General features: G+C 34.7%; 5 protein-coding genes across 5 annotated transcripts; 2 read left to right on the plus strand and 3 right to left on the minus strand.

Annotated features, from left to right (window-relative positions):
• Nucleotides 1-6,167: 6,167 nt before the first annotated feature.
• On the minus strand, nt 6,168-9,956 carry LOC107846872. The gene is made up of 4 exons (XM_016691140.2): nt 9,581-9,956; nt 9,141-9,251; nt 7,115-7,195; nt 6,168-6,529 (listed from the first exon to the last, which is right to left on the minus strand). The coding sequence occupies exons 1-4, from the start codon at nt 9,830-9,832 to the stop codon at nt 6,452-6,454; spliced, it is 522 nt and encodes a 173-aa protein (XP_016546626.1). The 5' UTR covers nt 9,833-9,956; the 3' UTR covers nt 6,168-6,451.
• Nucleotides 9,957-17,284: 7,328 nt separating this feature from the next.
• LOC107847397 lies at nt 17,285-24,505 on the plus strand. The gene is made up of 3 exons (XM_016691604.2): nt 17,285-20,801; nt 23,037-23,344; nt 23,985-24,505. Exons 1-3 carry the CDS (start codon nt 18,256-18,258, stop codon nt 24,329-24,331), a joined length of 3,201 nt encoding a protein of 1,066 aa, XP_016547090.1. The 5' UTR covers nt 17,285-18,255; the 3' UTR covers nt 24,332-24,505.
• A 334-nt stretch (nt 24,506-24,839) lies between these two features.
• LOC107847396 (pleiotropic drug resistance protein 2) lies at nt 24,840-34,272 on the minus strand. Its single transcript, XM_016691603.2, has 20 exons — nt 33,344-34,272; nt 31,845-31,965; nt 31,269-31,357; nt 30,878-30,962; nt 30,448-30,738; nt 30,268-30,358; nt 29,255-30,155; nt 29,006-29,166; nt 28,811-28,914; nt 28,573-28,729; nt 28,412-28,492; nt 28,153-28,304; nt 27,474-27,806; nt 27,098-27,388; nt 26,933-27,016; nt 26,492-26,625; nt 26,149-26,376; nt 25,888-26,059; nt 25,415-25,669; nt 24,840-25,315 (listed from the first exon to the last, which is right to left on the minus strand). The coding sequence occupies exons 1-20, from the start codon at nt 33,736-33,738 to the stop codon at nt 25,043-25,045; spliced, it is 4,398 nt and encodes a 1,465-aa protein (XP_016547089.1). The 5' UTR covers nt 33,739-34,272; the 3' UTR covers nt 24,840-25,042.
• A 1,196-nt stretch (nt 34,273-35,468) lies between these two features.
• On the minus strand, nt 35,469-47,074 carry LOC107848337 (protein BUD31 homolog 1). Its single transcript, XM_016693080.2, has 4 exons — nt 46,884-47,074; nt 37,409-37,509; nt 37,120-37,307; nt 35,469-36,048 (listed from the first exon to the last, which is right to left on the minus strand). Exons 2-4 carry the CDS (start codon nt 37,500-37,502, stop codon nt 35,893-35,895), a joined length of 438 nt encoding a protein of 145 aa, XP_016548566.1. The 5' UTR covers nt 37,503-37,509; nt 46,884-47,074; the 3' UTR covers nt 35,469-35,892.
• Nucleotides 47,075-64,540: 17,466 nt separating this feature from the next.
• On the plus strand, nt 64,541-69,302 carry LOC107848470. The gene is made up of 3 exons (XM_016693242.2): nt 64,541-64,732; nt 68,742-68,898; nt 68,984-69,302. The coding sequence occupies exons 2-3, from the start codon at nt 68,743-68,745 to the stop codon at nt 69,029-69,031; spliced, it is 204 nt and encodes a 67-aa protein (XP_016548728.1). The 5' UTR covers nt 64,541-64,732; nt 68,742; the 3' UTR covers nt 69,032-69,302.
• The last annotated feature ends 2,787 nt before the right edge of the window (nt 69,303-72,089 follow it).

The following is a 72,089-nucleotide window of genomic DNA, read 5'->3' on the forward strand; positions in this document are numbered from 1 at the left end:
AAAGGTTGAGAAAGATCATACTAGATTGTATTGCGAAATCAATACAACATGGAGACATGCTCCAGTTTGCAAAGATTAACATTAGAAAATTAGTGAAGGTCTGTAACTAGAAGAACCAACTAACCCAAGATAAAAGAAGTTCTAAAGATAGAGTTAAATATCAAGGAACATTGCTCATACACTATTCATACAAGGCAAACGTAGGTGATGGAATGTTACTGTAGTGAATGCAAGTGCATCCCATATAGCAAATCAAACTAATTGGAAAAATATGAAGCTTACATCACAAAGGAACAAGATTATATTTAAAGACACAATTGGATAAATCTACACCAATAGGATACAATAACTGGAGGATGCAGAACCCCTCCAGCAAGCTGAAGAGATTCTATTGACAGATTTAGACAGACAGACTAACAAACAGAACAAGGGGAAAAAAAAGACGCCCTTACACCAGCGCTTAGATAAATAACAATATTTCAACTGAAATCTTTCAACATACTTCTTTTAATCATACAGCTGTCATCATTCTAAAAGCAATGGACTAAGCCTATGAAGGAATATAAGTTTTTAACTTCCTGCTTTTGATTCTGAAAATCGAACCAAGAGAAAAATATAACATGCTAATTAGAAATCAAGCAATACAGATGAGTCTCAAATAAATGCAAGAGAAAAATGTTTCATCAAATATCCAACTCTAACATATGAGATCCAAAGAGAGTAACATACAAGAAATTTGACCACTGAAATATGCGTTGATGAATGGTATTAGGAAAAACTTCTAGGATGAACCCTTCTCAGAGAGGTACACTTTTATTGGGAGCAGCGTACCCCAATTTTATAGCAAACTTCAATTCCTCGCTAAACTAAACCACTACGAACATACCAGTACGGATTAATATAGAAATCTACCTAAACAAGTACTAAAATCAACCAAAACAGAGAAAGACAACAGAAACTATTAGTGTACAAATTAATATAGAAAGCCACTAAAACAAGTAATAATTTATGATTTCCAACAATTAGGCCACTGACCTGATACCTGCATGCAAGTGAAGTAAAAACTTCCTTATCAAATTAAGTATCTCAAAAGGGAGAGGAACTTTAGCAACTTATATTCTTGAAAAAATATAAGTTCAAATTACTGACATGCACTTAAAAACATAAATTATGAAGGACATTTTAAGATCAAATTCGAATTACTGACATCACCGAAAAAAATAAATTATGAAGGACTTTTTAAGATCAAATTGTAAAAAGGTGTGATCTCATACATGTTTGTTTTTCAAGTTCCAATCATGTCTCCTTTAACTGTTTCAAAAGCAGCTTTAAGCTTAGCTGCTTCACCAGTAGAAGTGCTTCCATCTCTGCAATCTTAGAATTCTTCTCTGCAATCAAAGTCTATAAGGAACAAGGTTTTAGAAGATAGAAAGTACATTGGTCAACACACTAGTTCTATTTAATATTTCACCAAAGATATACACATCTGAGACTCATGCAGTTCTATTTAACATTTCACCAAAGATATACAAATCTGAGACTCATGCATGCATCTGAAAAAAGAAGGTTAACCACATATACCTTAAATTCGTGAACACAACAACAAAATTAAACTCACAAAATAGATACATAAAACCACACATCAAAAAATAGCTCCAATTCTCAGTTAATCTAAGCAAATAATGACTGATGACGGAAAAGCTCACCTTGGATCTGAACATCAAGAGACAAGGCTTTAGAGAGTAATGTAGAACTTCATCGGGAGTTTCAAGATTATAAACCCAAAATGAATTAATTTTTTTACCTCAATGAAAGAGCTCAAAATAGCTCATCTTCTTAGAGTAATCGAGAAACAATATCACAAAGGCCTCTCTATATATGAAGCTTGGAACAACAATGAAGCTTTGAAAGAAAAGAAGAAGCAAATTAAGCCTAATTTTACTGTGAAAATGAAGTTTATTGTGAAGTAAAGCAAATGAAAAATTGACCATCACTATGCGGACAAAACAAGAAGACGATGGATAAACAATTGTGATCAGACAAAATAACAAAGTACAAAAATATCTCTACTTTCCTAAATGATTTTTGTCTTCTTTTTTTTTTAATTATTTTGGGTCTTTCCGGATTTGGGTCATTCTTAAACTCTTCTTTATTTTGGGCCAATTTAAATTTGTCAAGTTAGTCATTTTTCCTTTTCTACACATTTTTAAAAATTATAAAAAAAAAAAAAAAAAGGTACATTTACTAATTAACCTCTTAAAAATTTTACTATCAATTGTGAAAATTTTAAAAAGAAATAATTACAAAATATAAAAAATATTTAATTAATGCTTTCTTGATTTGGTAAGGTGGACAACTAATACGAGACAATATTTTTTTAAAATGACCAACTAATATTAAATAAAGGAAGTATATATATTTTAGATGGATACGCAATTCAAAATATATTTGAAATTTTTTTTTCAAAATTTGTGATCAAAATTAAATTATATATTTTGTGATTATAAATCATCTCATTAAGAGTCAAATCGATATTTTATACTAATAACTTTTAAATAAATGAATTGTTCATTTGGGATTTAGTACGAAGAAAAATGTATTATTTAATTTCGAAAATAGTGATGAAGATAGTATGCGTGCACAGAAATACATCTTATGTTCAATTGTATTTTGAGGAAACAATATGTTTGTCAAACTTTTAATTTCTTGAAATACATTTACAATAATTGTTAAAATCGTATCATTTTACTCAATTATTCACTCCTTAAATATAAATAATATATAATATTTAAAGTAAATAAATATATAATGAAATAATAGATACTATATATCATACTAAATGTTACTAATGCATTAACAATGTACAGAAGAATATGTTTAGAATAAAATATTCTTAATAAACACATAGTTCATGTACATAAATTTAAATATTATTGTCCTTTGCTATTTTACTTTGAATTATCTCAAGAAATTCAATATCATATTCAATCAAAGATTTGCACCTATTAACTTTTATTAAACTTTTAATGTTTATGTAAAAATTATAACACTTTCTGTTTAATAGTATTAAACAATGAATAAATGATATATACTACGATTAATAAACTAATAAAAAATTAAATATGATCCAAAGAATAAGATAATAATATTTATAATTTATTTATAGTATGCGGGTCATTATACTAGTATATATAAACCTATAAGTAGGATTGAATGTTGGTTGAATCTTAATTGCAACCAACATCCAATCCTACTTATATATTTATAGATATATGGAGGGTGTAAATAATAATTTCGTATAATCTTAATCGGTTATCGATTTACCCAATAACCCATAAAAAAAAAATTGAATCAATTACCCAATAATTTTTTTATAAAATCATTAAAAAATTGTTAACTCAATAAAGATAAATCAATAACATTTTTATCGGTTCGATTTTTATACACCCGTAACTTAAATTGTGATTTCTTACTTTATTAATTATAATAAAAAATGTGTTTGTCCATGTAAGTTTCCTCAAAGTCCGAATCAAAACACTAATCAGAAACTAATATGAAACATTAATCGAAAAAATTAATTTCATATTTTTAACACACAAAAAAATAAAAGAATTAAGTAAAAGGGAATGGGGGATCGATGGAAATTCTTCAAATGAAGTTTAGTAGTGGAGCTTAGTATGGATTCAAAAATAGACACTAGCTACCTTAATTTTTTACTAACAATTTAAACTTGAAAAGGAAAAGAACGAAGTCTTAATACAAAAATAAAAAAAATAAAAAATAAAATAAAAAAAAGGCAGGGGCGGTTGGTGGGTTAGAGTGGGGTGAGAGGGTACTACAAGAGGTGGGGTGGGGTGGGGTGGGTTAAATTTAAAAGTGAAAAAGTAAAGGTGATGTGATGTGGTTAAGTGTAAGTTGTAATAATTTATTACAACAAACAAACATTGTTTGTAGTTTGTAATAATTTATTACGTTTTACAAACAGTTTGTAAAACGTAATAAATTATTACAAACTACATGATTTGACATAAAGAAGATGTGACAGCATACTGTTTTTTGTTTTTGTTTTTTTGTACAAAACGTAATAAATTATTACGTTTTTGCAAACTGTGTTGCCTGTTAGTTGACCTTTAAAAAAAAAGTGGAAAACGTAATAATTTATTACATTTAGCCTATTTTGGTAACTTTTTAAATAGGTGACCTATTTTGGTCACTTTTTTTATTTGTGGCTTATTTTAGTTGCAAGTTCGCAAATTGGTGGCCTAAGGTGAAAATCAAATGAAGGCCTTAAATTTTTAAGATTTTTTTTCCTTATTAGGTCTATATTTTAAATTCTGAGATGCAAAGTTGTAAATATTATAGTCAATTTCTTCTAATATTTTTTTAAGTAATATAACTAATGCATCTAATCCTTCTTGAGACATTATTTAAACACATCAAAATTCTTCAATAATTTTTTATTTTTATATTAAATTTATTTTTTTATAGATAATATTTAATATTTTTTTAATAAAAGCCTATAAAGAGGCCGAGATAACAGATATCTTTCGCAAAATTGTGGAATTGACAATATATTTATGCAAATTTTTACAAGATTTTTCTTTCCATGTTTTTCTTTCTTTATTTCTTTTTTTACGTGTTTTTTAGGTTTCTTTCCATGTTTTTCTTCCTTTATTTCTTTTTTTTAAAATGTGATTTTCGTTCTTCTTTCTATTGTGTAATTACTCTCCTTGTTCTTTTACCTGATTTGGCTATTGTGGTATGTCTCTTGTAACGAATTGCAAAAAGTTTAAACAACATTTTTAAGGCACTTCACACTTTTAATATAGTATAGATAGATATAGATATAGATTCTTGGGTTCGAGGTAAGGGAATGGAGATCGGCCCTTTGGTTGGTGGATTTTTCGATGCGAAACTAAATTAAATGGATCAAAATAAGTATAAAAAATCGAGTGGGAAAGAAAACATAACTAAATAGATTTTCTTGTTTCTAGTTATATAATTGTGGGTCATAAGTATGTCTCTATCATTAACCAGAATTCTCGGTCTCGAGGTAGAGTCTTGGAAGGGTATAGTATACATAAACCTTATCCCTATCATGAAGGTAAAGAGATTGTATGTTTTCCAATAGACCCCTCGGCTCAAGAAAAAATAGTTTGGAGAAAATAACGATAGTAAAAGTAAAATACTATAGAAAGCATAACAAGTTATTCTAAGGTGACTGAGGCCATTTTTGACAAAACCTTGGAAGAAGTTCTTTTTGAAAAGAAAAAAATATTTATAAAAGTTGAAAATTTTTGTTTGAAAATTATAGTATCAATGAATCATGCAAAGGAAGAAAGGCTTGTTTGCAAGGCTAAATCTCAGATAGATACTCATCTCGGTTAAGAACGAAGTAGTCTCGTCACTGCACCATATGTTGATTATAAGTCGAATACTAAAAAATGGGTGGAACAACCAGCTTAAGGTCGATGGTTGTACATAAAGTTGTGGAATAACAATTAACTTCTAAATTTGAAATTATTACTTATATACTTTGTATTGATTTTAATTCACAAGAACATTTTAGAGTGACTGGTAAAGTTGTTATCATGTGACCAGGAGGTAACGGGTTTAAACCTTGGAAACAGTCTCTGGCAGAAATGCAAGGTAAGGCTGCGTACAATACACCCTTGTGGTGGGGCCCTTCATAAACTATATATTATATGGCTTTGCTTAAGATCTTTCTTTATTAGCACTATGAACAATCTTTAAGCTCTACACTATGTGACATACCTATATTTGTTTCTGTCACAACCCAAGTTCATTATATGTATTATATTCACTTTGGCCCTAGTTCAGCACGGATTTGTCTTTCTAGCTATCTAGCCTCAAAGGTGTATGCGACATGCGAAATTGAGTCAGACCTTGTAAAGCTCTTCACTTTTCTTTTCGATTTCGAAGTGGAATTCGTCTGTAATGTCATATGCACTTTATCTTTAAAAGCTTTGTCAGCGTAAAAGTCTATCAGTTCTACTTGACCCGCCCTTCGTCAGGAGCATAGCTTGACTCTGATTACTTCTTGTCATTCTTACATGGTACTATATAATATGAGAATAACAAACCAACACACAAAAAACAAAAAAAACAAATATCCATTAACAAAGAAACTAAATAATATGAAGAAATAGAAAAACATCAGTTCAATATAGTGAAATTCATGAAGGGAAGTCCATGAATTTATGATCATACAAAGTAAATAAATCTCCACAATTTACATCTGAAATTCAAATTAGAAAATACCAAACATCATTGATCCTTTTAAGGATGTCAAATTAGACCTCACTTGTCAAACTTCAAACCGAAAAAAAAAAATTATAATAATAACAAACACCAAAATGTAACAAACTATAAAGTCCAATGTGAGAGTAACTTCAATTAAAAAAGACAATTCGATGCACTAAAAATTTCACTATGTACGCAGAGATTCTATATCCTTGCTCAGCTCCTCCAATTTCTTCATCCTCAGATTTTCACTTTCACTTACCAACTGCCGATTATTCACAAAAAAAAAAAGATAAATATCAAAGATACAAATATATATATGTATATATATATATATATGTATATATATGTATGTATATATATATATGTATGTATGTATATATATGTATATATATATATATATATATGTATGTATGTATGTATGTATGTGTGTGTGAGAGAGAGTGAGATCATATTACGAAAAAAAATAGGAATTAGCTACAAAATTTATCGCGAAATAACACGTAGCTAATAGAATGTTTTGATTGATTTATCATTAATTAAAAATAACGATAAAATTTGTCTGTCGTTAATTTCTGTTTTTGTTTTAGTAGGGGATAAGAGGCAAGAAATAAAAAAGATCAATATCAAAGATACATACATACATATATATATATACACACGTGTGTGTGATTATATTACGAAAAAAATAGGAATTACCTACAAAATTTATCGCAAAATAACACGTAGCTAATAGAATGTTTTGATTGATTTATCGTTAATTAAAAATAACGATAAAATTTGTCCGTCGTTAATTTTTGTTTTTGTTTTTGTAGTGGATAAGAGGCTAGAAATAAAAAAGATTAATTACCTCCATTAATTTGGTAATTAGTTGAGTTTTTTCCTTGCTTTTTGCATTGAATGCATCAAGTGCTTCCTTGTATTCCTTTTCCTAAAAAAAAATAAAAGAATTATAATTTCATAATTCAATAATTAATTTCATCTTATTATTTCCAACATAGACAAATTTAGGGCGAGTTTTATGAGTTTAATTGAATTAGTTACTTTCGGTCGAAGGAAAAAATAAATCAAATTGTATGTATGCATATAATAAGATCAGAATATTCTTTCTGAAACACTGGCTTAAGATTCTGAACTCATCTATGTAATGTCCAACTATGTTGCTCGGAGCGTCCGACTTATTCAAAATGTTCACTTGTACGCATGCATCATTTTGGAGAAGTGAATACAAATACAACAATATTTTGAAGAGTCTAAGCAATACGAGGGACCAAGTAAGCCAGTAAATGCTTCCTCCAACATTATTTTACTCTAATAATAAGAAGAAGAAGAATATTGATGGTCCTAACTCCTATTATCATGCTCTTTCGGCTCGACCTATATATACATGTGCAAAAACAAACTTCCTACTCAACTCATACATAAAAAAAATTACTTTTAGTTCGACCTAAACATACATGTTCAAAAAGAAAAAAAGTTAAATCATACACATATAATAAGATTACGATACTCTTTCTGAATTATCGGTTTAAGACCTTAAATTCATCTCTATATCTAATGTTGCTCGGAGTCTCAAATTCATGCAAAATATATCGATAGGTTCATATCAGATACAATAATGATAATAATATTTTTGAAGAGTGAGATAAGTTTATTGAATGGTTCCTCCCAACAGTAATATCAATAATATTGGTGGTCCTAACTCCTATTATCATACTCTTTCTGCTCGACCTATATATACATGTGCAAAAAAATACTTTCAACTCAACTCATACATATAAAAAAATATTTTTAATTCGACCTATACATACATGTTAAAAATGAAAAATGTTAAATCATACGCATATAATAAGATTACAATACTTTTTTAGAACTATCAATTTAAGATCTTAAATTCGTCTCTATATTTATGTTGCTCGGAGCCTCAAATTCTTTTTTAGAACTATCAATTTAAGATCTTAAATTCGTCTCTATATTTATGTTGCTCGGAGCCTCAAATTCATTTAAAATATCGATAAATGCATATCAGATACAATTATGATAGTAACAGTTTTGAAGATTCTGAGTAAAAGTATTCAAATAAGCTTATTAAATGCTTCCTCCCAACAATAATATCAATATTAATATATTGGTGGTCCTTATCACCATACTCTTGATAAATGTGTGTGTGTGAGATTCCTATTCAAACACAGAATCCAAAGACTTTTTAGAATACCAATTAGTACTATTAAACAAACATGGTTGTCTGTCTATGTCCCTTGGCCTTGTCTTTTAATAAAGTAATTTCCTAAAGTAAATATATATATATATATATATATATATATATATATTCATGCACAAAATATTTTATGTAGAGTTTAGGAAAGCACGACACTCTAAAAAATGTGATATACATAATCTATCACAATACAAACATTAATGTTTGTTTTTGCTGTTTGAACCTATAACCTGTTAGATTATAAGAGATTATTCTTTATTAAGTTATAAGAAAAAAAATTCTGATGCACAAAGCATTTTGCATTCGCATAGAGTTTGAGAAAGGACCACACTCTAAGATAGTGACGGAACTAGAATTTTCACTAAGAAGGTTCAAAATCGAAAGGAGTAAGCACATGAACTAGTCGAATGGGGTTAACATCAACTATATATACATAAAAAAATAATTCTAATGATGTATAAATAGTATAATTTTTCGCCGAAAAAGTGTCAGATGAAATCCCTAGCCATAAGGTGACGACAATCTATCATAATGTAAATATTAATGGTTGCATGCTTTCACTGTTCAAAAACATAACCTATAGATTACATCGAAACAATTTTATCGTTGCTCCCGCCTTTCAAAGTTTAAAAAAAAAATGTTTAGTCAAATATTTCACCTTTCTTTGGCAACTTTGACCCAATGGCTTTAATTCACGATTTACCAAGTCAACTTTCTTCCTCACAATTGTTACTTCCTTCCCAGCTGGATCAACAAACGTTTCAAGCTTCTACTTGATTTTCCATTTCAACATCACATGAAAAAAAAATATATCATAAACTTATTGTAATTACATAGTAAATAATTATTAATTAAAAGGAGAAAAAATATTCTACATTTTATCGAGTATGTCAACTAGCACATATGTCAGAATCAGGTCGACTTTCAACTAACATACATGTCGGAATCAGGTCGACTGTCAATTATAGCATATAAGTCAGAATCAGGTGACTCTCAGCTAGCATATATGTCAGAATCAGGTTGACTGTCAACTAGGTCGACCTGATCCTGGCAAACGTAAAAATGGCTAGAGAGGAGGTAGGGAAGGTATGTATGTACCTCGCGAATTTCAGCTAAACGCTTAGTTTCTTCCTCAACGCGGCCTAATTGAGCTTGAACCTTATCGGAAACTTCTTTTCTCTTCCTCTCGATCTCTTCCTCCTTAGCGCGAAATGCAGACAGTGCTGATCGTGTCATCTCTTCATCTTTATCGTCGATCATCGGGCTACTGTTGTAGCTTATAATACCTGAATTTTTCATCTTTACAACTTGTTGTTGTTGTTGTTGCTCCATTTGCTTAGGAGTACTCATTTTTTTTGGCTAAGTTTTTTTTTTTTTTTTTCTATAATCTTTGTGTCTTGATAGGGCTTTTTATGCTTTGGAATAATGGAATGTTGGTACTATTGTAAGATGCTTATCACCAAGATTGGACTTTAAAGGTACCTATAACATCTTGCTTTCTTTATAACAAATCTTCATTGAAGTGATATTACCTCAATGCCCTTTAAAAGATTTTATTTTTTTAAAAAAAAGATTTCACTAAGATAATAATATACTCTAAAAGTCGGATTTGGAGAAGGTAGAACGTACGTACATAGATCTTATCCCTATCTTTGTTGGGTAGAGACAGTGGCCGGTGGCGGATCCGGGATTTAGGGGTCGTAGGTGGCTGGGAGATCCAAACACACATATTGACGTCTAAAGCTTTAAAGTTTCATCTGGATACTACAACACCCATCTATCTCCTTGGTTTACCGAGTGTTTTTCTAAGTCTTATACCAATTTTTATACATTTTAAATACTACAATTATATATATCTAATCTGCATCAAGTTTAACGAATGCCAAAACACTCCAAAATGAACCTTAAGTCCGCCCTCAGGGCGAGAGGTTGTTTCTAATAGTCCATCATATCAAAAGATGATATGGAAAGGATTTGTTTGCACTTATGAAATGCTTATATTCTTCTTCTTTTAAGGTTGCATAATACGTAATAGGTAGATCGAGAAGAGTTAAGTTTTATACATTATCAGCGTAAATAATTTTTATATTATTAGATTATTTTTACCATTAGAGTAGGTAACATATTTTATTTCAAGATGCAGACAACTCCTTTTTAGTGAAAACTTACCTATAGATATCATTTGAATGATTTGATAATGTAAAAAAATATTTACGCCGACATTATATATTACTTAAACTATATAATAAAATCTTCATGTAGTACTTGCTTTGGTTAAGCTACTGTTTTCCATAGTTTGGTGCATAGGCAAATTCATGTAACTACTATAGTTATTTATCTCAAAATAGATAAAATTATTTTGTTAAAATTCACTTCCAAAATCAACCAAAACCATGCATTTTAATAATTCCAATTATTTTTTTTTATGGGGTTTAGACTATGTGAGTTGTGTCACAATTTCACTTTTTTGAAAGTGAAACAATATAAACTTTAATCACAATTTGAATTTCAAAACTTTTCTTCATTTGTCCAAACTTAGATGATTGAAATTACCTGGTGTATATATATAAACCATTTGTCCAAATTTAGATGGACGAAATCACCTGATACCTATATTAATCAGAAGTAACAAGTACCTTGTGAAATAAGGCGAGGTATGCACAAATTAAATTGCTTCGAACACCACAATTTATAATATATATATATATATATATGTTCTTATCCAAATTGAATGATTTAGTGGATAACTAGTGTTATTGGTTGAAGGGTCTTGAAGAGTATTTGGTGAAATATTCTCTTTTCATACAAAGATTTGTGGTGCTTGGCATACAAGATTTCTTTACAAATTGGATAGTAAGTTTTCACCTAATTACAATAAAAAAAAGTTAATAAGTATTATTATTTTTTATTTATTTATTTATTATTATTATTTTTATCTGCATGGGAGCCTTAGGGTCCAAGACAGATTAGGAGAGAAGTGTAAACTGCTGGCCGGCTACCTTTTTTTAGATATGATTGTTCCTATATACCTTTTTCCCTTTCATATATTTTCAATTTCACATCATCTTTTTGACAGGTGTTTAGAGTAAAAAAAGGCAAAAAAAAATAATAATAAATAAATTTGAACCATTTCATAAGTTTGACTATACTTTTTCCTATTCATGTACGCATGGCGGAGCTAGGATTTAGGAGTCGAGGGTGTTTCGGAAGGTTCGAACACGTATATTGATGTTCGAAGATTTAAGGTTCTGCTTGGAAATTAACGCATCCAGCTATCTTCTTGATTTACAAGGTGCTTTTCCAAGCCTTTTATAAATTTTTATACATTTTTTATATTATTATATCTAGTCTGCCTCGAATTTAACAAGTGTCGAAACATCAAAAAAAAGGTCATAGAACCGCCCCTGCATGTATGGTGTGATGGGATGAATGTGATCCTACTGTTTTTACTTAAAAATTTCGAGTTCGAAATCTAAAAAAGAGAAATCGATAGTGGAAGCTAGGAGGGGGCGAGCTGCGTATAGTGAGAGTTATTGTCTATCGTTGGCTTCTATGATAGAATTAGTGAGGAGATCGACCTAAGAGGTCGTCGTGCATGCACTCGCTACAAGAAAGTTTTTTGTAGAGATAAAACACAGTTTCACCCTAACCGAATTGTGCAATTTGAGGTTAGGAAAGGAGTGAAAATCCGAGTTTAGGTTCCAAAGAGTTGGTTCCTCAATCCTCACCGTGACGATAAGTAGTATCTGTGGATTGTCTTTTCACCCATTACCAACAAGTTCAATCAGAAGCCTAGAAGAAAGACTGACGCAATGAGAATCTCAACTAATTTGGTCTATATAAATGGGTTGAATATCAAATGATTATATATATATATATATATATATATATATATATATATATATATATATATGCTCTTTGCAAACAAATTTGAAAGATGTTATATATTCCTTATTCTCGACAATTCCTTTTTGTGTTTTTTTAATTTTTAAAAGTGCTATATCATTTTTTTTAATGAATCTTTTTTTAATTTGAAAATTAAACCATGATGACTAAGGTTAATGACAACTTTTTTTTTTTTTAGTGTTTGATTTTCCTTTTCTTTTAAGGTAGGGACCAAATGAAGACTAAAATAACTTAAAGTAATTTTATTCTTTACGATGAAAATGTTTCTAATTATGAACCATTGAGAGCATAATGGTGAAAATGAATTTTTTTTTTTGAATAATTATTTAGGATAGGAGCAATATAGGGCCACATTCGATTTTTAATTCAAAATTTTGAAATCCAACAATACTTTCTAATCATTTAAAGGGTTTGTTTTATTTTATTTTCCAAATTCCTCATATCTTATTAATTTTATACAATATAAAAAAGAGAAAATGATCAAAATGGCCCTCCAAGTAAAAAAAAATATCTATAAGTTTAATTAGCAACTCACATGAGTTGTGTAAATATATTATATAAAAAAAAAAAGGGGAATGAATCATTTTTTCGATTTTTCATTTTATTTTAAGGCACCATCGATTGTATAGGCATACACAACGATAGCAAGAGGAAAGGTCGTACATTAACTATTTCAATTTTGTGATATATATAAAGGATTAAATGTGTTGCTTTTTCTATACATTAAGATTCTTTTGAGATTAAAAGATTCGTGTTTTCTATAAATTTTAGGACTTATTTAAGACTATAAGTCCTAAAATTAGACAATCAAACAATGTTGTCTCATAAATGGAGATGAAAGAGTACTACTTATGATGTAATATTTTCTTTGTTTAATTCTACTTGTACACCATACTAAAAATATATTCACTTTTGTCTAAGTTGTGTTGAAGCATTTAGACGAAGACAAAGAGCAAACAATTAAAATTGATATATTCCTACTTACTAACATGGTTTAGAATGGGAGAGTCTCGGAGTAACTAGTAAAGTTGTTGTCCTGCGATCAGGAGGTCACGTGTTCAAGTATTGAAATCAACCCCTTGCAGAAATGTAAGATGACGCTGTATACAGTAGATCCTTGTGGTCGGGCCCTGTGCATAGCGGATGAATCACTTTTGTAGCGGATTGTTCAGTCATGAATCTAAATTGATTTTCGGAGATAGACACGCCCTGTCATCCTCGTCAGAATTATCCTCTCCCAAACTTTCACGATATGACTTAGTATCTTAATACTCCTATTGCAATAACTTTCTATTAGCAATGTTAAAAGCGAAACTTTCAGAAAATAGCTCCTATTATAAGAAATAGCGGCTGTTGGCCACACTTTCAAAAACTATCATCCGTAGTCGATGTATCAACTGTATGCAACTGACTGCATTTGAAATAAAATATAAATAAAGTAAATAATTACAGGGGCCAAAAGTGTATCATTTGTATCGTTTGATATGAATACAAGTGTATCATTGGTGCAAATGTATCATTTGCATTTAGATGGATCAATTTGTATTTTATAGAACGATGGAATTGTATCATATACAAATACAAATATATCATATTTTAACTGGGCAAATAAATATTGATACATTGAAACCAAATACAAGTACCTAATATGGCTGATACAAAAAGAGAAAAAAAAAAAAGAGCTGAGCAATAGCGAGGGAGAGGGAGAGGGAGAGGAGGAGAATGACTATGGATTGTCAATGACAACGAGATCTAAACAAGCCCACTCGATTTCTGAGGTCAGGAAGATCATATGCACTTCTGGTATAAGAACCATGATCGAATGACCTTTGCTGATAGATATTTAATCCGACCGGCTAATTTGGGTAATTTTAACAAAGTTGGGCTAATAGTGGTCATTAACATAACGGAAAATTTACATAAATATACATCCTAACTTTCTATTATTACATAAAATCCATCTACCATAACTAATTACAAATATCTCATTTCTTACATTTCTCTCTCCAACCTCCATATACATATCACACCTCCATAATTTATGCCTAAAATCAAGCAACCATAATTAAGAGATTTCAAAGTTCGAATTTACGAACCTTATCTTATCAAGTTGTTGAACATCATCATCTTCTTTAATTTATTTTTGAGGTTAGTTTAATTTCTTAATTTTTCAACTTTACTAAATCAAAAATTTACGAGATACTTGTTGCATGTGCATAATTTTCAAAGGTTAAGTATAGTAATGGAGTCTGGTCTGAGTTTTAGAGAAAATAAATCAAAACACCAAATAGACTCCGCCAAGATGAAGAAGTCGAGGAAAGTTGCTTGTACAAGCTCTAAAAAGCTCATTGCTAAATCTTTAAGTAAGATAAAAAAGTGAAGAATCATTACGACAGCGTCTTCCAAAGATATAGTAATTTGTTGTTGAATCTATATTTTTTGTCGATTTACACATTCTTATATATTATCGTATAAGAGTGTTTTGTTGTTATTTTAACCTTATACATAAATTAGTTATGTATAATGTTAGAGACGTCTTCTTATATATTAAATTTGTTTTGCATATGATTAGATTACTTAGTAAATCAATGTTGTTATTTTGAACTATGATACATAGTGAGTTATGTATATATTCGTAGTTATGTCATTTTTTGGACGTTTTATTTCAACCCATATACATAAATCTGTTATGTATATGTATTGAAATAAGACGCTGCTGGGTTGTTTAATTTCAGGTCATATACATTACAAAGTTATGTGTCAAACCCATCGATGGCCCCCTAAACTTGGCACGAACTTTCACTTAGGTACCTCAAGTGAACGTTGTTCACTTTTAACACCTCAAGTAGCCACAGTGTGTCACTTTGACACTTTTGTTGAATCAGCAAAGAGAGTGTGTTGCACTCGCTGCCAACGTGGACAAAACGACCAATTAATTTATGTCAACTCATTTAAATAGCCACATCATTATTTATATTCACAATTAATTTTTTTTTAAAATAAAAGGCCAAAATACATGATTATTAATAATTATCCAACTTATTAATATATATACACACAATTAAATTAAAGGAACCAATTAATTATTGACACGTGGCATTTTTAAAAATCGTCATCTTCTCCATTTGCCCTCCCCCACCCCTACCTCCACTCCCCAAACCCCAAAGTCATCTTCTCCATTCCCCCCAACCACCAACCAAGCCAACAACTACACCTCCGCCAAAACATATTCACTTTTCAACAATAATTTTTGCCAACAACAAATTCAAAACATATAGCACAAATTCACCAAGCCAACAACATCATACACCATTGTTCCATCGACGAAAATCATTTTTGCCATTTTCTCAATATATGGACCATTTTTGCCACTCTCAAAAATACCATGATAGTCTCATCAAATCCCAACAATGGATCATTTTTGTCATTTTTTCAAAAATCAGACAAGAAAATGAAGGGATACAGATATGTTAAGAAAAGAAAAAAATGGTGGAAAATTAAGGGTTGAAAGAGAGAAGAAGAAGAAGAAGAAGAAGAAATCTACAATCTGCACCAACTTGCATTTCTCCAAATTATTAAAAATCAATTGTATTAAGGAAAAAAAATGATGAAAAACTAATGGATGGGGATGGGGGAGGGTGGGAGAAGACGATTTTGAGGTGGGGGTGGCAGCAACGATTTAGGGATGGGGTGGGCTGAGGAAGATGATATGGGGTGGGGTTGGGTGGGGTGGTTAGAAAGATAATATAAGGGTGGGGTAGGGTTATTAATTCTTTTTTAATTTAAATTAATTATATAAAAATGCCAAATGTCCTTTTACAATTGGTTCATTTATATGTTATTTACCCTAAAACACGCCTGGCAGCGAGTGCAACACACTCTCTTTGCTGATTCAGCAAAAGGTGTCAAAGTGACACACTTTGTGGCTACTCGAGGTGTTAAAAGTGAACAACGTCCACTTGAGGTGCCTAAGTGAAAGTTTGTGCCAAGTTTAAGGGGCCACCAATAGGTTTGGCCTTATGTATGTGTTATGCATCAATAGTGTTATACATAACACAGTTATGTAGATGACTCTGTTAGACAAGACGTGTTGTGTGTATTTCAGCCCATATACATAGCAGTGTTTTGTATGAAAGAACGTTAGGCATGTATATGATGTGTTATCCTTATATTTTTAAGTTTTATTTCATATTGTTATGTATATATGATGTCTGACATGTGTATTTTGCAAACCTATATGTATAAGGGTTGGAGTTCTCTGTTGCCATGTTCTTCAAATCTTATAGGAATCCAATTTTTTTTTGTTTAAAATTTTTCCATACTTACATAGACTAGGTAGTAAAAATTTCCGTAGACTTACGTTGTATAAATTTCTTTATACGAGTATTTTTTTTTCGATTTAAAATTTTCTATGTCCCTTTATTTTATAAGAGTCTTTTTTCTTCGGTTTCAAAATTTTCTAGGTGATTTATGTGGTAAATTTTCTTTTAGGAGTATATTTTTTAAAATATTTACATAATTAAGGTACAATATTGGATAATTGTCAGACTTAATTTATTTCCATAAATATCGTTTTGGATAATTATTAGGCTTAATTTATTTTCTTAAATATCTTAAGGAAGTTAGTTATGATACATAAGATATTTATGTATATTAACGTTTAGTTATTTATATGAACAATTAAAATTTGGGAGAGAAAAAATTTATTTAAAAAATCGGGAGAGAAGATAATTAAAAAGAAATTTGGTGGGATTTATGAAAATTGCCCTAACATAATTTATGCTCCCAAAGCAAGTTGGATTGGGCCTTACTTAAACCAAACTCATCTAAGCCCTTTTACAATTATAACCCGGCCCATTACTGAACATACATATCCATCAATGTTAATTTCCCCCTTTCCATTCTCCCATTTTGACACTATTACAGACGGCATCCGCAGTTTTCCACCTTCCTAACTTTGCACTAATCTCATCATCATCGTCGTCGTCGTCGTCGTCGTGGTTGTCGTCGTCATCATAATCATCAATGGATTTTTCTCCATTTTTTCATCTAAAAAAGGTTTGAATTTCAGTGTATAAATCGAGTTTTTTTGTGGTTTGTTTGATCTGAAATCGGTATTTTCGGACACCCTTTTGGTTGAATTGAACAAATTTCAAGGTACAAAGAAGTAAACGGAAGAGATTTGGATTTAATTTTATGATTTATTTTTAGGGTTAGGGTTTCGTATTTCCGTTTTTGATGATTAAGCAAGCTATCTTTGATGTTCAACATTGAAAATTTTTGGTGATTGAAAGTGGGAAATTGTTCTTTTGCTGATATTGGGGTTGTAAGTGGAGATTGGTGAAGTTTGGGTTGATTAAGATTGGAAATTTGTTGCAATTTGGGGTGATTAAGGGTGGATTGGTGAGTTTTGGGTTAATTAAGTTTGGAAATTTGTTGCAATTTGGGGTGATTAAGGTTGGAAATTGCTGTAGTTTGGGTTGAAATTCGGTGAATTTGGTTGATTAAGGCTGAAAATTGCTTTAGTTTATTTAGGTTGAAAATTGGTGAATTTGGGTTGATTAAGGTTCGAAACTGCTGAAGTTTGGGTTGATTAAGGTTGGATTGGTGAGGTTTGGGTTGATTTAGGTTGAAAATTGCTGAAGTTTGGGTTGATTAAGGTTTGAAATTGCTGGAGTTTGGGTTGGTGTAGGTTGAAAATTGCTGTAGTTTGGGTTGATTTAGGTTTGAAATTGCTGATCTTTGGGTTGGTTAAGGTTCGAAATTGCTGAAACTTGGGTTGATTTAGGTTGAAAACTGCTGAATTTTGGGTTGATTGAGGTTGAAACACTGGTGAAGTTTAGTGTTTTATTGTTAGTGAATTGATAATGAGGGGGGAGAGGAGGTTTGGGGGAGATGCTAGAGGTCCACCACGGTTGCCGGAAAGGAGAAAGGATCCTGGTTATTCACCACGACAGAGAAGTAGGAACAGGGATTACTCGTCTCCAAGGAGGATGAGAGATGGGGGTTACTCCCCTAGGAGGAGGATAAGAGACAACAAGGATTACACGTCTCCACCACGGAGGATTAGGGGTTCACCCCCAATAAGGAGCCAAGAGAGGAGGAACTCGCCACCAAGGAGGTATCAAGGGCGTGAATACTCACCTGTGGGAAGTATCAGGAACCGTGAGCGGTCACCACCAGTAAGGAGTCGGAACCAGGAGTACTCGCCACCAGGAAGGAATAGGAACAGGGAGATTTCGCCACCAGCAAGGACTAGGAACTGGGAGCAGCACTCACCACGTGGAAGGAGTAGGGAGCGTCGCCTTTCACCAAGCGGCCAGATGATTGGTGAACAACGGGGCGAGTACTTTCACGAACTTGAGAGGTCGAGAAGGATGGGAGTTGATGGTGGTGGAGACTTTAGACAATTTCAGAATGCCCCACCCTTGAATTATGTTGGTGGAGATAGAGACTACGGGCCATCTCAGAGCTTAAGAATCCCTGATCGTGATAGAGGAAACACTGAAATTCTTGGTGAACATTCACACAGGTTGCATGAAACAAAGGAGGGCTTAGGGAATGAGGACTCAACTTCTATAAAGTATCCATGGAGTCATTTGTTAGATAAGCCCAGAAAGTATGATACTGTTAAGGGCTCCAGAGACTATGGAGTTGGTGATAGTAGAGTAAGCAGCGAGAGAGAAAATTGTGGAAGGCCCTACCCGGGTTTTGTGGATGGTAGCATATCTTCTGAAGCTGATAAGAGGACGCTGTACTCTTCATACGAATCGCATCTGCCTGATGTTGGTGTACAACCAAGAATCTCTGGTGTTGGAAATGGTGGTGGCTATTCATTGCCATCACGTTATTTGGATGCTGATCATCTCAAAGATGAGGAAATGCATTTACAAGACGGGTTCCATCCCCATAAAGCAGCAGCAGGAGTGCCGGCATCAGCGAACCCATACATGGAGGATTCCTTCAAGTCCACACGATATCCAGAGTTCAATACTGATTATGTGATATCGTCATCTCACCCTAACATGTTGCCCTCGGTACCTGGAGTTAATAAGGATGATATTGCTACTCCATATAGTATAGAGGGCCAAATTCGTTCTCATGGAGGTAGACTGAGTAGTCGAAAGGTTATTGAGCCTATTGGCCGTGACGGATATGATAAAATTCCTGGGACCATATCTTCTCTGAACCCTGAAACGCAAGTAAATGGGCTCGGGAGCTACTCGGAGTCATACTTTGGTCGAGCAGAGGATAAGCGTGAAGCATACAATTATTCTGACATTCAGAGAGGTGAAGTTGGTAGTCCTAATGGCCTGTCTAGTGAATTCTATGGGAAGAGGGAAGCACATTTTCAAGATGTTCCTAGGAGTAACATGGGATTGAGCAAATATGATGAGTTTTCTCATCGAGAGATTTTAATGGAAGATAAGCCACGGGGATCTCTTTTCTCTTCACAAAGAGGGTCAACACCAGATTATTTCGAGTCCCGCAGAGGACTGGACCAAAGAAAGCCAGATGTGGACATATTGGATTATGGGGCTAATCGCCTACAGTATGAACATGAAACACATCGAAGCTATGAAAGCTCCCGTAAAAGAGAGCTTCATAAGTATCAGATGGATGATGATCTTCTAGGAAGATCCAATGCCTTGTATAGAGAAGCTGACCCCCATTTAGAGAAGATGGAGGCACGTTCACATGAAGGATTTATTTCAAGGGACTTGCCTGGACCATCTAATCTCTCTCTTAGCGAAAAACATGGCACAACAAGCAATCGTGATGCTGGAATTATGATTTCAAGTGATGTAAGGAGTGCACACAGAATCCATGACCGTGGGGATGCTGATGAAAAGTGGATCAATAGGAATACGGATTCTGTAGTTAAGTCTAGAAAGCCAAGTGTTCCGCGCTCCAAATATGTGAAGAATACTAGGCCGCACAAAGCCGCTGCCACTTATAGCTCAACAAGAACCCTTTCAGTATCCATGTCGAGTCGTATAAGCAAATTTGGTAAGTCTGGTGGAAGAGACATAAAGAAGCGACTGGGGCCACGTAGCCAGAATCTTGATATTGAATGCCCAATAGGAACAAAATATAAACCTTCACTGAAGAAGCGTTTGGGACCCCGTTTAGTGAAGAATAATGCTCCTCCACCTTGGGTGAAAAAGTTCAATTCTCATGAGCACTCAAAAAATCAAGATATGTTAGATGAAAGCGTTGCTGAACAAGGTGATGATCCCAAAGAAGGTATTATGACTCCAGCAAAAACTGAACCTCCAGAGAACTCTAAGGATTTTAAGCAGCTGGTCCAGAATGCCTTCTTCAGGTTCGTGAGGCACTTGAATGAGACTCCAGCTAAAAGAAGAAAGTACATTGAGGAAGCTGGTAGTTTAAAGTGCCTCGTGTGTGGCAGGTAGGTCTGTCTTTTACATCATGAAATGTTTTCATAGATGGAGTACACTACTACTCCTTTAATTGAACTTATTCATAACTTTGTTGCTGCGATCAAATAAGTGGCAGTATTTTATATTACTGGTTTTATGATGACTCATTTGGCTAAGTTAAATAACGAGTCCATGCTGCTTCAATCTGTGAGGCTGTTGGAGTGAATTTTTTTTTTTCTGCGCGTATGGAAATGAAATGTGCCTGGATACAGCGGAATGGAAAGGATATATAAAGATTTGTATAGTTGGCCCTAAGTAGTGGGCTTCAAGGATTACATGATTGATTGATGCAGGGGAACTCTGGAGTTGGAGAAAAAGTTCAATTATCTAGTTCAGAGGTTTCATTGTCCAGGGAAATATTATAACTGGATGCTTGGGGGCATTTCCTCTCTATCTGGATAGTCATTGTCCAGGGAAATATTATAACTGGATGCTTGGGGGCATTTCCTCTCTATCTGGCTAGTTTGCACCATTGCCCATATGGTGCTTATTAAGAAGAGCAAATATATTATTTGTGTTAGTATGTTTGCCCTTATCTTGAAAATTATTAAGATAATCAAATACCTTGGTTGGTGAAACAACCATGACTTGAAGAAATGTAAAGGGGAAATGTTGAATGAGTTGCAAAAGAAAGTCTCTTATGCTATTTCCATCCAGTGGGAAAATCAGATTTGACACCACCGGATTTGATGCACTAGATGTCATGTGGTGTGGTTACCTGGGGAAGGCGCTATAGATGTAGTAGTTCATTTGATGGTTGGGTTTAAATAGTAGATATAACAGTTCTCTTGTTTCTTATTTTCATAATCTGATGAATAATAGTGTCTCCACCTAAAAATAGTCAATGTTGAGCCTACCACGTGATCAAATAGGAGAATATTTCTTACAATCTGTACAGGGTTACAGGCACTTGCACTTTTAGTTGACCAATTCTGGACCTTATTGGGCGCCACAGTTTTTAGCCTAGTCTTTGCACGTCCAGTTGATTTTTGTTGGCTTTGAGTTTGCTTTGCTTTTCTGAAGCCACTGGCTTATTTTTGTCGGATGAGGTGAGAATTTTTTCTTGACAGTCATGGTTAAAGATAATCATTCTCTTGTAGGGGCCACCTGAATGAAGAACTTAAGTCTAGGCGTGCCAATCTGTTGTCTTTATGAAAAATAAATTTAGAGCCGTCAATATGGGCCAAGGCCCGGTGGGCCAGCCCATCCCGGCCTGTAATTTGACGGGGTGGGCTTCAATTTTTGCAGCCCATTTAAGAACAGGGCTTTTTAGCCCGGCCCGGTTAAGCCTATGGCCCGTAGGGCTTGAGGAATGTGGGTTGGGCTAGCTCGTGGGACGGGCTGTCAGTCAAATAATAAATAATTTATAAATAAATAAAATACTGAAAAAATAATAGAAGAGTTAAAAAACAATCAAGTCCAATGATGACCATTGACCGGTTCCATTAACAAAGAAAATGGAAATTGGAAAGTTTCCTACTTTCCTATCTAAGAAATAATAAAATAATTAAGTATCTACCACTAAAACATAAAGAGTACATTGTACTCTTCACTTTCCTAATTTCCTTAGTTCAGCTAGCCGCCTCCTCTTCACTATATCTCCCTAACGCGCCATCGGCTTTCAACCGTGATGTTTCCGATTGAGTAGTGCCACCTCTTCGTTTTCTTCCTACTTTGGGTGATTCGAGCTCTGGCTCCCTTTTGATTAACAAACATTAATACTATGTGTTATTGTGTGATAAATATTTATGTTTATTAACAGTGTAAAATTAAATTATAAAATATTATTTTTTAAAAAGTGGGCTGGCCCGTGAGGCCCACAGTCCACAGGGTAATAGCGTGGGCTTGGTGTTTTTTGGCCCATCATTTAAATGCCAGCCCAGCCTGACCCGTCAAACTCAAAGCCCGGATGGGCTGGGCCAACCCATATTGACAGCTCTAAATAAATTCATGTCAGAGGTGTTTTTTGGTTGGTAAGTCAAGTAATGGTCTATTTGGCTGTTAAAGTATCTAGCAAGTTATCTCTTGCCTTTTCCCTTGTAAATTCCAGCTATCCTTACTCTTTAACTCTAAGAACTACATGGCTTATTTTCTTCTCCTGAAGCTTTGTATTGACCTTGTTATATTTCTCAAAACTTTATTGGACCTTTTCTTCATCATGAACTCTACTGGACTTCTTTAAATTTCATTTTCTATGGTTTCAGAGATTCAGAAGAGTTTGCAGAGTCAGAAAGCCTCGTGCGTCATGCATTAACATCCTCTAAAGCTGGTCTCAGATCACAGCACTTAGGCCTTCAGAAAGCTTTATGTGCTTTGATGGGATGGAAGAGCGCAGATGCTCATAAAGATTGTTGGGTTCGTGAAAAGCTATCCAATGCTGAAACTATGGCTTTGAAGGAAGATCTAATTATCTGGCCTCCTGTTGTTATCATCCATAACAGTTCCATAACAAGCAATAATCAGGATCAGCGTGTGGTTGTATCAGCTGAAGAGCTCGAGTCCCAGCTGAGAGGTCAGTTTCCCTCTTTTCTTTGCAATGTGGAAACGGACCTTTGTTTCTATTACTCCCTCCGTCCTATTTTACGTGACAGTGTCCGACTGGGAACGTTTCATAAGATGGTTAGACTTTTGGTGGTCTCAGACATGCCGTAGGCATTTTTGCGGTTATTAAATCATGCTGTTAAAAGTAACATGGGAAGTTCAAAGTTAAATTGTTCTTAAATATACATAGGTGTCATTCATTTTGGTACAAATAACAAACTAAAAGGGTAAGTGTGACACACAACATGGGTTGTGGGCATTAATAAAAAGCCAACAACCGCTTGTTCCCCCTCCCTTGAAAAAGGCCAAACAATTAGAGAAGGGATATACATGTCAAATTCCTCTACTTATGAACTTTTACCCTCAAACTTGTTCAAGCACTCTGGCATACACGTTTAGTTACTGTACGTCCTCTAGGGACTAAGAAGAGAGGATAAATCTCCTAAATTCAAATGGATATTTCTCCTCATTGTTTAATTGATTGGCTGTTTGATGAGATCTTTAGATGTTCCATTACTCTTGTCCTAGTATCTGCTAGGTTAGCTGAACATGTCTTGGTCATAGTTATTTTATTTTCTGAATCTTTTGTTCTGATCTTCTCTTTGCTACAGATATGGGCTTCGGAGAGAAGGCCAAGGTTTCTCGTGGCAAGCCTGCAAATCAGAGTATTCTTATGGTGAAGTTTAGTGCTACGCTCTCAGGATTGGAAGAAGCAACAAGACTCTCTGATATATATGCCCATAGGAAGCATGGAAGGGAGGAGTTTCAGCGTATCAGTTCTGGTCACTCTGGAAACAACGATGATGAAACTAAAGAACCATTGACAGACAAGGTAGGAAAAATCCTTTACGGTTACCTTGGAATTGCGGAAGACCTGGATAAAGTAGATTTTGAGACTAAGAAACGAAGTTCTGTGAGGAGCAAGAAGCAGATTAAAGATATTGCAGTGGCACCTTAAGAAGGAAGACGAAGTTTTAGCTTTGCTGAGCAAAAATGTGTTTAGAATTATAGCTTAGGTACTTTGGTTTTTGCTTGTAGCTAAATAACGATCTGACTTGATGGAAGCAGATACCATCGAATTATGTCTTTTAGTCTGGGCTTTGGAAATGGATATATGTTTAGTATTTTTGCACATTAATTGCTTGATGCTTGTGCTGTAGAATCTACAGAGATATTTTCTCTCCTTGTAGCGTTCGATTAATGCCTGTGTGATCATCTTGTTAGAACAGTTATGTGTGTAGTAGCAATGATGGTGCACAAAGATGATGCTTGGTGATTTTGTTTCATCTGATGGGCATTGTTAGCCGGTATTTGTGCATGTGGGAGGTAACATGTATGCTGTAGTCGAGGTGTGAGGTGTGTGCGCATTGGCCCAGAGAGATCACTTGTGATCCCAAAATAAAGGGTGCGTTGTTTCTCTTAGCAATGTTGATGTTCCATTTACTACACAATTTATGAATGGAATGTAACAAGGCAACAAACTTTCATACAATTCCTTGTTTGAGTGTTTATACATATTACCTTCGTACAACTACAACAACAACAATCACCTCCAAGGGTAGTGTATATGCAGATCTTTACTTGCCGGTGGACCCTCGACTCAAGGAATAAACAAATGCCTTAGTAACTAAAGGAAACTTTAGGATATTCAGAGAAATTTCTTCCCTTTCTACCTTGTTTGGTGGTTCAAGAACTTGATTCCATAAGCAAAAACAAAGAAAAATAGAAGAACCCAACCAACATGGGCAAAAACCACAGCTACAAGAAAGTCATGATCATATCCCAAATATTCTTTCAAGAACTGATTCACTTGCATTTTCACTGTTTCACCGGGGAGTTCAAGTTCATCGGTTCTGTCTCCCACCTGGGACGCGAAAATCCCATATATTGTCCATGCAACTGGAGAACCCCAGTAGTACCACCTCCACCACACCGGAATTAGCTGTAGAAGTTATAACCCAAAAACAAACCACCTAGTGAGTTTAAATCAAGAAAATGTACAAGAAATGGTTGCTAGTTGTCTGGTTTAAGGATAGCATACCGGGCGTGGAACAAGGAAACCGGAGAACAAGTTCCAGAAACTGAGAAAGAAGGACATGACAATGGCAGCAATTTGATAACCAGGAGTCAAAGCAACAACCATCATGCCATACATGGAGAAATAGGTGAAACACATGAATATGAAGTAGTAGAAATAGAAGAACTTTGCTGCTGTCCATTGGTATCCAATCATCGAAAACAACAGAAGAGAATAAATAAAAGTCTGTACTGCAACATATATAGTCTCTATAGCCACCTGCAGATCACATAAACCAAATATCTCATAACCAACCTCTTTTCTTGAGAAACTTGAAAAATGTCAAATATTTTTGTGAATACTGAATACAACTAATCGTTGAATACTTTGGCTTTTTCGTGTGTTTACTTTTGACTTCCCTAATATTCCTGGTTGCGCCACTAGACTGAGAGATCAGTGAAGGTGAAGCATGTAAAACGGAAAAGTTTATGTGATACCTGCGCAAATGCGTAAGGCAACTCTGAATACATTCCAGCAGCTCTTTCGCGATAGAAAACTGTTCTTTCAACAGCCACGACAGATTGTACTGCAGAAGCATTTGTGGCTCCAAGAAACATGACAGCTGCATAAGTAGCTCCAAGCAGATTAAGCAAGTCTTGTTGTCTGTATCTGTTTTAACAGATCAAATAAAAGTCAAAACATTTCTCAGTTTGAATTCGCCAACATAATACAAGGCTATAAAAAAGTTCAGGATTTACATTTGGTTCCCTTTATTCCAAAAGATGACACCAAACATAATCCCTATGATTACTGTCATGAAGAATCTGATTGCATTATATTGTGAATTCCTCCAGTATGACCAGTGTTGTTTCCAGAAACAGGCCTTGCATTGAGTTATGAAGGACTGTGAATATTGAGTAGGAAAGTAGAGATCCTTTGAGCGCGGTGCTGGTGTGCTAAGTTCCTCGATTAGTTGTTGATTTCTCCTGCAATGAAAATTGAGACTCTGATTATTATGACGTTAAAAGAAGATCAATAAAATTCAGTCGATAACTCCAGTTAGTACGACAGATTAGTTTAGCGATGCCAGCAAGAACTTACTGATAAAGATCAGACTTGGCATAGACGTCAGCAAAATCAACATCAAGTTTTGCTTCCATGGAAGAGGAGCTGACATCAAGCATCCATGTAGCTGGATTATCGCACTCTCTGATTTTAGGAACCCCTTGTATGGCCTGCAGAATGAAATACAGGAAGTTAAAATTAGAACATTTTGAATCACAGCCTCTAAGGGAAGGGCTGACTTAGAACAAAGTTTTCGTGTTGTTGATTCCTATGTATAGTGCTACTTCCCCTATGCTGCTTATTAGCTCTAGAAAAGTAGAATTACCTCATAATGCAGAACCTCTAGGCATAATCTTTCACTTAATACTAGAATCGAGAATTGAAACTGGTTGCATTAATCGAGGATACATGACAGAAGGAAGTGTTGTATTTCCAAGTTTCACTTTTAAAAGGGAAAAGGAAAGAAAGACAACTAACCTCAAAATATTCAACCATTGTCTGGGAACGCGCGCCAAGAGATCCAGCATATATTACTTGACCTCCTCTTTTCATCAACAATAGCTTGAACAAGAATTTAGTTTTATCATTAGTCATTTTACAAAATGGAATTATACATGTATAATGTATAGAGTCGATAGATACCTCATCGAAAGCTTCAAAAATATCTATACTAGGCTGGTGGATAGTGCAGACGACTGTTCTTCCTGTATCCACCGTCTTTCTGACAGTTCGCATAACAATAGCTGCAGCTCTGGCATCAAGTCCTGATGTTGGCTCATCCATGAAGATGATGGATGGATTTGCAACTAATTCGACAGCAGTGGTTAGCCTCTTTCTCTGTTCAGTAGAAAGACCGTCTACCCCGGGGAGCCCAACAAGAGCATTCCTCAATGGCTTGAGCTCAACCAATTCCATGACTTCTTCCACAAACATCTGCACTTAGAAAGAAACAAGGTTAGTGAAGCTTTAATACACAGTTTGTATTAAAAACGGAGTCTGCTTTTTGTTACTATCTTGCCTTTCGTGTTTCTGTCTTTACATCAGAGGGTAGACGTAGCCAGGCTGAGTAGAGGAGAGACTCGTAGATAGTAACATATGGTGAATGAATGTCATTTTGTTCACAGTAACCGCTGACTCGAGCAAATGTTGTCTGATTCTTTGGGTAACCTGAAATCTTTATGCTTCCTTCAATGTATCCACCCGTCTTTCTACCTGCTAAGACATCCATTAAGGTGGTCTTTCCAGCACCACTGACACCGACTAAGGCTGTTAGAATTCCAGGCCTGAAAGCACCACTAACGTCTCGTAGAAGTTGCAATCTATCTTCTTCAATTCCTTGAGTCTTCATTTCCTGATAAACAAAATATAACGTCTGTTTAGGTGTCGTATTCTAGGTGGCCTTAAAGAAAGAGAGACTACAGCAACTATGCCTCAATCCCAAACAAGTCGGGGTCAGCTATACGGATCCTCACTATTCCATATAATCTCAACGTTTCATGCCTAATAACGAAGAGACAGTGAGAACCATCAGTTACAACAACAACAACATACCCAGTATATTCCCATATAGTGGGGTCTTGGGAGGGTAGAGCGTACGCAGTCCATACCACTACCTCTAAAGAGGTAGAGAGGCTGTTTCCGATAGACCCCCAGCTCAAGTTAGAAGAACCATCAGTTAAATTGGGGAAAAAACTTACTGCAGGCATATCAACATAGTAATTCACATGGTTGAATGATAGTGAAAGGGGCTGGAACGGCAAGACCATCCGTTTTCTTGATTTATTATTCGGGAGAGGAACAACAGAACAGGTGTTCGCTTGATAACATGTTCGAGCACCCATCTGAATACCTGCAGTAGTTATTACATGACGAATTAATTAAGCCTCAATCTGTGTGTTTATTATAACTGAAGAAGTTGATGATTGAAAATGTACAAAACAGAAATCTGTAAGTTACCTCCTATTGTTGCTTTTACTTGTGGCCTGCTATCGTTTTTGTTGTCATCCTCAACACTGACGCCTTTAGTATCTCCAAGAGCTGAGTTTCATGTTTTGAGTTAATATACCGATCTCTTTACAGTTGAGTTGTGAAAGTTAAAATAATAAAAGGGAACGTACGATTTAAAAATGTCAAAGCTGCAATGAAGAGGACATTGAAGAGAAGTGAAAATCCAAAAAGTGCTACAATGCATATCCAATACCAAGTTTCTGTGGTAAATAAGCCTCTGTCATGGAGAAGAGTCTTTCCTACTGTTGCTTGAGAACCATTAGTGGGCTGTGCCAAAATAATGAAAAAGTTAGGATCCGTCGCCTTGATGACATTCAACTGAAAACTGAATGTGAAATCGAATCTTACAGCACTCCAACGATCATCTAGAAATTCGTTTATGGCAATTGCATTCTGTCCATACATCATAGGGGACACATAGTAGCCCCAAATCATCCAATCTTGGATGTCATCTGTATACAACAGTCTAGTATTTCAGTACTTCCAACATCTAACTGGTTAAAAATGATGTGAGGCGTAAAGCTAAAGCAATGGAAGTCTGACCTTTCGAGACGATGAAGCCTCCAAGTATAAACACCAGAAGCAAAGTGAATGTTCCAAGTGTGTTCGCAACTACTTGTGTTCTTCCCGCTGCTGCAATAAAACGGAACAAAGAGAGAGCCATCTGATGGACCCCGACAAATGCCAATAGCTGCTTGAAGAACCTGAAAGGAAACAAAGACTAGTACGTTACATGCTATTACAGTACTAAAATGAATCAAGCTTGACATTTCGAGTAAATGTGCAACTCGCCTGCTGGCTGCCGGAGCAAAGCCAATGGTGTAGTACGTAAGAATGATCCATATTGAAGATTCCATTAACGAAATAGGAATTTTTAGCACCCAAATCGGCAAGGCAAATGCCCATGCTGGATAAAATAAGCTATCTCTCTGCTTGAAAAACACAGGAAGCCTAAAAACTGTCATCGCAAGCTCTTGCATCCCATTGAACATCACGTTGATGAGACTGAAAAACAACGCTCCCCAGAACTTAGCAGAATCCCTCACATTGCCAGCTTTCATTTGTGTTCTCAAAAACACCGTCAAGGCAATAGTTGCCATGATAGTGATTTGGACAGTTTTAAAGATGTACAGGAACGAACTGCGTTTCATCAGCAGCCATTCCCTTGAGAAGCATGCCTTGAAGAGCTCCAAATTGGAGATACCATATTTATTTTTCACCAATGCTGCACGATGGACGCTGAACTTATCATATGGAAATGTAAGTTCTACAATAATTTGTTCACCAATCTGAAAAGAATTGAAGGACTCAGCAAACTCAGGAACAGATATATATACGTAAGGCCTGCTATTTCTGAACCAATACTGTTCTTGGTCTTTCTTAGAAGTAACTTCCACCAGAAAATCTGCAATTCCTTTCCTTTCGGGACATCTAAATCCCATGTACTCGAAGAATTCAAGAACGTTTTCTCTCGGACCCTGGTAAACAATTTGACCTTCTGACAGGAGAATAACATCGTCAAATAAATCAAACGTCTCAGGATCAGGCTGTAAGAGGGAGATAACCATAGTTATATCGTTAACATGAACCATCTGCCTCATAAACTTGACAATCTGATAAGTGGTGGAACTGTCCAGCCCCTTCGATATTTCATCCATGAAAAACGCTTTCGCTGGTCCAACCAGCATTTCCCCTTCATTTCAGCCAACAGACAGATCATTAAGGAAATATAATGAAAAACGATGAGTTCATAGAAACCAAACATAGAAAAACCATCAAAAGAACATAGACTGAGAAATATATACCAGTAGTGACGCGCTTCTTTTGTCCACCTGAAATGCCTCTTCTCATATCGTCTCCAACCATGATATCAGCACAAATATCTAATCCAAGAATCTGTTTGGAAATGGCTATTACTGTTATTATAAGGGCTTCGGCACAAACAAGAAGGCTGATACCTTTTAAAAAAAAAAGAAGTTACAGACCTTGAGTACATAATCTGTAATTAAACTTGTCTCTTGGCCCTCCATTGCTGTGGCTTTCATAAATGCATCAATCTGAGGATCCGGCATTATACCCGCTTCTTTTTCTCGTCTTGACAACTCCACCAATAAATCATACCGGGTTCCAACACCCAAGCATCTTCCAGCAAAATCTAACGTTTCACGAACTGTCATCTCTCCATGATGCAGATCATGTTGGCTAATATAAGCACTTGTTCTTTGAGGAACAAATTCATGAAACTCATGCCCACAATACGTAATCTTTCCTTTCACCTGCAAAATATAACTCACCATTAAGCTAAGGGAAAGAAATAATTCCAAAACTGTATTAAGCTATTTTACTTTTCTTTTAAACCAGTGTCTAAGGGGAAATCAAGGAGGATTCATTGGCATATGAGTAAACAATTTTTACCCTCAGATCGTCTTCGCTTTTTCCTGCAAGTGCTTTTAACAATGTAGTTTTTCCTGAACCAGGAGGCCCTAGGAGTAATGTCATCCTGAAATCAACTCAGCATAAGTGATAAGCAACAAGCTAAAGGACATCTAAAGCAAAATATGACACTTAAAAAGATCAAGTCTTTGATGATCTAATCGTCCTACATCTGAACCGAATTCTTTATGGTAAGAGAATCTCGTTCTACTTGCTCTCGAACAATTAGGAGATTCTCTAGAAGAACTACGGGGTTATGCTTCTTGCAGCAACATGCTTCGTCCCGCATATGGAGAGACAACTATCTTTATCAAATGCTACTATGTCTACTAACTTTTGAAATGTTAGTCAAGAAACAAAAGCAAGTTCATACCTCGATGGCCGTATAATTCCACTCACATCTTCGAGAATTTTTACAACCCTTTTCTTGGATGGAGAAAGATTGATCAATCCAAGAGCAGCCTGTTCATGTCATATGTTCAATGTAAGAACAAAGAAAAGAACGATATATCTTGTCTATTTTGCTCGGACACTTCAAAAATGTTGACGTGTGCGTGTTGGATCCTTCAAAAGTTGTGCATTTTTGGAGGATCCGACACGGGTGCCACGACATGTTTGGAGTATCCGAGCAACATAGCTTGTAGAAAGTTAATATAACTCTAATGCAGATTCCTTTCTGCTCGTTCAACTTCTTTCTAACTTCTCCGAAACTAACTGACATGTCATCCGAAGGAGAACCCCATAGCATTCATCCTTGTTTTGGTGTTGTTATTACATTTAGTCTTTGTTGCTCCGACTCTTCAAAAATTTCGTCAAGTGTGTTTCGGATCCTCAAGTAGTGCATTTTTTTGGAGGATCCGACACAGATGCTGCAACATTTTTGAAGTACGAGCAACATAGCTTTTTAGTACAACGATGCATTTATGTTTAAAAGGAGGAAAAACAGTACCTCTATGGTATTCAAGGTGGAATTCAGCAGAGTTGGAAGTGCTCTTCTCCCAACATATGCATCTCCTTCGACACTTAAGTTCTGATATCTCACTTCTATCTTTGGGATCTCTATCCCGACCCTGTATCAGCGTAAAATTTTACGTCAGTATAGTATAACATACAGCATCTTCATTATATCTTACGCTAGTATATGATATCAAAAGAAGAAAAAAATGGAAAAGTACTAATATTATGCATCGAGTTAAACTTCTGTACGCTGATAGTGTATAGGGTCTTTACGTCACGTCATCTAGAAGATGATTGCATGTAACTATTCATAATAAATGAGATTAGTAACCAGAAAGAGAACATGCAGCATCTTCATCAATCATCATATCCAAAACTCAAAAATTATCAAGATATTGTTCATCGAGTATAAGTTTCAACTATGTACGGTGATAGTGTAGAAGGTTGTTTTTGATGTCACGTCATTTAAAAGAGAATAATTACATGTAACTATTCATAATAAGTGAAATTAGTATCTCCAAAGAGAGCATGCAGCAACTACATCATATCCAAAACTCAAAAATGATCAAGATATTGTTCATCGAGTTTAACTATGTACGCTGATAGTATAGACGGTTCTTTTGATGTCACTTCATTTAAAAGAGAATTACATGTAACTATTCATAATAAGTGAAATTAGTATCTCCAAAGAGAGCATGCAGCAACTACATCATATCCAAAACTCAAAAATGATCAAGATATTGTTCATCGAGTTGAACTTTTGTACGCTGATAGTGCAAAAAGTTGTTATGATGTCACGTCATTTAACACAGAACCACATGTAACTATTCATAATAAGTGAAATTAGTATCTCGAAAGAGAACGTGCAGCAACAACATCAAATCCAAAACTCAAATATGATCAAGATATTGTTCATCGAGTTTAACTATGTACTTTGATAGTGTAGAAGGTTGTTATGATGTCACGTCATTTAAATGAGAATTACATGTAACTATTCATAATAAGTGAAATTCGTAACGAGAAAAAGAGCATGCAGTAACTACATCATATCCAAAACTCAAAAATGATCAAGATATTGTTCATTGAGTTTAACTATGTATGCTGATAGTGTACAAGGTTGTTTTGATATCACATCATTTAAAAGAGAACTACATGTAACTATTCATAATAAGGGAAATTAGTATCTCGAAAGAGAACATGCAGCAACTACATCATATCCAAAACTAAAAAATGGTACAAGATACTGTTCATCAAGTTGAACTTTTGTGTGCTGATAGTGCAAAAGGTTGTTATGATGTCATGTCATTTAACACGGAACTACATGTAACTATTCATAGTAAGTGAAATTGGTAACGAGAAAGAGAACATGCAGCAACCACATCATATCCAAAACTCAGAAATGATCAAGATATTGTTCATCGAGTTTAACTTTTGTACGCTGATAGTGTAAAAGGTTGTTATGATATCACGTCAACGAGAACAAAAACTCACCTGTCTGTCCTACTTCTGAGTCTTCTAAGGAACTTCTCATTATCATCTTCTACAACCTTAAGAATACTTTCCATGAGCAGTTTCCTATCTTGATTGCCAAGCTTAGTCATATCAACTTCATGATGAACCACTCTCCCATTGCCTATCACTTCCTTCATCATCCCTTTTCTCATTCTATCATACGTTGGCAACCGATCTATAGCAGCCCATTTCAGCTCTTTCTCCTCCTCCTCTGCCATCTCTCGCCATCGCGTACTATAATTCTTCATAAAAAATGCATCCCTTTGCCCTCCAAACACTTCCTTTATACTCTGTGATGACCTCCAACTTGTCCCCCTACTATTACTACTCCTCAATCTTGTTAACTCATCCCCCACAAATGCCCCCTCCATCATTTTCAACCTTTTCCCTTCTTCCTTAGATTGTTATACCACTAATAGTACAAGATCAGTAGTAAAGATCAAATCTTTTGAAGTGTTCCTAAAGAATGATCAAGATTTTGACAGGTTCACTCAGTAACGAAGTCAGGACTTTCACTAACGGGAGTCAAAGTATAAAGAAGTATGTTATACCACTAATAGTGACACATCAAGAATAGAGAAACATGTATAAGATAAGTAGTAAAGATCAAATCTTTTGAAGTGTTCCTAAAGAATGATCAAGATTTTGACAGGTTCACTTAGTAACGAAGTCAGGATTTTCACCAACGGGATTCAAAGTATAAAGAAGTAAACTCACAGAGAATCCAAGGGGATTCAACGTCTACTATATTATATATATATACAGTTTAGTTTTTCGACAAAAGAGGTTCGGAATGATCAAGATTTTGGAGAGTTGTTCATAAACCAATGATACATTTGCATTAAATGACCTCTATAAAAGAAAGCAATATTTGGAGGTTACATTCAAGGTTATCAAGAAATGTCCATGCAACTTTTTGCTAGTGTGTATACATATATATACTTTAATTAGAAAAAAAAAGAATCTTATATTATAAACTTTCTTTTATTAATGGTGCATTAGACACTGACTTCTTGCCTTAATTCCCCTAACTCCATAGAGGATAGTGGGGTGGTGAAGTTGATGGAATTGAAAAAAAAAGGTATAAGTGATACATTTTTCTTGAAATATTTTTCTGGTCAAATGGGGAGAATTTAGTTACTTTTCCCTCTTTAGTAGCTTATTGACTGTCCATTTATTAGCTCAACGTGCAGAAAATTGGATATTTTAATTTAAATGTCGTTCATTTATTAGAAAATTGGATATTTTAATTCAAATGTCGTTCATTTTTTAGCTCAACGTATAGAAAGTTGGGTTGATATGTAGTCTAAATTGATACGAGAGATCTTGTAAAAATATTATAAAATAGACAATTTTATTTTAATTTGATAGGTTATATATAGGCATAATAAAGAAAAAAGATTATTAAGTACTCAATTTTTTCTTAAAAGAACAAAAAAGCAATTAAAACATAGTCGAGTTGAGAGACTAGAACTATAACCTGCATTTCAGCGCAAGTAACTTTTGGATAGGTCAATAAACCGTCCATTTATTAAATCAATTTATTTTAATCTATCAAATTCAACTCAACTCGCTCATTTGACACCTCCAGAAAAATGGTTGATTATGTACACCGAGGAAATAAGTATAAAAGTCAACATAGAAATAGTTAACTCTTAAATTATTTGAAAGATAAAGCAATAATTTGTCATAATTAGTTAAATTGCACCTAGTGTAAAATTAAATAATATTTTTTAGGGTAGGGGAGAGACAATATTTGAGAGCCTAAGTGGTAACTAATCTAACTAATATTAGACTATTGACTAATATTAGTCTTTTTGGTTATGTTCCACTTTTGAATTTTTAATTTTGGTTAGTGATTAGTGTTTAATTTGATTAGTTGGAGAAGCATTGAAAATTAATTCTATATAGGATTATTTGATAACCTATAGTATGGTGATCTACTATAACATGTTAAATTACAATGTTCAAACCTCGCGTCATCGATGTGGGAAGTCAACACCCCACACATCCGAATCTGCCAATTGAAGCGTGGATAATATAATATCTGGCCCCAACATCGAGTAAATCAAGAATTGTAATGGATCTGACTTTAATATCATGATAAAGAAACTAACATATGATTTAACTTCAACACCAAAAACTAAAGCATGAGGTGAATATCATACACAATATTTTTTTTTTGGTTTTTCATCCGGCGTCCGGGGTAGCATTGGAGTCCGACTAATCCGGATTCGCATCGGGTAGGGCCCATTCAAGGGTAGTTCTTCCTACCAAGAATTTTTCCATATCCAGGGGTCGAATTCGAGACATCTGATTAAGGGAGGAGCAGCCCCATCCGTTGCGCCGCATCCTTTGGTGCTCATACACAAGTACTTGTTACACATGAGAGAATTAACAATAAAGCTAGTATATCAACTAGACTACTACAGACAAAGGTTTCTAATGTTGTGAAAATCCAGAAGGAAAAAGCTAAGGTGTTTCAAGATAATGTCTGATCTCATAACATACAGCTAAGGGAAAGCAAATTAGTCACCACTTGCACAACCTTGACATCCACAATGTACACACTCTATTACAGCAGCTTCCCTAAGGTGCTTGGGAACACGACAAGCACAAGTAGTCGCGAAGTTGTGATCCCGGGGCTGTATGCAGTGCAAGCAGCAGAGACGCTCGTATCCAGGCTGCAAGTTGAATACCAGGAAACAGGAAAGAATTGAATATAAGTGACTAAGCAAACCATCTCAGCAAGAAAAATATCTGATGGATGATAAGCAAAAGGCGAAAAATGCAGTTCCTACGATGTCTATGGATATGAATCCCAAGCAAAACATGCTAAATCTTGGTAAACTGAATTGGTATCCCGGTATTTAAACTATCATTCAAGTTTCTGAAATAAAATAAGCCTCCTATCTGCTAGAACACTCCATTACACAAATCTTTAATTAACTAGCATCGAAGGTTAAAACATTGCTAATTCAGCTATTATGTTAATAGACTTGTCAACATTTTGCCTGAAAGGATATTAAAAATCAGAAACACAAATGAAGTCAGCTGATCAGCAAGTAAAGAAAAGAAACTCTTTTTAGTTTTTCATTTTGTATTGTGCTCATGTTCAGAGTTGTTCCATCTCCTTCCTGTGGAACCTGTCTTTATTTTTGGATATTCGGAGACAGACTTGTATATTTATACTTATTTAGGACCACTCTTGTATTAGTAGTTCTTGCACTAGTGACACCAGGTCATGGGGGAATATTTTGTATATTTTTTTTCTTCTTTCTCTATTTACAGGCCCTTACTGTCTGTATTTATGTATATAGTTGGCCGATTATTCTATTGTGCTTTATTTCATTTATTAGCTGCCACTGTTCTGTCTATGGCTAATGGATTTCGGCTTACCTACTGGAGGATTATAGTAGGTGCCATCATGGCCCGATTATGGGTTGCGACACAAATGAAGTCAACTGATCAGCAAGAAAAGAAAAGGAACCCTTTTTAGTTTTTCATTTTGTACTGTGCTTTTTAGCATTTTCTCTTGTTCTTTGTGATGGGCTAATTTGTCAAAAAGAATTAAAAAAATAAAGAAGGGATTTTGCATGCTCTCCAAAGAAGTAAAGAGAGAAAGACGGTAGCTACCACAAATTTCAGCTGACTTCACTTTTTTTTTTCACTCCGACTTTAGATGAGCAGGAGGGTGGGCAGGCAATTGGAACAGACAGATTTTAAAAGTTCTAAAGGAAGTTGTGTTCAATCACCTTTTTCCATTTTGCAATCAGGTTGCGATCTGCATGACCTTGTTCCAAACAGAACTCGTACAGCTCTTTAGATATTTCACTCCTTACATAATAAAGGTCATATAAGTATCTACTCCTCTGATGTGCAATCTTGAATATAGGCCAGAGTGCTTCACACTTTCTTTTACCATCATTAGAGTCATTGCCAGCTTCAAACCCCCAAAAACAGAAGTTAATGGCCCGGAAATCAATCACAAAAAAAAAAGACAAAACGAGATTGTTGAATTCCGCCTAGCATCAAATTACTCACCTTCTCTCATTTTAGCATCCAGTTCAGCTAGGGTAGGCTCAATCAGCTCCCAACCCTCGGGATATTTTATACGACTTGTCTTAACCCTAGGCATTTTTCAGCTGCAAATAAAAAATGAAGAGACTTAATTCATCTGTAAGACAACATCAAGAAAGAAGTAGCAACTGCCCTTACAATTTATAAACCAACAAAATGCACATAAAAACAATTTAAGTTTCTTTATAGTCACTAAGCAGCACCAAGAAGGTGCTACATCAGTACACCTCCAGAAGTTTTTGCTTTAGGCAGACGTCAGTGTGGACCATTTGACCAAACGTACTGTTAGAATATGTGTAGAAATAGGAATAGTGTATACAAAATCCTACTTGGAAAAGGATTGTACTATAGTGTCTATAAATAGGGTCTTGATGTAATTATGTCAACACATCATTCAATAATATTTTTTCATTTTTCACATGGTATCAGAGAGTTGGTGAGAAACATCAAAAAAAAAGAAAAAAAAAAAAAAACCTCAGTCACGCCAATTCCGGTGACTGATTTGCGTCATATTTAATTTTGTTGGTTGTGTGAACAATACAACACCACCAATAGGATCGGAACGATAAGGCAACAAAAACCCGACCAAAATCACCGGAAAATAACCAGCCACGCGCCCCCACGCGCCAGCCGGAATCCCAAAATTCCGGAGAGATTACTTCACGCGCCGGCGCGTGAGCACGTCTTCATTTGAACTTTTCAGTTTTTCTTTTTTCTGTTGGGGTCGCCAGTCTATTCCGACTCCAACCGCATACTCTTTTCCAGATTCCGTCAAGTATTCGGAGATTCCGATCACCGGAACTTAAAATCCGGCAACTTCATAATTTTGGTAACTGTTTTCCGTTTCCAGCAACTGGTTTTTGGGAGTTTTAAAGTCAAATTACCAAGATGTCTTTTGGGCATGATATTTTTGGCTCAAAAAATATACGAATTGGAAGTTCAAGTCCTATGATCACTTCCAAACCTTTAATGGGAAGTTCAAATTATTTAGCCTGGGCTTCTTCGGTTGAGTTGTGATGCAAAGGTCAAGGTGTCCAAGCTCATTTAACGAGCAAGGCTAGTGTGGTAGATGAAAAGGGAAAGTCTAGCACGGAAGATGCGAAAGCTAAAGAGCAATGGGAGAAAGTTGACGCTCAACTATGTAGTCTCTTATGGAAACCTATTAATTCCAAGTTGATGCCCTTGTTTTGTCCATTCCAGACGTGTTATTTAGTTTGGGAAAAGGCTCGTGCTTTATACACTAATGATATATATCATTTTTATAATGTGATAGCTCGAACGAACAACTTGAAGAAACAGGAATCCGATATGTCTACTTACTTGGGACAAGTGCAAGCAGTCATGGAAGAATTTGATACATTGATGCCCGCCACTGCGAATGTAGAAAAACAACAAGAGCACAGACCGATGTTGTTTTTATTTCTTACACTTGCTAGACTTTCTACTGACCATGATGTTGTACGTGATCAGAATTTAGTTAGTCCTACGGTTCCTACAATTGATGAGTTATTCTCTCGTCTGCTTCGTCTTGCCGCGCCTCCCAGTCACAAAGCAGTTTCATCACCCACTGTTGACTCTTCTATTCTTGCATCTCAAACCATATAAAAACAAACATATAAGCCTATGGAAAATCAGCGAGGAGGAGGTCGTTTTGGAAAATCTCGATCGAAGTGTAGTTATTGTCATAAAGTTGGACACACAGAGGATATATGTCATAGTTTGCATGGTCCACCACTCAGTTATGATCCTGCTGCTGTAAAGGAATATAATGAGTTCCTTCGAAATCGAGCAAGTAAGCAGACATCTCCACAGTCTAATCGACCATCCAATAATACTCATATTGCCCAAACAGAATATGATGAGTTCCTCCAGAACAAGTAAGCAGACATCTCCATAAATAGCCTCAGTTGCCCAGCCCGATGCTTCTGTTGCTGGTAATCCTTTTGCTCGTGTTTCACAGTCTAATACTCTTGGATCATGGGTTGTAGACTATGGTGCTTCTGATCATTTTTCTGGTAACAAATCTCTTTTGTCTGATATTGTTTATTCACAATTTCTTCCTGCTATTACTTTTTAGCCAATGGGATCCGAACAAAACCAAAAGGAATTGGACAAGCCAAACCCCTATCTTCTGTCACTCTAGACTCTATTCTTTATGTCTCTGGTTGTCCTTTTAATCTTGCATCTGTTAGTCGTTTGACACGTGCCCTTAATTGTAGCATAACTTTTCTTGATGACTCTTTTCTAATGCAGGACGGCCGTACGGGACAGACGATTGGTGCAGGACATGAATCACAAGGCCTTTACCATCTCACCTCTTCAAATTCCTTCACAGCATGCTCCATTACAGACCCACCAGACCTATTTCACAAACTTTTGGGACATCCGAGTCTATCCAAGCTACAAAAGATGGTGCCTAGTTTGTCTAGTTTATCCACATTAGATTCGAGTCATGTCAACTTGGGAAACACACCCGTGCTACTTTTCTACGTAGTGTTGAGAGTCGTTCAGAGTCTATTTTCTCATTAGTACATTCTGATGTTTGGGGTGGTAGAGTCAGTTCACCTTTAGGTTTTCGTTATTTTGTTAGTTTCATTGATGATTTTTCAAGATGTACTTGGGTTTTCTTAATGAAAGATCGTTCTGAGATATTTTTTATATTCAAAAGTTTTTGTGCTGAAATACAAACTCAATTTGGTGTTTCTATTCGTACTTTTCGTAGTGACAATGCCTTAGAATACTTATCCTCTCAGTTTCATGAGTTTATGACTCATCAAGGAATTGTTCACCAGACAAGATGTCTGTACACCCCTCAGCAGAATGGCATAGCAAAAAGAAAAAATAGGCATCTTCTTAAGACTGCTCGCACTCTTCTCATTGAATCCCATATTCTGCTGCAATTTTGGAGCGATGCAGTCCTCACGTCTTGTTATCTAATTAATAGAATGCCATCATCTTCCCTTCAGAATAAGGTTCCCCATTCTATATTGTTTCCACAGTCACATCTCTACTCTATCCCCCCTCATGTCTTTGGGAGCATATGTTTTGTTCATAACGCCCCTGGAAAAGATAAATTAGCCCCTCGTGCTCTCAAGTGTGTCTTCCTTGGTTACTCTCGAGTTCAAAAAAGGTATCATTGTTATTCACTAGATCTTCGTCGCTACTTTATATCCGCCGATGTCACTTTTTTTGAATCTCGACCTTACTATATATCTTCTGATCGTCCTGATATCTCTGAGATTTTACCCGTATCTCCAGTTTTACCTGCACCATCCTTGGTCTTAACCATATCTCCAGACTTACCCAAACCAACCTTTAAGGAATCAACGGTTACTTCTACGTCTCCTGCTACAGTGCCACCACTTCTGACTTATCATCGTCAGTCGCGTCCACCATTAGTCCCAGATGATTCATGTCATACGTCGGACGCTGCTCCTACTGCGGACTTGCCTTCTTCTAGCCAATCAGTTGCACTTCAAAAAAGTATATGTTCCACTCGTAATGCTAACCCACACTATACTTTCTTAAGTTATCATCGTTTATCATCACTCCATTATGCTTTTGTATCGTCTTTGTCATCTATTTCCATACCTAAGACTATAGGTGAAGCACTCTCTCATTCGGGATGGAAGCAGGCTATGATAGATGAGATGTCTGCTTTACATGCAAGTGGTACTTGGAAGCTTGTTCCCCTTCCTGCAGGTAAATCTACTGTTGGTTGCCGCTGGATTTATGCAGTCAAAGTTGGTCCAGATGGTCAGGTTGATCGGCTTAAGGCTCGCCTTGATGCCAAAGGATACACGCAAATATTTGGGCTTGATTATAGTGACACTTTTTCTCCAGTGACTAAAATAGCATATGTCCGTCTTTTCCTATCCATTGATGTCGTTCGTCATTGGCCTCTTTATCAGTTGGATATTAAGAATGTTTTTCTGCATGGTGATCTTGAGGAAGAAGTCTGTATGGAGCAACCACCTGGTTTTATTGCTCAGGGGGAGTCTAGTAACCTTGTATGTCGATTGCACAAGTCACTCTATAGTCTGAAACAGGTTTCTCGAGCTTGGTTTGGAAAATTCAGCACAGTAATTCAGCAGTTTGGCATGATTCGTAGTGGAGCTGATTACTCAGTGTTTTATCGACATTCTCAACCAAATTTGTGTATTTATCTGGTGGTTTATGTTGATGATATTGTTATCACCGGCAATGATGAAGATGGTATCTCTAAATTAAAGCAACATCTCTTTCAGCATTTTCAGACCAAAAACCTCGGCAGACTGAAATATTTTCTAGGTATTGAGGTTGCTCAGTCCAGATCAGGTATTGTTATTTCTCAACGCAAGTATGCCTTAGACATTCTTGAGGAGACGGGAATGACAGGATGTAGACCCATTGACACTCCTATAGATCCAAATGCCAAACTTCTACCAGGGGAAGCCACTCAATGATCCTGAAAGATATAGGCGGTTGGTTGAAAAGTTGAATTATCTCACCGTGACTAGACCTGACATATCCTTTCCTGTGAATATTGTAAATCAGTTTATGACTTCCCCTGTGATAGTCATTGGGATGCAGTTGTTCGTATTCTACGATATATAAAGTCAACTCCGGGTAAAGGACTACTCTTTGAGGATCGAGGTCACGAGCATATCATTGGATACACAGATGCTGATTGGGCAGGATCACCCTCTGATAGACGTTCTACCTCCAAATATTGTGTTTTAGTAAGAGGTAATGTGGTGTCTTGGAAGAGTAAGAAACAGAGTGTGGTTGCTCGATCTAATGCAGAAGCAGAATATCGAGCAATGGCTGTAGCAACTTGTGAGCTAGTTTGGATCAAACAGTTGCTAAGAGAATTAAAATTTGGAGAAACGGGTAAGATGGAACTTGTGTGTGATAATCAAGCAACCCTTCATATCGCACCAAATCCAGTGTTTCATGAGAGGACTAAACACATAGAGATTGATTGTCACTTTGTCAGAGAAAAGATACTCTCAGGAGATATTGTTACAAAATTTGTTAAGTCAAATGATCAACTTGCAGATATCTTCACCAAGTCCCTCACCGGTCCTCGTATTTATTACATTTGTAACAAGCTCGGTACATATGATTTGTATGCACCAGCTTGAGGGGGAGTGTTAGAATATGTGTAGAAATAGGAATAGTGTATACAAAATCCTACTTGGAAAAGGATTGTACTATAGCATCTATTAATAGGGTCTTGATGTAATTATGTCAACACATCATTCAATAATATTTTTTCATTTCTCACACGTAGGCCGAAGAAGTACTGGGGTGAGGTGATTAGGCGGGACATGGAACAGTTACAGCTCACCGAGGACGTGACCCTCGATAGGAAGGTCTGGAAGACGCAAATTACGGCAGAGGATTAGGGCCAATTTGGGTCGCTAGTGTAGGGAATTACGTGGTGGGGGTTTTATTCTTGTTATGATTCCGTGTTCCGTGTTCCGTGTTCCATGTTTTATTACGAATCTGTGTGCTTTCCTCTGCTTTCCTCTGTTTTATATTACTTATGGGTGCCGTATTTATGTTATGTAATCTGCTTCTGTGCTTTACTATGTGTTTGTGTGGTATCTCGTGCCTTGAGCCGGGGGTCTTTCGGAAACAGCCTTTCTACTTCATCAGAGGTAGAGGTATGGACTGCGTACATCTTACCCTCCCCAGACCCCACTAGGTGGGAATACACTGGGTTTGTTGTTGTTGTTGTTGTTTGTCTCACACGTACCTTCTTCCTTTCACACTCAAAGCAGTCCAGTTGTTTCTCAACTTTGATAAGAATTAGAACAGCCGGCATTGAATATACAGGAATCCTATCTAATACACTATTTATCAGTGTCATCCTTCCTCCAAAAGAAGGATATTGCTTCTTTCAAGGTTCTAGTTCCACACCATTTAATAACATCCTGCTGATCTGGCGGGACATTTTCCACCGTAGACCCCAATACGTACTTGCCAGCTCATTTACTACATTTCCAGCATTCACCAAAAATATGCTGCTCTTGGTTAAGTTAATGTGATACCCAGCAATAGCAACAAAAGCTAGGGGGGCTATTATCTTAAATATTAGACTACCAATGCTTCAGCACCACACAAAGTGAGTGTATCATCTGCAAACAAGCAGTGCAATACTTCCACTATAATTTTATCTACTTACCAACTCAAAACCTTTTATCCACCCATATTTCACGGCCCTTTTTATCACCAAGATAAGAGACCCAATCACCAATAGAAATAGGACGGGCAGAGGAACCCCATGTCTCGAACCCCCTTTAGTAAGAGAGACAGAAAGAAACCTGAAGGTGCTCCATTAATTAGTGTGAGAATCTACTAGCAATACAGATACAATTATTTTACCTATTTAACCAATCTACAACCAAAATCCATTGACATGGTTGTATGCTTTTTCCAACCCTCTTCTCTGGAACCCAAGGATATTTGCAGTTTGTGCTTCATCCATGAATTATATCCTCTTAATAAATGTATTTTGGCTCCACGTTATCAACATCCATCACCATCTTCATCCTTATTGTTAGAGAACTTTGGCATTAACCCTGTGCATATTTTCTAAAGACTAATTATTCTGAAATTTTTCAATTCAATCATCGCATTAAAACTTTCCCCAAGAGTTTTCTACAGAAGTTTTCCAGCATTCCCGAAATAATGACAAAGGGTCTTATCACGAACATTGCTTATTACAACTGCCTTCACATCTCTTCCAAAAATGGATTCATTTTTCCTTTCTCTAAGGGATTTTATAACATTATTTATATTCTGGTGTTAAGGAGATCAGATCATCATCCAACCAATCTTGTTCCGAATGCTCAGTTTCCTCAATGGAATCCTAAACATCACTCTTTTAAATCTTCCACAGTTTCCTCAATAATCTCATGTTTGTCTATATTGCTATACATACAATATGAGCATTGGACATTTCATTATAAAATTATACTATTCAAATAGGGCCAATAACGAAAGATTCTGTTATATAAGATGGAGGAGGCAAGACTAGGATGGTTCGACCATGTGAAGAGGAGATGCACAAATCACCCGGTAAGAAGGCATGAGAGGTTCGCTGTGGTGGAGACGAGGAAAGGTAGAGGTCGGTCGAACGAGTATTGGGGAGGGGTAATTAAACAGAACATGGCACACCTGCAACTTACCAAAGGAAAAGACCCTAGATATAAGGATATAGAGGCCAAGGGTAAGGGTAGAAGGGTAGTAGGTAGTCGAGTGTTGTCTAGTTTGCCCTATCAGTATCTTTTTTTATTAATTGTGGTAACCCAGCCACCTTGCACCAACCTCGACTAATTCCACGGTAACTCTATTCACCAAGACTAGAAAAATGGGAAGAAATCACCCAGTACTTTCATCTCCCCTGGGATTTGAACCTGAGATTCTTAACCCACTTCATTGATCACTCGGCCACACCCTTGGGTGTTTCCCCAATCAATATTGTAATATTACTCTCCAACAATCTTATTATTAAATTTTATTACTTGCTATTTCCTTTACTTCGATAACCATATTGTTTGTTGTTGCTACTGCTCTCTTCTCTTTTATCTTTAGTATGACTTCCTCACTACTATATTTACTTTCCATGCTTGATTTTGATATTTTACTTGAGCCAGAGTCCATCAGAAATAACATCTCTACCTTCACAAGGTAAAAGTAAGGTTGCGGACACATCACCCTCCCCAATCCCACTTGTAGGATTGCATTGGGTATATGTTGTTATTCGTTGTTATAAAAACAGTTAAATCCCATTGACATAAGATAATTTTATTGAGATGGAAAAGGGGTATCAAGTTGGCCATTTCATGAAAGTTTTCTACAGTGCAAATAGGTCCAAAAAACAAATTTCTCCGTTCTAGTAAAAAAAAGTCCCCACTTTGAGGGATTATATTGGGTATGTTGTTCTTGTTGAATAAAAAAAGTTGGATTTTTCAGAATTACAACAACTATAGGAGTATCAAATTGCTAAGTCATACTATGAAGGTTTGGGAGAGGGTGGTGGAGATGAGGGTGAGAGAGGGGTATGTCTATTTCTGAGGTTCACAGCAGGCATTCAATTATAGAAGCAAAGCAGAACTGCAGTTCGTAAGTCTGCTCTTACTTCTTTATTCTATTCTTTTCCCACTTCATTGCCTTTTATTCCTCTTTTATTTTATTTTTTTATTCTTTCTAATGTAATAAAATAAGCATCCAACGCAGCTTCTTCTGCGAACTCTTCTGCTGCAGCAGATTCATTCTGATACTTTAGATCCGCTCTCTCTTTCTCATCCATCTAACTCCCTAGTAGAGGGTAAGGTCTGCCTATGCACTACCCTCCACAAACCCAAATTGTCGGATTACATTGCGCATATCGTTCTTGTTGCTGTTGTTGTGTAAAAAACAGTTGAATCACCTTTACACAAGATAATTTTATTTAGGTGGCAAAGTGGTTCAAACATTGCCACTACTTCTAAATCCTCTAGTATAAATTTTCAGGCTCCGCTTTAGATCCACTAACATCATCAAAGAAACTCTTTTTTTATAACCATGGTGTCCAGGTCCGCTTGAGCCCATCTCGACTAATTCCACGGGATAGCCGCCACGTCCCACCACTAGCAGGTACCAAGCAACTCTCCACCAAGGTTAGAACAAATAATTTTATTCCACTAACATTATCGAAGAATTTTCTTTCTTTTTTTTATAACCGTGAGATCAGGGGCAGTTTGCTCACACCTGACTAATTACATGGAATCGCTGCACCTTCCACCAGGTACCATATCAGGAAACTCTGTCTATCAAGCCTAGAATAGATAATTTTATCCCACTAACATCATCAAAGATTTTATTTTTTTTTATAATGGCGTGCCCGGTCCACCCTGCTTACACCTCAACTAATTCTACAAGATAGCTGACTCTATCCACTAAGACTAGAACTGATAAGTGTATTCCACTAAAATTATCAAAGAAAACATTTTCTATGATAACCATGGTGTCCGGGCCAGCTTACTCACACCTTGATTAATTAGTTGCCACCTTCCACCAACAATAGGTACCGGGTAACTTTGAACCACCAAAGCTACACCAAATAATTTTATTCCACTAACATCATCAAAGAAAACTTTTTTCTATGATAATCGTGGTGTCCGGGCCAGTTTGCTCACACCTTGAATAATTTCACGGGAGAGCTGTCAACTGACAACAAGTACAGGTAACTCTGACAACTAAGATTAGTACATATAATTTTATTCCACTAACATCATCAAAAAAATTCTTCTTTTATACAATTGTGGTATCAGAGCTAGCTTGCGAGGTGTGTCAGGGCCACCCTGCACGTACCTCAACTAATTACAAAGATACATGTCACCTCCCACCAGCAACAATTACGAAATGTGATACGACTTTTTCCGGAAGTAGGAAGGTGGTTACTTACCTTCGGTTATGGACGGAATTTTCTCCGATCGCCGGCTCCGGCAAGGTGACTCCGGCGAGTTGCTCCGTTTTTTGTGTTCGTTGATGGAGAGAAATATGGGAGCAAAATTACAGAGATATACCCTTAACTTGTCATAATTGTAGAATACTACCTATTACTTATTAAAATAGACAATGGAGTACCTCTTTCTTTTTTTCTATTTCTTTTGGGACCCAAAAAAGAAAAAGGTTACCAACTTATTCAACATCATAATGTACGGGATTTGGGAGCAACGATAAAATTACTTTTTGTGTTAATTGAGTCGCGAAAGCAATCATTAATTTTTTTATTAGAATAGATTGTCTATTGTGCATATTTTACCATGAAGAATGTGGCTATCAATTCTTATTCTCAAATTTTCTTAACAAATAAAAGATAATTGATCATACTATTTCAAACGTTGATCTAAAAAAGTCATGAGTTGTTTTTTCAAAAAACGGTAACACCAACATTTTTAACTCTACTATAAGATTATAAGAATTGTTATAAAGCTTAAAAAATTATGAAAATTTATAAACATATTTTTAAAAAAAAATATTTGTTTTAAAAAAGTAAATATATTTGACCAAACTTGAAATAAGTGTTTTTTAAAAGTAGTAAAAAATATTTTTCACACACTTAAAAAATAAATTTTCTTCAAATAATTCAACAATTTATTTATTGTTGAGAATAAATACACTATAATAAACTAAAATGAAAAGGAAGGAGAGAGAGATGTATAGATATAAGAATATGATTTTATTTTCCTTTTGGTGTGTTTTTACAATATAGTATGGAATGTCTTTTACAGGCAATAGTATGTGTAAAAAGTGTAGTATGTGAATGATATCCACAAAAGAAATAACTTCTTTACATGCTATAATAGTATGTGTAGTATAGTATGTGAACATCTACAAAATAACTTATTTACAATACTCTCCCTTGGATGTTCATGTAAAAAAAATTATAAAGGAAATAAGATGTAAATAGCAGTTTGTAATACACATTGTTTGTTGCCTCATTAAAAAACTTATCAGGAAAACCTAGTGTGATAAAACCTTGGTTAAGGAAAAAATAGTGCAGCGCGTATTTACTCCCCCTAATAAAAACTTCACTTAATATCTAGGAGACGAGCATCCCAATCGTGTATCTTAACTTCTTAAAGGTTGATGTTGGCAATGCTTTAGTGAACATATCTGTTAGATTATCGCTTGAACGAACTTGTTGAACATCTATTTCACGCGTCTTTTGAAGATCATGAGTAAAGAATAATTTTGGTGAAATGTATTTTGTTCTGTTTCTTTTGATGTATCCTCCTCTTAATTGAGCTATGCATGTGATGTTGTCTTCATACAATATTGTTGGAATATTATTTTTCAAAGTAAGGCCACATGTTTCCTGAATGTGTTGAGCTTTGACCTCAACCAGACGCATTCTCGACTTGCTTCATGAATGGTTATTATCTCTGCATGTTTTGAAGATATAGCAATCATGGGTTGTTTTGTTGAACGCCATGATATAGTTGTACCTCCACATGTAAACAAATAACCTATCTGGGATCGACCTTTATGTGGGTCAGACAAATATCTTCCATCTGCATAACCAATTAAGTACGAATCGTACTCATTTGAGTAAAATAGTCTCATATCAATAGTTCCTCGGAGATATCTAGTATATGCTTAATGTCATTCCAATGTCTCCGTGTTGGGGAAGAACTAAATCTTGTTAATAAATTTACAGCAAAAGATATATCTGGTCGTGAATTACTAGCAAGATACATTAATGCCCCAATTACACTAAAATATGGTTCAGCACCAACAAGTTCTTCATCATTTTCATGAGGTCGAAATGGATCTTTATTAATATTAAGTGATCTCACAACCATCAGGGTACTTAATGAATGTGCTTTATCCATATAAAATCTCTTTAAAATATTTTCAGTATATGTGGATTGATGGACAAAGATTTCATTCGTAAAATGTTTAATTTGTAGACCAAGACAAAATTTTGTCTTTCCAAGATCTTTCATTTCAAATTTCTTTTTCAAACATTCTACTGTCTTTGGAAGCTCTTCAGGAGTTCCAATGATATTCAAGTCATGAACATATACAATTATTATGACAAATTCAGATCCAGACTTTTTAATAAAGACACAAGGATAGATTGGGTCATTTTATACCCTTCTTTTAATAGGTATTCGCTAAGGCGATTATACCACATGCGTCATGGTTGTTTTAATCCTTATAAGGATTTTGAAGTTTGATTGAATAATTTTCTCCAGAATTTTTATACACATCAGGCATTTTGAATCCTTCAGAAATTTTCATATAAATATCACTGTCTAACGAAGTCATATAAATAGGTTGTGGCGACGTCCATCAGATGCATATCAAGTTCTTCACGAACTGCTAAATTAATAAGATACCTGAAGATGATTGCTTCCACCACCGGAGAATATGTCTCCATATAATCAATGTCAGGTCTTTGCAAAAATTCTTGTGCCACAAGTCGTGCTTTATATCTTACGACTTCATTTTTATAATTTCGTTTTCGCACAAAAATCCATTTGTACCCCGCTGGCTTTATACCTGCAAGTGTTTGGACTATAGGTCAAAAAACTTTGTGTTTTTCAAGCGAAGCCAATTCAATTTTGATTGCATCTTTCCATTTTGGCTAATCATTTCTCTGTCTACATTCTTCAACAGATTTTGATTCAAGATCCTCATCTTGTTGCATTATTTAATTTGCAACATTATAAGCAAAAATATTATCGACAATTACATCATTTCGATTTCATATTTTTTTTTATGAGACATAACTGACTGAGATCTCTCTATTTTCATTATTTTCAGGTACCTGAACCTCTTTTGAGGTTCTATTAATTGTTATGTCTTGTTGCTCTTCTTAAGTAGCTTCCTCCATATTATGATTATTTTGATCATTTGCTTCTTCTTTTTTTTAGGATTTTTATCTTTGGGACCGATTGATCTACCACGTTTTAAGCGTGATTTAGACCCATTTGCAGGAGTCAATTGTCCTACTGAGACATCAACTCGAATGGGAGCATTAGCAGCTGGAATGTGAAATTTTGTAACTCTTGATAAGTCAGTGAATACATTTGGCAGTTGATTTGCAATGTTTTGCAAATGAATTATCCTTTGAACTTCTAGTTTACATTTATTCGTACAAGGATCTAAGTGACATAATGATAATGCATTCCAGTTTATTTCTTTTTTCAACTGCTTATTTTCTCCCCCCTAATATTGGTATATTATTTCATCAAAATGGCAATCAACAAATCTTGCCATAAATAAATATCCAGTCATAGGTTTCAAATATTTTATAATAGAAGGAGATTCATACCCAACATATATTCCCAACCTTCTTTGAGGACCCATTTTTGTGCGTTGTGGTGAAGCAATTGAAACACATACCGCACATCCAAAAACTCTTAGAAGGAAAATATTTGGCTATTGACCAAAAATCAATTGTAATGGGGAGACTTTATGATAACTTGTGGACCTTATCCTCACAAGAGTTGTTGCATGCAAAATAGCATGACCCCATATCGAAATGGGAAGTTTTGTTCTCATAAGCATTGGTCTAGCAATTAATTGGAGATATTTAATCAATGATTCTGCTAAACCATTTTGAGTATGAACGTGTGCAACAGGATGTTCAATTGTTATTTCAGTTGATACACAATAATCATTATAAGTCTAGGATGTAAATTCACACGCATTATCAAGACGAATTGTCTTTATTGTATAATCAAAAAATTGTGCTCTAGGCTTTGTTATTTGAGCAAGTAATCTTGCAAATGCCAAATTATGAGTTGCTAATAAACACATATGTAACCATCTTGTAGATGCATCTATTAAAATCATATAATACTTAAATAGTCCACATAAAGGGTGAATGAGCCCACATATATCACCTTGCATACGTTTCAGAAATGTAGGGGATTCAATTTTCACTTTAATTGTTGATGGTCTAGTAATCAATTTGCCTTGAGAACATGCAACACAAGAAAATTCTTTAAATTGAAGAATCTTTTGATTTTTCAATGAGTGCCCATATGAATTCTCAATTATTTTGAGCATCATATTAGAATCGGGATGGCCCAATCGGTCATGCCAAATAATTAAAATTATTTGAATTAGTAAACTTTTGATTTACTATGACATGTGTTTCAACAGTGCTAATGCTTGTGTAGTATAAACCGGCAGAAAGAGCGGATGATTTTTCAAGTATATATTTGTTACCCGACATTAGTGTAGTAATATAAAGTGTTGGGTACGATGTAGTTTTGATGATTGGAAAGGTGAAAAAGTGATATGAAACATGTCAGTCAAGCTGGTTCACAGACACACTATCTCGTGTAGTTGAAACTTGTAGCAAAATCATCGATGATTAAAGACAAGGGTGGAAGAAATCAAGAAACAGATGAGTGGTTAATTTTGATAAACTCAAGGAAATAAACATGTGATAGTTTAAAGAAGTTGAATTTGATTCAAACACTTGATGATAAGGGAAAGCAAGTTGAGTTGAAAAGGGAGTCCTATGGAAAAAAGGAGTTTTACTTCTGAGCATATCCTGAAGAGTCCTATTTGTAGAAGGAGAAAAATTCTGCAGATTGAAGAAGTCTACGCAAAATAGAAAACATACTAATTGATGGACTCTTTGTTAGATCAATGAAGTTTTTGATGACTGACACATGAATGGACCATGTTACTTGAGCTGGTCCAAGCATAGAAAGACAGGTTTCACTGATAAATGCAGACAAAGATTGCTTAAAGTCATGAATAAATGAGCGATCCTAATTCTAATATACCCAAATTACTGATCACGTGAGAAATTGAAGAAGTTGTGGTTGAGTAAAATACTTGAAGATAAGTTGATTTAAAGAGTTAGAGTTTGACTACAACACTAAGGAGATAAGAGTTGGAATTGAAGAAGGAGTCTCACTTGAAGTAGAACTCTATATAATGAAAGTTCTGATTAAAGGAGGAGTTTGAAATAAAGAATGACTCTTTGGAGAGTTGTGCTTAAATAGAAGATGTATCAGTCAGAGTAACTTGCGCACTTACACAGAGAAAAAGGCTAAATACGATCAAATTGAGAAAGTTCATAATTGAGAGAATTCTGACTGAAGATTCAAGTGTTGCCAGTACAAAGGAACAAATTGACGAACATGTTTCATAGGATTAAGCTTTACAGTTCATGAGTTAGTTTAAATGTATTGTTCTTATTGAGTTGTAATTTATTGCTTTCCTAGATTGATTGTTTAGGAACAATATGTCACGCCTCAAATCCTATTGGGGCGGACTGGCACCCGTAACCGAGGAGGTCCGGGAGAACCATCTCATAACCTTATACTTCCCATGCATACCTCTATGACAACCCAAAATTCGGACAACATCATGTCGCATATAAAAGGAAATAATCACCTGTATAAGCTCGAGCACACATATATATGTATATACAATACTTGGCCGTTGGAGCCATCACGTCTATTAACAAAACACCACCTTGACTGTACATTAGGTCTACAAAGCCTCTAGACAATGCACAGAGTTTAACTAAGGTCGGGACACACCCCGCCATATAACTAACTTCTATACAATACCAAAAGTGACTGGATGTGACACGGGAAGCCCCGAAGCAAACTGGAGCTCACCAAAAGCAGCTAGATATCCTGACTCCTACTTGTGCGGTGTATGAGCTGAGGTACCTGTGCCTGCAGCATGAAATGCAGGTCCCCCGTGGGGGACGTCAGTACGAAATATGTACTGGGTATGTAAAACTGTAGATAATCACATATGATATAGGAGCTCAATAGAAATCAGAAACAAGTGAATAAATCGTAATAGGAGTGGACCACACTTACTAGAACTTGTGACAACCTGTACATTGTATTTATTCAATCACTTTACCTTCGTTCTTATCATCTTTGTAATCATTACTGTACTGTACTGTGACCATTAGGCTGCCTCCAGTACATATCAACTGGGATCGACCCATGCTAGGCTTATGCCCCTGGGATACCACCCATAAACACATAACTAGGGATCGACCCATGATAGGCTTATGCCCTTGGGATACCACCCGATAAGAGAGAACTTCCATCACTTAGTTCAATTAATCTTTGAGATTGTTATTTCGGTCGCCACCACATTTTTTATACTTTGAAACAATGATACATCAATAAGAGACATATAAATAGATCATCAATGCAATAACAATGAAGTAAGAACTCATTGGCACATCAATAAAGTGTTTTGGAGTCATCAATGCCATAACAATGAAGTAGGAACTTATTGGTATATCAATGAAACGTTTCGGAGTCATTAATAGCACATGGATCTTATTCGAGTAACCGGATACCTTCTGACATTCATTAGTGCAATAAATATGTAAGATTTGGAAAACAAGTAAGTATTGGAATGTCTTAACATCTTGTAGGGTGGGAACAAGTTCATTGGTAACGTAGGACATCATACAAAACCATTATGGATCACATGTTATTGAATAACTTTGGAAACTTTCTTAATAGAACAATTGTTCACTTTCATGCCAAAGATATGGTATAGAGTATGCTTTACATACCTGACTGTCAACCTTCAATACTAGTCCCAAATGGACTTCTCGTCTTTTCGGATTACTTATCTACAATGAACATATATAGCAATTTAGTATTAGCGACCAAACGTCACAATTCAATTATTTGAATTACCAAACTAGTGGTTAAGTAGTAAGCCTTAATTACACCATAAAGGGTGTCACTTTAACCTTCTTATACTCCAATTACATTTACATGTCATGCATATTCATACAACATCCTCCAATATCAAGTTTGGATTCATTTATCCTTCCAACCAATCCATTAAACCAAATTGAGCCATAGACATAAATAATTATCAATTCAATAGTATATCACCATATCCACCTTCCATAACTCAATTACCATATCCACCTTCTATAACCCAATTAACATATCCTCCTTCCATAATTCAATACAACCAAACCATGCAAAATAGTCCATAACCCTATTTCCATCACCTTTCAATAATAACCAATATATATAATCCTCTATCACACATATACATATGGAAGAGAACAAAGGCAAACAATATTCATACCTTAGAATTCACCTCTTGATTATGCAATCCTGTTTGCACAAATAATAGGTGTCGTTCGAAGCTCTTGAGATGACAAACGCAGTTATCGAATTACTTTGGAATTTCTACGGTTGAATCAAAAGTAATTTAAAGGTCAAATTTGGCTAGGGTTTGTTCTTTCTCAATGATTGATGATGAAAATGAGTTTTTGAACTCATATACATGTATATGTACACATATTCCCGTCCATAATATCATAGGGAATGACCAAAGTGCCTTTAAAATTTAAAAAATGTCAAACTTGTCCTTTGGTGGACTATTTTGATAAGCTAAAGTAGATTGACCATAACTCTTTTCTCCGATATCGGATTTGGGTGAAATTTGTATCGTTGGAAAGATAATTCAAAGGGCTTTCATTTCATATAAAGTAGGCCACCCAGTTCGTCCTGTACAAGGAGTTATGATCGTTTGAAGTTGACCCTAAAAATCTATTTTGAGAGGCTGAAGTAAAACGAGTATAACTCCTTACTCAGACGTTGGATTTGGATGAAACCAATTGCATTGGAAAGAAGCTTAAAGATATTTCTTTTCATAGGTTGCAGCTCTCCCATTTCTTTATATTAAGGGAGTTATGATCGTTCAAAGTTGACCCAAAAAATTGGCTGGCCTCAGTAGTTTGTGTGCAGGAAATTTTCCTGCACATTTACTATTCCCAATATCCCGGCCACCGTTTTATAGTTTCGAACATGCTCGATTATATCCGAAACCTATCCGTTTTTGGAAATTTTTATATCGTTGGAAAACTTATTCAATAACCTTCGTATGGAACCATCGACGGGCAAATTTTGGTATAAATAAAATAAAATAAAATAAATTCCATATAAATAAGACCAATACACGTACTTGAATACGCCAATACACGTACTTGAATACGGGGTGTTACACAATACTGAGTTAAGTTAACTTCAAGTTTGAGATAACTCAAAGTGGGTTCAACGGTCAAGGGTTCAGTTATTGAGTTATAGGAATTAGAGTTTATAATTCTAGTTATTGAGGTATAAGAATTAGAGTTTATAATTTCTAGTTATTGGTTACAAGAGTTTTGTAATCAGTCATTGTTGAGGCTCAAAGTTATTTAGTGAAGTTGAGGTTAAATCTTGTAGAGGTACAGGTTGTGGTTTTTTACACCTTTTTGAGCCGGGTGTTTTCCACGTAAAAATTATTGTGTTCTTTACTTCCTATTTTACTGTTTTTTTGAAACACGTCAGGCAACTTGTTCTATCCATATGCATATTTTATTAAAATCACTGATCAGTAGGGCACGTACTCTAACAAGTAATATCAGAAAAAGGTTGTCTTAAAAGGGGTTAACACCTAAGATAAAGATCACTATGATGAATTCCGCACCACCTATTGGTCACCGTGAAGGTCAATCCACTATTAGACCTCCACTCTTTGATGATTCTCACTTAATTTGGTGGAAAGCTAGGATGGAACCGTTTCTTCAATATGTAGATTATGAATTATAGGACAGAATTACTGATGGACCAACAATTCCCATGAAGACAATGGATGAAGAACAAGTGAAAAAGGTAAGGAGTGAATTCACCCCTGAAGATCTTGTTGCACTTAAAAAGAATGCAAAAGCCAAAAATACTCTTGTTTGTGGTCTTGGTCCAACCGAGTACAATAGAGTGTTTAATTGCAATATTGCTAAACAAATCTGGGATACATTGGTGAAGGCACTAGCAAAGTGAGAAAATTCAAGATTGCATTACTTTTCACTGAATATGAGGCTTTTAAAATGAAGAAAAATGAGTCACTACAAGAAATGATAACTAGGTTAACTTAATTGGTAAATAAGTTATCATCTTTAGGAAAGGTTTTATCTACTGAGGAACAGGTAGAGAAGGTCTTGAGAGTCCTACCAAAGTCTAAGTAGGATATCAAAGTTACAACCATAAGAGAAGCTAAGGATCTCACTAGAATGTCACTTGATGAGTTAGTTGGTAATTTAAAGACCTATGAGATGAACATGGAAAATCTAAATAGGGCATCTGAAAGTGATGATGAAGAAGATAATAAAACTGCTCTCATGGCCATTGGAGATTCAGACATGGAAAAAGATGATGGAACCTCTAAGGTAAGTATTCTTGAACTCAAAGAGAAGTTTCATTTATTGTCTAAAAAGAAACTTATTTCCTTAATGAGTGCTCTAATTGATAATTTCCAAGAGTTAACTTCTGATAGGGATGAGTTATTCAACAATCTTGCAAGTCTCAAGTTTGATCTTATTGATCTAGAAGCTTATAAGAATACTGTTGAAAAGGAAAACTATACTCTTAAGGAACAGGTTGGTCAACTTGATTCTTTAAATCTTATTCTAAAATATGAAATCTTGAAACTGACTCTTTCTGAAAAAGGAAAAAAGGTCAAAAGTAAGGAACAAGAAAAGACTGAGTCAATTCTGACTCGGATTAAACATGAATACTTTTGTGAAAAAGAAAAGGTTAGTCAACTGAGTCAAGAAGTTTTTAAATTGAAATTTGATCTTGAAATAGCTAATAGATGGACACATTCTTCAAGAATTGTTCATAAGTTAGGTCAAAGAACTCACAATGAAAAGTCTGGGTTGGGCTTTTATAAAAGTTCCAATGCTATTAAAGATTTATGTTATATTTGTGGTAACCAGGGGCATCAAACCACTGAATGTCCAGTTGCAGCAAAAAGAAAATCAAGAAGCATAAGCCTAGCAAAAAAATCTAATTCCGTGTTAGCACAAGCTAACAAAAAGGTCAAATCTGTTCAGAGAAACAGGTCACATAACTTGTTGCCTCGATGGGCTAGAAGGAAATTCATACATCCCTTTTCTCATAAGAAAGGACCCAAGCTTGTCTAGGTACCTAAAGTTAACCCCTAATTTGTTTTGCAGGTAAGAGTGAAAGAAGGCAAGCAATATTTATACATGAATAAAGCTTGCTCAAGACATAAGACTGGAAGCAAATAAAATTTTTTTCACTCACCATATTTAAAGGAGGAATGGATCTTTTGGAGATGGCAAAAAGAGCATCATTACTAGGGTTGAAAAAATTAGGAGAACTAAAATAAAAGCATTTAAAAGATTGTCAGATTTGTAGTGTTCATGTAAGGGGAAAGCAAGGGAGATCCTCTTTAACAAAAAAAATGATCCAGTGCTTGGACTTGGTTCGTATGAATATTTGTAGACTAATGTAAGAAGTAGAGAAGGTAAGAGGATGACAATGAAACTGATGAGCATGCACAGGAACACGTTGTACTACCTAGTCCAACTACTGTACAAGCTGAGGGCATATTGACAGGGAGAACAACAAAACAAGAAATTGATTCATCAATAGCAACAATACAAACTGCTGGTAATTTTGTTCGTAGTTCATAAGAATTGGTGTTGTCAAAAGAATCTTGAGATATCTCATGTAAATCAATGACTTGAGACTATGGTATCCTAAGGAAAGCAAATTCACTCCTGTGGACTATAAAGATATTGATTATGTGGGTTACTTAATTAACCGGAGAAACACCAAAGACACTAAGTAGAAAGCATTTTGAGAGGAATATCTTAGACTTGGGGATGATTAAAATTGCATGAACTACCCTCAATGATTGACTAGAATAACCATTTCCTTTTTAATATTATTAGCTAAAATGTTATTCGATTCAATCTTACACATTTAGCTGTGTGTCCCAATTCCAAATTTTTGACTTTTCTAACCTAATTTTGTATTAAATTGTGCAAAAAAAAAAAGGTACAAGCAAGTAATTGTGACCACAAAGTTCTTCTTATCAGGTATGCTCTACACTGACATAAGTATAGGCTGTCTAAGTTGAATCAGTTGAGCACACTTGTTCTATTCCTCACACTTCATCCTCTCCTTGTCCTATACTACTGACGAATTAGTTGACCAAATTTTCTTTGATTCTTTCCAAATGGTTGTGCACAAATGTGTTAATTCTACACCAAAAATTCCTTCTTATCTCTCAACTAAAATATTAGTTTTTGTATCATAAATTTGCCAAACTTGATCATTAATCACATGTAGCATATGTTTTTTAAGAATGAAAAGGGACATGCTCTCCCTTTTAGTTCCTAATTGCCTATTTTTTTGGGGACTTCTCAGTCCTAGTTCAGGTTTGACTTATAAAACAACAATGGATGTTCTTGAACAAATGAATAATGTTGTTCTACCTGTTTCAATAAGGAGGGCTAACACTCGTTTGAAAAAATTGATAATAAAAAAAATAATTTAGCTGGAAAAAAAATCTGAACTAGAAGTTGCACAAGACAGTCATGAAGTGGAATAAGAGGTCTTTAAGGCTAGGATCATGACTTTGAAGCTTGACCTTGATTGATAGAAAGATGAAAATTTGAAGTCATTCGTCAATTGACACAGTTGATATCACCTGTTCCACTTTCCTCATTAGCTCCTCACTATTTTTATCCTTAGCCATATCCTACTTTTATACCGTATTTTTTTTTTATTAATGCTCAGTTGTTTGACTTTGTTCAGTACTGGCTTAGATTTAATGTGAAACATGCTCTGACAGTTAAATGGAATGGTTATCTTTGCTATATTGACTCATATTTTTGCTCTCTTTAATACATTACTATGTTACCTAAAGTCTTTGTCTGATTATTTTGGTGATAGCCCCAGTGGCCATGAATAGCATAACAAATCACTTTGGCTAGTATATTATTGCATTGAAATGATTTTTCGATGATGCCAAAAGGGGGAAGACAAGGGGTTGTGCAATCTTTATAACCCATTGACTAACTTGTTTCATTCTAGTGTTTTATACTTTAGTGCCTACAGGTGAAGATATTTGAATGCATAAAGATAAGAGGGTTGCCATCATAATAAAAAAAGAATTTGTTGGGTACGATGTAGTTTTGATAATTGACAAAGTGATAAAGTGATATAAAACATGTCAGTTAAGCTGGTTCACAGACACACTGTCTCATGTAGCTGAAACTTGTAGAAAAATCATAGATGATTAAATACAATGGTGGAAGAAATAAAGAATCAGATGAGTGGTTAATTCTGATAAACTCAAGGAAATAAGCATGTGCTAATTTGAAGAAGTTGAATTTGATTAAAATATTTGATGATAAGGGAAAACAAGTTGAGTTGAAAAAGGAGTCCTATGAAAAGAAGGAGTTTCACTTTTGAGCATATCCTGGAGAGTCCTGTGTGTAGAAGGAGAAATATTCTGCAGATTGAAGAAGTCTACGCAAGATAGGAAACATACTAATTGATGGACTTTTTGTTAGATCAATGAAATTTTTTATGACTGACACATGAATGCACCATGTTACTTGAGCTGGTCCAAGCATAGAAAGACAGGTTTCAGGTTTCACTAATAGATACAGACAAAGATTGCTGAAATTTAGGAATGGATGAGCAAGCCTAATTCTGATATACTCAAATTACTGATCACATGAGAAATTGAAGAAGTTATGGTTGAGTAAAATATTTGAAGATAAGCTGATTTAAAGAGTTGGAGTTTGACTACAACACTAAGGAGATAAGAGCTGGAATTGAAAAAGGAGTCTCATTTGAAGTAAAACTCTATGCAATGAGAGTTCTGATTAAAGGAGGAGTTTGAAATAAAGAATGACTCTTTAGAGACCTGTGCTTAAATAGAAGATGTATCAGTTAGAGTAACTTGCGCACTTACACAGAGAAAAAAGGCTAAATACGATCAAATTGAGAAAGTTCATAATTGAGAGAATTTTGACTGAAGATTCAAGTGCTGCCAGTACAAAGGAACAAATTGACGAACCTAATTCACAGGATTAAGCTTTATGATTCATGAGTCTGTTTAAATGTACTGTTCTTATTGAGTTATAATTTATTGCTTTCCTAGATTGATTATTTAGAAACAATACTGAGTTGAGTTAACTTCAAGTTTGGGATAACTCGAAGTGGGTTCAACGATCAAAGGTGATTGTTGAGTTATATGAATTAGAGTTTATAATTTCAGTTATTGAGTTATAGGAATTAAAGTTTATAATTCCAGTTATTGAGGTATAGGAATTAGAGTTTATAATTTCTAATTATTGGTTACAAGAGTTTTGTAATCAGTCGATGGTGAGGATTAAATTTATTTAGTGAAGTTGGGGTTAAATTTTGTGTAGGTACAGGTTGTGATTTTTTACACCTTTTTGAGCCGAGTGTTTTTCATGTAAAAATTATTGTGTTCTTTACTTCTTGTTTTACTACTTTTTCGAAATACGTCAGGCAACTCATTCCATCCATAGGCAACTCTTTCATTAATGTCACTGATCAGTAGGGCATGTACTCTAACATGAAGATATTCATTTTTTCCATCATTTATAGTCTCAATATGATAGCCATTTTGACAAATATCTTTGAAACTTAATAATTTTTTTGAGACTTACTACAATATAATGCTTTATCAATTATCAAATTTGTTCCTCTGAAAAATAATAAGTTAACTTTTTTGGAGCCTTCAATTAATCTTGTACTATCAGATATAGTATTAACATTGGCTTCTTTCATCACCAAATAAAAGAAATATTTCTTATCTCTTAAAATAGTATGTGTGGTAGCACTATCTATAAGACATATATCATCGTAACTGATTTTGGATCCAATTGATGATTGGGAAATTTTCATATTCTCCAAAAAAAAACATACTATGAAATTTGAAAAACTAACATAAGAAATTGCATTAGAAATTTAGAAATTAGAAATACGTAGTACTTCAATAAAACAGAAAAACATAATTGCAAATAAAGAAAACAATAACTTTCTTTATATTTATTCTCCAATAAGGTGATCAATTCTTCAATCAATATCCTCATAGAAATCTTCAGCTCTCAAATGGGTAATATCTGAGAGTCCTTTAAAGTCATCATCTTTGTAAGCAAAGTTTGCCTCATTATCATTATATCTATTTGATGGAGCTGCTTCATCATCATCACCTCGAAAGGTTAAGTGTGCTTTCACGTCATTTTCTTTTCTTTTAAGGGAAGCTTGATAAAGTTTGACAAAATGATTAGTCGTACGACAAACACGTGCCCAATGTTCTTTCATACCACATCGATGACAAATATTAACTTTACCCTTTGAAGGATTATTTTGAGAACCTTTATTATTCTTTTATTTATTTTCATCATCATGACAATAATTATTTTGTCCTCTACCACGTCCACGACTATGACCTCAATCACGATAATAATTTTGCCTTATTTCAGGCTCATTATGCGCTACTACAACACTCGCTTCAGGAAATGGAGCAGATCCAGTGGGACGAGCTTCAAGATTTTTCATTAACAAAATATTATTTTGCTCTGTCACAAGTAGGCATGTAATCAATTCAAAATATTTCTTAAATCCCTTTTCACGATATTGTTGTTGTAGCAATACATTAGAAACATGAAAAGTGAAAAAAGTTTTCTCTAGTAAGTCCTCATCAGTAATGATTTCTCCACATAATTTTAATATTGAACTTACTTTATGAATAACAGAATTATACTCAACTGCGGTTTTAAAATCTTGAAACCGAAGGTGTATCCAGTCATATTAGCTTTCAGTAATACCGTCAATTTTAGGTGGAGATATCGATCCTTAAAGTTGACCCATAATTCGAGTGGATCTTTCATAGTTAAACATTCAGTTGAAAAATCATAGCTTTTGCCTTATCTTGACGATGCGTTATTTTCTTGTTTAATAGTATCCCAAGACCTCTAGCGTCAAGTTGAATTTCAGCATCAAGGACCCATGATAAATAATTCTTTCTGGTAATATCCAGTGCCACAAACTCAAGTTTCGATAAATTTGACATAGTGAAACCATCATAAAAAGATTAATAAGTTAGATATAATGATATTTTCAAAATAAAATACCCATCTCAAATAAATTTAAATAGAATCATATATTGTTAATAGACTATTGTCAAAAGTTGATTTCCTTTAGCAATTCATATTTTTTTTTTGTGTGTGTTTAGAATCTGAAAATAAATAATTACATAATAAATACGTACCTTATAAGGGATCTCGTACTAATAACGTGTTGAGAATAAATACACTATAATAAACTAAAATGAAAAGGAAGGAGAGAGAGATGTATAGATATAAGAATATGATTTTATTTTTCTTTTGGTGTGTTTTTACAATGTAAAATAGAATATGTGAATGATATCCACAAAAGAAATAACTTGTTTACATGCTACAATAATATGTGTAGTATGTATAGTATAATATGTGAACATCCGCAAAATAACTTATTTACAATATTTATTACTACTATTAATAAGAGTGAAGAAGCAGGCAACTCTTCGTCAACATACCTGATTCTTCACCTGCTTCAGCTGTTCTGTGATTTTACTATATTATCACTAATTAATTATTTTAAGTTATTTATATATAAGAAAATTAATAATACTTAATTACTAGTATTAATAAGAGTGAAGAAGCAGACAACTCTTCGTCAACATGCCTGCTTCTTCACCTGTTCTATGATTTTACCATATTATTCCTAATTAATTATTTTAAGTCATTTATATATAAGAAAATTAATAAGACTTAATTAAAAAATTACTACTATTAAAAAGAGTGGAGAAGCAAACAACTCTTCATCAACATGCCTACTTTTTCACCTACTTCAGCTGCTCCGTAATTTTACTATATTATTCCTAATTATTTATTTTAAGTCATTTATATATAAGAAAATTAATAATAGAAGCAGACAGCTCTTTGTCAACATGTCTGCTTCTTCACCTGCTTCACTTGTTCCATAATTTTATTATATTACCCCTAATTAAGTATTTTAAGTCATTTATATATAAGAAAATAAATAATACTTAATGAAAAAAATTATTTTACTTTACTATTATTAATAAGAGTGAAGAAGCAGACAACTCTTCGTCAATGTGTCTGCTTCTTCACCTACTTCAGCTGCTCCGTGATTTTACTATATTATTCCTAATTAATTATTTTAAGTTATTTATATATAAGAAAATTAATAATACTTAAGTAAAATAGACATTTATCACATGTCTATTTCAGCTGCTTCAATCGTAGTTTTATTATATCACCTTAAATTAATTATTATAAGTCATCTAGGTATTAAAAAATTAATAATATTTAATAAATAATAAAATATATATAAATGATAAATCAATTCTTGATGTTTTAAATTAATAGGACATCTTATATGAGACTTATTTAAAAAAATTCACAGGTATATTTGCTCTATAATTTTACTATATTACCTCTAATTAATTATTGTAAGACATTTACTTATAAGAAAATTAATAATATTTAATAAAAAAGGGTAAAATAGACATTTATGACATGTCTACTTCAGCTGCTTCAACCATAATTTTACTATATCACCCCTAATTAATTATTATAAGTCATTTAGGTATTAAAAAATTAATAATATTTAATAAAAATAAAATTAACATAAAATGATAAATTAATTTTGATGTTTTAAATTAATATGACATCTTATATTAGACTCATTTAAATTTTTAATTTTTGTATATCACTTCTAATTAGGTATTATAAGTCATTTAGTACATATCTACTTCGCTGCTTCAATCATAAAATTTTGTTGACTCTCGAATTTATTTCAGTACTACTTAAATTGGAATACAAGAAAGAGTATTATAAATCATAATAATTAAAAACTTAAATTATTTTAAGAATATAATTGAATATCAATGCCACAAAAATTTGGATAAGAAGAGTAACATATATTATTTGAAAATTACATAAAAAATATTATAAATTACAATAGCTAACAATTTAAAATATTTAAAAACATATTAAGAATCTGATTGATTATCTAAATTATATTTGTCTCACGTAAATTCGGGATAATTTTGATATTTTATAATTTACATATTTTAGTGTTTTAATTTAATAATTTGTTAATCCAAATGATGTTTTCAAATTTAACTTGTTTTAAAAATTTAGTACTTTGTTTATTTTAATTTGCTTACTTTATTTTGGTAAAATATTCTATATTTAAAAATTATACAAAAAAAATAATTATAAGTCATAACTATTAACATCTTATAATATTTTAAAAACATATAGCAAAAAATATGATTGACTTTTGAAATTCTAATAATATCACATAAGTTGCGATAAAGCAAGTAACATAAATTATTTGGAGTTACATTAAAAGATAATAAAATCATAAAGATTAACTACTTAAAATATTTTACAAAATATATTAGTAAAAAAAAATTTGATTGACTCATTAAATTCTAAAATTGGAACAAAGCGAATAACATGAATTACTAAATTACATAAAAGATACTATAAATCACAATGATTAGTAACTTAAATTATTTAAAAATTTATATTAATAAAAATTTGATTGACACTCAAATGCTATTTATACTACATATATTAAGATAACGTAAATAACATATATTGGGTTCATGCTGATACGGGCTACGTATCTAGTTTTGATATAAGGGGAGAAACATATTTTTCACTAGTCAAAACATAATCGAATAAAACGGCAGTAAAATAGGAAAGTGACCACAGCATACCCAAAAACATTTTCACCTTAATCTTCGATTTAACTCTCAAACAAATTGATTTCCATTTGCTTTCCTGTTTTTTTCTTTTTTTTAATTTAAAGCCGTACGCCTTTTCTCTTCGTCGATTCGTTTTCTCGCTCGCTTCCCAAAGTAAGTTCATCTCTCTCTATTTGAATTGGTACCAATTCATTCACCCATTATTGTTATCTCATTCATTTTTTGTTTTGTTTTTTTCATATTTGATTGATTGATTTATTAGATCTTGTTTTCTTCATTTTGGTGTATGGATGTGTGTGATTTTTGATCTATTCGTATTGTTCTGATTGGTGTGATCTTGCTGTTCTTTTTTATTGAGAAAATGCTCTATGGCGGAGACACACCCGAACTTTTGGAGGGTCCTATTGACTAATTAAAATCATATTTTTGAGTGTTACGTTGCACATACATGACATAACACACTGAAGGGTCCATGTAGGCACTAAGATTGTCAAAAATCTGGTTTTAGTTAATCCAGGGTAATAGATCCTCCTAAAGTTCGGGTGTGTTTCAGCCTTTTTTTCCTTTTTTATTTGGATTTGATGTTAAACATGATTTTGTTAAGAGTGCTATTTTCTTATTGATTTTGGAGTTTATTGTCTAAAGTCGGTGTTTTTTTTCAATGATCATCGTTCTTGCAAGCGCATCCAAGGGTGTGGCTTAGTGCTTTAGTGAAGTTGGGTTGAGCACCCTGAGATCCCAGGTTCAGTTCCCAATATAAACAAACGCTAGGTGATTTCTTCTCACCTGTTCTAATCTTTGCGGACAGAGTCACCTGGTACCTGCTGCTAGGGGTGGGCATGGTATGGTTCGATATTTTAAACTTCGGTATGGTAACGTCGGTTTTCGGTATCTACAAAAACAATACCATTACTATACCAAATTAGTTCGGTATGGTTCGGTATTTTTTAATTCGATTTCGGTATTTTTACGGTATGGTAATTCGGTAGTCATACTTTATTTGATTTCGACTTACATATATTCATATAAAAATCCTATAACTTTAAACTTTGAAAACGTCTCAATCATATAAGACTAACAACTATCTTTGTTAATCAATTACACAAAAAGAACATTTCAATCATGATTGAATAGTCCAAGATGCAAACTCTGAACAACATTACCTAAACTTAAGCATAATACTCCTAAATAATAAGCATCCCAAAAAAATTATTTCTGAATAAAAGTTACTTCTGTGTTCAATTGGCTAATGGATCATATATAAATATATTTAATAATTTTAAATATAGTATATATGGGTTTTATACATTATTAAAAAACTTCGGTGCGGTATACGGTATTTCGGTATTTATTGCATAAATACCAAATACCAAAATAATTTAAAGCTCCTACCAAATACCATAACATCCATACCGCGGTATAAAAAATTTCGATTTCGGTATGGTATTCGGTATATACCATACCATGCCCACCCCTACCTGCTGCTGGTGGGAGGTGGCAAGGTATCTCGTGGAACTAGTCGAGGGACAGGCAAGCTGGCCCGGACTTCACGGTTCTAAAAAAGAATCGATCTTCACAAAAACAAATCCCAATAGAGCCAAATACTAATGACTTCTTGTGTTTTTATGTCGTCCTTGTATTTATTTCTATGTTTTCTTTCTTGTTTGTCGGTAATTATTTGAAAAGAAAGAAATAAATTTACGCACCCAAGGGTGTGGCCTAACCCAAGGGCGTGGTCTAGTAGTTCAACGAAGTTGGGTTGAGCACCATGAGGTCTCAGTTTCAATTCCCAACAGAGATAAACGCTATGTGATTTCTTTCCGTCTGTTTGTTGTAGCCTTGGTAGACGAAAATTACCTCGTACTTGTTGGTGGTGGTGGAAGGTGGCAGGCATCCCGTGGAGGTGCGCGCAAGCTGACCCAAACACCATAGTTATTTAAAAAAATATTCGTTCTTGCACACATTTCCACTTATTCCATATGTTAGCTGATACCTCCCCATTGCACTGGTAGCTTCTACCTCTCTGCATGGAGCTGCTAGCCTGCTACCTCTGATGGCGGATCCAGGATTTTCATTCAGGGGTTTTGAAAACTAAAGCAGTCCTGAGAATAGAACCTTGGATGTTGGGGTGCATTCCAAATGTCCCCGGACGTTGAGCTAACCTTTTGCATGTTGGTTAGGGGATTCACAATTTAAATATGTACATAACCATAGAAAATCTACCTTGTATAAACAGTGTAATGTTTGACGAGGGGTTTCGGGTGAACACCCTCTTCAACCTGGGCTTGAACAGATAGGAAGAAACCACCTGGGACCTAATGTTTGCCAACCCACTTCATTGACCACTAGGTGTCACAAGCTTGGGTGCTATAATGTTGGTATTTGATACTCGGGACTGTTTTAATTCTTTGTTAATAAAGACAATGAAAAAAAGGTTTCCTGATGGGAAGTTTTTTCTTTTTTGGGGTTGGAGCTTTGATAGTGGAACGTCTTGTTGGCTAGCTTAGTTACTCAAACAAGAGAATTCTTATCTGATTATTAATACCTATAAGGAATTTGTATTTCTGTTTCTGTTCGTCAAGTAATTTGCACTGCCATTTGATGCCTAAAAGCACATGTTAATGGAGCTAAATTGGCTCAAGGATTAGATATTTCGGACAAGGTAGTGAAAGACGCCGAGCTTTATTTATGTGAAGTATGTCTATGATATAAGCATGGATGTCAATCGCAGCTCCTGTGGATCTTGCATTTGTTTTCTCTGGTTCGAGTATGCCATGAAATCAATACATGTTGTTGGAATGTCAGTTGCTGTTATACATTTCATATTTATGACTGAGTGGAGTCCATTGGTCGTGAAGGTGTACATTAGCCCGTGAAATATACATTTCGGAAACATAGCCGTAGGTGTGATTTAGTGAATTCTTCTTCTTCAAATGTTTATGTGTTGAGATGTTTTTGTTGAGTAAATATGAATTAGACTGTAGTTTTTTCATTTCTTTTTTTAGAAGTTCCGGACTTGCAACTAGAGATTATAATTGGACACGTAGTGTGCTCAAAATGCTAACAGTTCTTATGCCTGTTAGATACTGAGACCATGTGCTAAGAAAAATACTGCTGGCTTGATAATCACTGTTTTTTTTCCCTTCTCCTTTTACACTTATCCTTTTATTCATCAAGAAAAAGAAATGCTGTTTAATATTATCTTTGGGCAATTATCAGCACGTAAATTATTAGGCACTCTAGTTGTTGGACTGAATATAATCAGCAAACTTTGTAAATAATGTTGGTATATTGGATATTTGTGAGACGTGTTTCAAGATGCGGGATGTATCCATATTTTGCTGTTCTTGATATGTAGTTACATGAACCTGTTTGATTCAAAGATGGAAAAAAACATGGAGCTTATAATAATCTTTAGAGCCTATCGGAAACAGCCTCTCTACTCCCTCGGGGGTAGTGGTATGGACTGCGTACATTTTACCTTCCCTAGACCCCACTATGTGGGAATATACGGGGTTTGTTGTTGTTGTTGTTGTAGAGCCTAAATTTATGTGCAAATTGCACCCAAGTCGGTCTATCTTTGTGTGTACTTATGGTTAGCTTATTCTGTCTATGTTGTACTGGGCAAGCATCACCTTCGCGATACATTAACTTCTTAACCATGGAAGGAAAAGGGGGTGGGGGGAAGAAGAGTTGGAGTATCATTGCTTCTCAATGCACTGTCGATTTTCTTTTTGGTCAATACCCATCCCTATTTGTATTAAATATTAATAGATTGAAAGGTCTTTTACTAGTACCTTCAAAACAATAGGCATGTGGTTCATATTCTACTTTCTGATTGATTGGTCGTAGTCTTGAGTCTCAGCCATCTTCTTTCCAAATATTTGTTTGATCGACATCTTTCTTGCATTAAATAGTCTTGGGTCTTTGCCATCTTCTTTCGTGGTTGTGTGATCGATTGACATCTTTTTGCATTAGAGGAACACTTCGCTTCTCACTTCTTCTCTTTGCTCTCTATCGATGAAAGATCAAAATATGTCCTGATACCGAAAGGACCCATGCTAAAGAACCTCTTTTATGCTTGTTAACCTTGCTAGTTAAACACCCATGTTATTTTATTTGTCGTGAGATTCATCGCTTACAATTTTACTGAATGATGCAGGATGTCAGAAACACCCTTCTATCCCCGAGAAAAGCTTGTCGAGAAGCAAAAGTATTTCCAGAGTGTTCACAAGTATACACACCTGAAAGGTCCCGTAGACAAGATTACCTCAGTTGCCATTCCACTTGCTTTGGCAGCTTCAGCTACGTTCATGATTGTGAGTTTCTATCATATTAAATGGTTGACTCATTTCTTTGTTTCGTGGTATCAACTTTAATCCGTTCTTGTATATGACGTTTCAGGCCAGGGGGATCTACAATATGTCTCATGGCATTGGCAAGAAGGAATAAAATGGTGGCTTCTGCGCGATCATTCCTAGGGAAACTCAAGCATAGAAGAGATTGTTCGTGTTTTTTCACTTTGAAATTTTTTGATGTTCTGAAGCTAATAATTGGTTAGATGCAGACAATGCAGCCTACAGAGATATCGTTGGCCTATATCCAATACATTGCTTTTCTGTTTTGGGATTTACCGCGTCCATTGAATTGACGCAGTTCATCTATTGACTGCCATTATTTGAAACATTGCTCAAATTCTTTATGAAATGCTACTGTTTAACAATGAAAGCCTCTTTGTCGAAACTTGTGAGCAGCCATATGAAACATTGCTCTAAATATAGGCATGTTATGTCCTGTTTGTGGAAGGTGTGCCCACAATTGCTTCAACGATTGCGTGTTCCGCTTTCATGAACATTGTGTCTTGATCCTTCTTGAAAGCGCGAACACAGTTGGTGGTTTCTGAGCCTATTTGAAACTGCCACTATGGTTGATCAATCATGATCATGGTTGGCTCGGAACACAATTGGTTTCTGAGCCTATCTAAAACCGCGACTATAATCATGATCATGGTTGGCTCGGAACACAGTTGGTTTCTGAGCCTCTCTGAAACTGCGACTATGGCTGATCAATCATCATCATGGTTGGCTCGGAACACAGTTGGTTTCTGAGCCTATCTAAAACCGCGACTATGGTTGATCGATCATGATCATGGTTGGCTCGGCGCTCCTGGAAATCCACTTCCCCTTCATTCCACCATTAGTGTCCTAGTAGTTCACTTGCCCTTTCTTTAACCATTAGTATCCTTGAAACTGTTTCTTTTTGTTTCATGCGTTATTACGACTTTGATTATTATTCTTGAGCTGGGGGTCTATCGGAAATAACCTCTCTACTTCTTCGGAGGTAGTGGTATGGACTGCGTATATTTCACCCTCCCCAGACCCCACTATGTGGGAATACACGGGGTTTGTTGTTGTAGTATCCTTGAAATTGTGGCATTTCAAAAGCTTGTGCTTGCTTCACGCTTGACCAACTCTTTCCGGGGCGTTTTTTCTTGAGTCGAGAGTTTACTGGAAACAACTTGTCTATTTTCAAGGTAAAGATAAAGTTTGCGTATACTCTATCCTGTCCAAACCTTTGTGACTACACTCGGCAATGATGTAATTTTATAAAAAATTTACTGGCTTTACTACAATATCCCATTCCTCATGCTCCACCTAAAAGAGATAGAAACCTTATGCCCCCTCATGTGTAAAGCTAAAATGGTTTGTGCTATTGAAGTACTCCCTCCGTTTATTTTTATTTGTCCACTTTTCTATAGGCACATGGATTAAGAAGCAGTAAATGATAAGGTTAATTTTAGTTACCATATTATTTTTTGAATTTAATAAATTTAGAAGCCATTTTGTAGGGTGTATTATTTTGATAATCCATGCGTTAAAGTATAGTATTATTTAATACATTGTTTGGTAACAAATTTGAAGCAATGCATAACTAATACATGGATTAATTATCAGTGGCGGTTCCAGGAATTCAAGGTTGTGGGTGGTTAAAATTTTTTATAAAAAATAGTATGTAGCTATACGGATTCGAACCTAGAAAACTGGATATGGGAGTCACATCCTCAAGCCACTGCACCTAACCATATGTTTGTTCACTGGGTGTTTTTTAATAAATTATACAATTTATTCTGTGTTTCTTATATAATTATACCTAATCTACGTCGAGTTTTATGAGTGCCGAAGCACCTCAAAATTACACATGGGTCCGCCCCTATTAGTTATGTACCTTAGATGGTATTATAAGGTGTATAACTAATACAATTCAGGGGTCGTTTGATAGAGTATATTGGAAAAATTAATGCATCCATTCATTAATGTGTATTGTTAGTACCTTGTTTGATACATTTTTTAGCATATGTATAACGCTCTATTGTGTATTCAGGTGTATATTAGTAATACACATCATTTTCTATGTATTAGCAATACAATGACTCTAACACATGCATTAACTTGTTATATGACATTATTACCCCTCAAAATATTTTTCCACTTCCTTTTCCCACCATTATCACATTTCCAATTCCTTCCCACCATTTCTAAAAAGTTGACCTCTCTCTAGTTGTAATTTTCCACTAAAAAGAGAGGATTCTTTGTCATATTATATTCCCCCAATTCTTTCCTTTTCAATAATATTTGCTTTTATATTCAAATAAGTTGGTGTATAATACGTGGGTAATTCGTGGAAATAAGTGAATCTCTCAATGTTAGTCTTGTTCACTTTGTGAGAAATTTTTGGGAATGGCTGGATCTCTCGTCTACTGTCTGCACCAAGCAAAACAATGAGTTGTCCATTTCCAGATCAAGAGAAAAAAAAAAATTAAACCAGAAAAAAAATGACTACAATAATTTTAGCTGAGACGAAAAACATCTCCCTTGGGTACTCTTGGTGCTGCTTGCTAATATTGGTTGTATTTTCTTCTATATGTTGAAAAGAAAGTGTAAAAGGAAGGGTATTTTGGTAAATAAATATTTTTTATAAAAATTATGTAAATATATATTAACTTTAATATATCATACCAAATGTTGTATGAAAAATAATGTTTGTAATCCTTATGTTGTATAAGCTTATATCTTGAAAATCATTGAAACTCTTGGAGAGTTTTCAAAAAACTATAGATTATTTGTTGACATGAAAAATATATCGAATTGAATTGGTTCTGAAGTACCATATCTTAAAGAAATTGGTCTACTAATGTATCCTGCAAATACTACAATAGCTTTTTTTGATTAATTGTTAATAAGGTATAGTTCTACTCCTACTAGGAGACATCGAAGGCATAATATAGCTTCTTTTTTTGATTAATTGTTAATAAGGTATAGTTCTACTCCTACTAGGAGATATCGAAGGCCTGATATAGCTTTTTTCGATTAATTGTTAACAAGGTAATATAGCTCTACTCCTACTAGGAGACATTGAAGGCTCGATATAACTTTTTTTGATTAATTGTTAACAAGGTATAGTTCTGGTCCTACTAAGAGACATCGAAATGAGATCAAACACATGATGTTAT

Source organism: Capsicum annuum, chromosome 11 (genome assembly GCF_002878395.1).
Source record: "Capsicum annuum cultivar UCD-10X-F1 chromosome 11, UCD10Xv1.1, whole genome shotgun sequence".
NCBI classification, from domain to species: Eukaryota; Viridiplantae; Streptophyta; class Magnoliopsida; order Solanales; family Solanaceae; genus Capsicum; species Capsicum annuum.

Bases quoted from the DNA above. Each gene is read 5' to 3' on its own strand.
- LOC107847397 (XM_016691604.2), top strand. From the start codon at position 18,256: ATGAGGGGGGAGAGGAGGTTTGGGGGAGATGCTAGAGGTCCACCACGG. The intron at 20,802-23,036 runs GTAGGTCTGTCT...CTATGGTTTCAG, and splicing joins AAGTGCCTCGTGTGTGGCAG to AGATTCAGAAGAGTTTGCAG. The intron at 23,345-23,984 runs GTCAGTTTCCCT...TCTTTGCTACAG, and splicing joins GCTCGAGTCCCAGCTGAGAG to ATATGGGCTTCGGAGAGAAG.
- LOC107848470 (XM_016693242.2), top strand. From the start codon at position 68,743: ATGTCAGAAACACCCTTCTATCCCCGAGAAAAGCTTGTCGAGAAGCAA. The intron at 68,899-68,983 runs GTGAGTTTCTAT...ATGACGTTTCAG, and splicing joins CTTCAGCTACGTTCATGATT to GCCAGGGGGATCTACAATAT.
- LOC107848337 (XM_016693080.2), bottom strand. From the start codon at position 37,502: ATGCCTAGGGTTAAGACAAGTCGTATAAAATATCCCGAGGGTTGGGAG. The intron at 37,308-37,408 runs GTGAGTAATTTG...GGGGGTTTGAAG, and splicing joins GGATGCTAAAATGAGAGAAG to CTGGCAATGACTCTAATGAT. The intron at 36,049-37,119 runs GTGATTGAACAC...TTCAACTTGCAG, and splicing joins TGATTGCAAAATGGAAAAAG to CCTGGATACGAGCGTCTCTG.
- LOC107847396 (XM_016691603.2), bottom strand. From the start codon at position 33,738: ATGATGGAGGGGGCATTTGTGGGGGATGAGTTAACAAGATTGAGGAGT. The intron at 28,915-29,005 runs GTCAGACTTCCA...TGTTGTATACAG, and splicing joins AGGCTTCATCGTCTCGAAAG to ATGACATCCAAGATTGGATG. The intron at 28,730-28,810 runs GTAAGATTCGAT...ATTTTGGCACAG, and splicing joins TAGATGATCGTTGGAGTGCT to CCCACTAATGGTTCTCAAGC.
- LOC107846872 (XM_016691140.2), bottom strand. From the start codon at position 9,832: ATGAGTACTCCTAAGCAAATGGAGCAACAACAACAACAACAAGTTGTA. The intron at 9,252-9,580 runs GTACATACATAC...AAAATCAAGTAG, and splicing joins GTTTAGCTGAAATTCGCGAG to AAGCTTGAAACGTTTGTTGA. The intron at 6,530-7,114 runs GTAATTAATCTT...AATAATCGGCAG, and splicing joins TAATTACCAAATTAATGGAG to TTGGTAAGTGAAAGTGAAAA.